Source organism: Urocitellus parryii, chromosome 7 (genome assembly GCF_045843805.1).
Source record: "Urocitellus parryii isolate mUroPar1 chromosome 7, mUroPar1.hap1, whole genome shotgun sequence".
NCBI lineage: Eukaryota > Metazoa > Chordata > Mammalia > Rodentia > Sciuridae > Urocitellus > Urocitellus parryii.
Window position 1 is genome coordinate 136,355,025 of NC_135537.1, and position 72,089 is coordinate 136,427,113.

Genomic DNA, 72,089 nt, shown 5'->3' on the forward strand with positions numbered 1-72,089 from the left:
AAAAAATTTCAGTATCTCTAGCAATTAGAGAAATGCAAAGTAAAGCTACACTGAGATTCTATCTCACTCCAGTCAGAATGGCAATTATCAAGAATACAAGTAACAATAACTATTGGTGAGGATGTGGGGGGAAAGGTAAATTAGTACATTGCTGGTGGGACTACAAAGTGGTACAACCACTCTGGAAAGCAGTATGGAGATTCTTCAGAAAATTTGGAATGGAACCACCATTTGACCCAGTTATCCCACTCTCTTTATGTAAGAAAACAAAAACATCACAGGAAAGTGTAATTCTATTGATATGAAATGTGCATATTATACATGCACAATTCTTATGAATAAAGTCTCTGGAAGAATAAACACAAAATTTTTAAGAAAAGTTAACTCTGAATAATGCGATTTTTATTTACTTTTCTTTTTAGTTATATATGACATAGAATGTAATTTGACATATTATACATACATGGATTATAACTTCCCATTCTTGTGGTTGTACATGATATGGAGTTACACTGATGAAATCTTAGAGCAGCTTTGATTTGCATTTCTCTAATTGCTAAAGATGAACATTTTTTATACATTTGTTGATCGATTGTATTTCTTCTGTGAAGTGTCCATTTTAAGTACATAATACACTATCATTAACTGCAGTCACCACATTGTACAATAGAATTCTAGAACTGATTCCTCCTAAATGAAACTTTGTACCCTCAGATAAACATTGTTCATTTCCTTTTTCCTCATTAGATGAGTTTTTTCTCCTCCAGATTCTTTCAAGATTTTCTCTTTGCTTTTGCTTTTTCTGCAGTTCTTTGTGAAGATTATTTGGTATTTTTCCTGTTCAGTGTTCTCTGAGTTTCCTAGATCTGTAGTTTGGTGTCTGTCGTTAATTTTGTAAAATTCTCAGCCACTATTATTTCATACATTTCCCCTGTTCCTTTTACTCTTTCTTCTCCTTATGATACTGCCATTGTACCATGTGACATCTTTTGAACTTAAACCATAATTCTTGTATATTGTGTTCCACATTTCTCACTCTTTTTTTCCTCTTTGTTTTTCAATTTGAGAAGATTCTAGTAACACATCTTCAAGTTCATGGATTTTTTTCCCTTGGCTTCATCCAGTCTACTTATGAACCTAGTCCATCCTGACTGCTGTAACAGAATATCATAGATTGGTGACTGGGAAATCCAAAATCAAATTACCTGTAGTTTTGGTGCCTGGTGAGACCCCACTTCTTGGTTCAGATAAGGCTTTCTTCCAACTGCATCCTTATATAGTGCAAGGGATGAGAGAGCTCTTGGAATCACTTTTATAAGGCCACTAATCTCACTCATGAGGGCCCTAGTGTATTATATGCTCTGTTATTGCCATTCTAGATACTTAAGACAGAAGTAAATCCATTACTGAATGGATATTTTAGAGCATTGGGTTAATTCCTCCAGAGTACTTGGTTCAAAAGGACCACTCTAGATTCTTGCTCTTAGTCAAGCAAAGAAATGGCCTTACTCTTGAAAGTCTAAGAAGCATCAAAAAGCTATGAAATATGACTCAATGGGCCAAAATCAGGAGAGAAAGGAATCCCAAAGAGATGCAATTAGCAATTAAACAGCTTTCCCTTGAACAGCAATTGCTGCATCCAATGCAAGGCTGAGAGAACAGAAGGTGCAGCTGAGAGAACATGAAGTGAGCAGTTTTTAGCAGGTTTATGGGGCTAGAGACACAAAACTCTGAGTTGGGAGTCTGACAAATTACAAAATACAGTAAACACTCTAGAAGGTTATTTGGGATTTCTAACATGCTACATCCTAGTAATGAATCATAACAGGAACTAGCCAATCCTCACGCAGCCTGAAATGCATCATTAATCACCTCCATTATAGATTGGATGAAGACAATCTACCCCTATTCTTACTATCCACCAGAAGCAGAGACAAGTTATTTCCAGAGAAGGAGTCTATCATTCAAATCAGTGTCATCCAGCAGAAACTTAACCACATATAGAATTCCAAACAATATACATAATTTAAATTTTTCTAGAGTCACTTTAATAAGTGTCAAAAGAAGCAATTGGAATTTATTTTATCACCATATCTTATTAAACCCAATAATCTAAAATATCACCATTTCAACATGCAATAAAGATTAAGAAATTATAAGTGAGATATCTTACATTCTTATTTTTCATGCTGACTTTGAAACCTGATGTGGATTTTTAACTTGTACAAAATCTCAATTGGGTGCTAAATTTTCATCAAAGATACTGGATCTGGTTTCTTTACTCCTGAGATCTAGCCCTCCCAGGGCTGGACTGGGGAAGGGGAAGTGTCTGTGTTCATTCACATGGTCCTTGGTGAAATTCTGTTCCTCACCAGTTATTGGACTGAGGGTCCTGGGGCCTCGCTGGCTGTCAGCTGGAGGCTGCTTTCATTTCCTTGCTGCTGGGGCCTCTCAAAAATATGGGTGAATCTTTCCTCAGATCAAGGAGACAGAGGGCCAGAGAGCAAAGAGATGTAAATCATAGTCTTTCATAACTCATCTCTGAAGACATATCTCTTCACTTTTGCTATATTCTTTTTGTAGAAGAATGTCCCTAAATTAGGCCCCCATGCAAAGGAAGAGATTGTACAGAGACATGAATATAGAAGCAGGAATCATTGGGAGCCATTGTGAAAACTGCCTACCCACCAACCAAATGCCCATCAGTAGGTGATGGGACACAAATGGAGCATCAGTCAACAACAGAGAGGAATGCATGCATACATGTTAAACTATTAGGCCGATGAAAGAAGTCAGGCATAAATGATTCCATTCATCTTAAATTCTAGAAAGTACAAACTAATCTATGGTGAAATAAGCAGATCTGTGGCTGCCTGGGTCTTGTGATGAGGGAGGGATCCGTGACAAAGAAGAAATAGGAAACTCAAGAGGAGAAAAATATTCTGCAGTTTGGTTATGGTGGATTTTACTAGATGTATATTTGCCCAAACTCATCAAATATTATGTTTTATGTGAATTATGTTATATGTAAATTTTACCTCCATAAACCTGTTTTAAAAGAATATAACGTGGCAATATTTGCATTAAATTCCAAAACAAAGCAAACATAAGTAATGCACATATTTTAGGATACATATGTGTAATAAAACTACAAAGAGAAGAAGAAAGTGACAAACACAAAATTCAGGATCATGGTTATTTCTGAAGGTGAGACATACATAGGATTGCATGTGTCAAGTTCAAATTAAACATAAGGATGAATTTCTAAGTATAAATGTTTTGTTTGGAAATAATATAAAAATTAGGATTGCAGTCTGGGTCATGCACACATAGACGAGGATAGCCTCAAGTGCATGACAAAGGAAGTCTAGGGTCTATCCAGAAAGAAGAAAACTATAAACGTGTTTTGAGAGGAAGCTTATGGGCACTTGAGGAATTTTGCAGAAGCTGGTGGGACCCTATTGTCAAGTGGCTGCAGCTACTAAGCAAAACTAGTTTGAAAATCATAGCAGGGAGTTTCATCTTAAGTTACTAATGAAACTAGTCAAAGTCGCAGCTGGTTGTTTCATGGGAATGGCCGTGTGGAGTAATTCTTGGAATTGGTGCTGGCAACCTGAATGTTTTCTCCAATGGTCTCTTGGCTCTGTGGTTGGGCATGACTAATAACTGTATTTGTATAATCAATTTTTACATTTCCTTCTTTTAAGATCTTTCTCTGAAAGCATCACTGACCAACTGTCCTGTAGTTCAGTCTTGATTCTCCCTCAACGCTGGGAATGGACCTGTTCTGGTTGTTGGCCTGGTCCCATGGGGGGTTATAGGGGCCAATGTCAGGGACCCAGGCTACAAGTGAGGAACAAAGAGGCCAGATGGAAACGTCCCTACTCACCCTTAGAGAAAGTGTAGACTTCTACAAACTTTGTGGAGGCCAATTGGGGAAATTTTCAAGGGCCTAGAAAATTAAAACAAAAAACAACTTTGACCCAGCAATTCCACTTCACCAATTTCCCCTAAGGAAATCAGACATAAGTGAAAAAAGATGGACCACAGAGCCATTTATCATTATGTTGCAAACAACAGGGAAAACTGAGTTACTACATATTGGATAATAGGAAGTATGTTAAATGAATTGTGACATATTCATTAAATTGAACATTGAAATACTGTATAGGCATTAAATAAGAATATAGCTGAATATTATCATAAAAAATATTTTTTATTAAGTTAAAAGCAAGTTTCAAAATAATCTGAAATCATTCTGGGGGGAAAAAGTGTGTTTAACAAAGACCAAAGTCTAGAATTTATACCAAAGTCAAGCAAGAGTTGTCTTTGGATAGAAAAAATACAAACTATTTTCAATTCAATTGTACTTCTAATATATCTAGAGTCAGTTTTTGCTTAAGAAAAAATAATAAAATGCTTTCTGCTTGCTGCTTTTGCCCAGCTATCTCTGCTTACAAACCACAGTGATTATTATGGGCCAGGCACCCTTCCAGACACTTCTGAACATTATCTTATTTAACCTTCACAGCTGCTCACTGATGTACATGGGTCTCAATTTACAGGTATTAGCCTGACCATATTTATTGTTGAGACTGGTGCAGGGGAGGACATCAGGTTACACAGAGAGGCCCTGTCTTCACCACCAATTGATAAACTTATTCTGAGCAGAGTCTATATGTTCTAGTCACTTATATATATCTAGTCACCTATCTCCCTCTACAGGTCTTACATGTGGTAGAGGATACTCCCAGTTCCCACTTCAAGTAACGCTCAAGTTGACCTCTGAAAGGCTTTCCCTAGGAGGAATCTTCCCAGAGCCCCATGCATGTCCTTGTTCCTCAGGCTGTAGATAAAAGGGTTCATCATGGGGGTCACCACAGCATACATCACTGTGGCTACTGAATCCTTCATGGAGTAGGTCTGCAGGGGCTGCAGATACACCATGCCAAGTGTCCCATAGAAGAGGGAGACCACAGCCAAGTGGGAGGCACAGGTGGAGAAGGTTTTGTACTTCCCAGTGGCTGAGGGTATTCTGAGGATGGCTCTGACAATGCGGACATACGACATGATCATGAACCCTAGTGGGGTGAGGAAGATGAAGCAGCCTGTGGCGATCAGCACCATGTGGTTGATCTGGGTGTTGGAACACGCGAGTCTCAGCAGGACGTACATCTCACAGAAGATGTAATGGATTTTGCGGGATCCACAGAAGGTCACTCTGGTCATGAGGAGAGTGTGAATGACGCCATAGAGGATAGATAGGGCCCAACACAAGATGAGCAGCAGGAGACAGAGATGAGGGCTCATGGCTGTGACATAGTGGAGGGGGTGGCAGATGGCCACATAGCGGTCATATGCCATCACGGCCAGGATGAGGTTGTCCAGGGCCACCAGGGAGACCAGGAAGTAGAGCTGTGTCAGACACCCTGAGTAGGAGATGGCTTTGTTCTGGGACTGAAGATTCACCAGCATCTTGGGGATTGTGTTGGTGACAAAGAAAAGGTCAGTGAGGGAGAGGTTGGCCAGGAAGAAGTACATGGGAGTGTGCAGGCGGGAGTCAGAGCCAATGGCCAGGATGATGAGCACATTTCCCACCACAGCCACCAGGTACATGGACAGGAACATCCAGAACAGGATCTGCTGTTGCTCAGGAATCTCTGAGAGCCCCATGAGTAGGAACTCACTCTGGTTGCCTCCATCCATTCTCCCAACTCTCTGCAACAGGAACATGAAGAAATGCTTACCAAATGCTCTCAGATGGATACAGACACAAACATAAACAAAATCCACTGATTCCTCAGCAGTAAAAATTTTGAGATAATTTTAGGTTATCAACAAAGTAATAATAGGCACAAAAACGTAACTTAGAAAATCTTTATGGGACAATCATTCTAGCAACTTCTAATATATCATATTTGATGTTATAGAAATTATATCTATTTCTTATTTTAATTCTTGTCCTACTATATAATAATTTAATGTGTTTAAAAATTAGTATGTTAAGATATTAAATAGGTATTAAAGTTATATTTGAAAACAGGTGCATGCATTATAAGAAATGGATATTGTACAAATGGACAAAGGGGAAAGATGAAAAAGTATATGAAAAGAAGAGGAAATATTATCATTATTTGCTGATGTGATGATCTCTCTGAGAAAGTTAAGACTATCAACTGAAATTTTATTAGAAATTTAAAAAAGGAGGTCAGTAAAGTAGCCAATCACAAAACAAATAGACTCAAAACTAATGTTGTTCCCAGGAAGCCCTGTACCACAGTGTCCGTGCCAGCAGAATTCTGGAATTCCAGTCCCAGCACTGTCGCTGACCAGCTGTGGTACCTCAGGCAGGTTGCTTGAGCCCTTTAAGATTCACTCAGTTCCTTCAACCCCGCCAAGGTGTCTATCAACAAGTGAATCAGAAAACATGGCATATTCACACAATTGAGTTTTGTTCAGCCATGAAGCAGAACAAACTTGTCATTTGTAAGAAAGCAGATGGAACTGGGGAGCATTATGTTAAGAAAAATAAGCCAGACTCAGAAAGACAGGGGTCATATGTTTTCTCTCATATGTGGAAGCTAAAGAGAAAAGGTGGTAGGGGAATGGGAGTCCCATGAGAATAGAAGAAGACCAACAAGACAGTATGCGGGGTCAGGGGAAGGGAGGATAGGAGAGCAAGGGGAGGCTAATACCTGTAAATTGAGACCCATGTACACTGATCAAATTATGGTACATGCACATGTGAGTATGCCACCATGAAATCCCTTATTCAGTATAATTAATATGCAACAATAAAAAAGAAAAAGAAAAAAAGACTTAATTCCTTCAAGTGCAAGATGTAGCAAAAAAGTATTGTAGCAAGGTTGAAATTAAATAACAAAAGAGTTGGCATGTTGTGAGCACTCAATAAATATGCCTATTAAGTGTGTGTATATTTTATATGTATATTTGATATATATGATTTATATACATATATATGTAAGCAATAGTCAGGTTATAATACTATCCTCCACATTATCACAGCTAAAATATTATGATTGAGCAGTACCTCCAAATTCTCCAGAAAGACCTAAAATAAAACTTTAAATATTGAATAGTTTCTAGAGAGATTCTAGAAACTTGTACTGAATGGTTTATAGAGGTCTAAGATTCTAGAGAAAAGGACGAAATGTATTCACATTTAAAAATTCATATTCGTTTGAATTAATCTAGAACTTCATCTATTTGAAGTCAAATCATAACAGGATTTTTGGAAAACAAAATTCAGTTTCATCTAGAAATACACATGAAAATAATCTAGGAAAATGTTGAAAAAGGGTAACAAGGAGGCACACCTGTGGTGGTTCTAGATTGAGTGGATCAATAGAGCTAGACAAACTTCAGAAACAGAGTCAAGGACATGAGAAATGTGGAAGACTGCAAAATACTACTTTAAATCTGCAGGTAAAGTTTACATTATTCAATAAATGGCATTGGAACCACTGAACATTTATGTAGGGCAAAACATTTGGTCAATATTTCATGTCTTACCAAAAAAAATTAAAATGTATTAAAGATTAAAACAGTTTATCATGATCTTTTTTTTCTTTTGGAAACTAATATAGGTAAAATGTAAACTCTAAAAGTTAAAAAAAAAGAAAATATATAAAGTACTTTAATTCCACCATGTGGCAATAGATAGGAACTTTTAATATTTTAATGTCTTTTTATTGAGAAGAGCAAAAAGGAAAGAAACCAGCAAAAAGGAAAGAAACAGTAGCACACTTCTGTAATCGCAGTGACTCAGGAGTCTGAGGCAGGAGGATTGCAAGTTCAAAGCCAGCCTCAGCAACTTAGACCCTCAGCATCTCAGCAAGATGAAAAGGGCTGGGAATGTAGCTTGGGTCGAATCCCCAGAACGAACACAAGAAAGAAGCCAGTCTTAGGAAGTCTTAAGCAAAACCATGGTGCAGAGGCCCTAAGGTAAGAAAGGGCTTCTTGTGTTAAGGAACCCAATGTGGGCCAGTGTGACTGGAATAACAAGGAGTGCAGTGAGAGATGAGGCTGTGAGGTCAAGTGAGGCCAGGTCATAGCCTTAAAATTTTTATTCTAAGTTCAATAAAGAGTCTTAAAAGACTTCAAGGAGAAGGAGCTATATATATTTAGCAATAGTCCTTATATTTGTATTTTACCAATAGAAGTTTAATACTCAAGAACAGCTGCTGTAATTTTAAACATATGCTTTTTTCGCGTGCCTATCACAGTTAATAGCTTCCCAATATTAAACCCTACTTGCCTTCCTGGTATAAACTACTAAAATCAAGTTGTTAATATTTTAGGTAGGCTTTTACACTTATATTTGTAAGATTGGTCCACAACCTCTTAGTCTGCATGGTTGCTTTTTATTATGATGTCTAAAATAGCTTTCACAGTAAACTTCTATGACTTTTTGTCAATTTCTATTATTTGAAATATGTTGAAATTTCTTCAGTATCTTAAGATGTATATTTTGGAGATATTCCACAGATTTTTTTTTAACAAATAAAAATTGCTTTTTGCCATACTGTGATCCTTTGATTATAAACAAAAGATATTGTCATTTTGGAAAATTCAAGCAACACTGAAAAAAGTAAAGAAAGTAAAAATCACTCCAAATTCTGTTAACTTGGTAAATAGTTTTTCAGATTTTTTAAATTAAATCATTTTCATCCACTTAGCAGTGTGCCACAGAATATTCTCTAAGGCAGTATTGCCATTCACTTTTGATGGCTGCTTACTATTCTAATATATATATTTGTAGTTGGACACAATGCCTTTATCTTATTTATTGTTTTATGTGGTGCTGTGGATTGAACCCAGGGCTTCAAACGTGCTAGGCAAACGCTCTATCACTGAGCCACAACCCCAGCCCCTTTATCATATATTTTTAATCAGTATTCTGATGATATAGTTAGATCATTTCTTATTTTTCCTATTACAGAGGCTACATCAGTGAGTACCTCTGTGCATATGTTTTATATTTCTATACATAATCAAAGGGTGGTTCACTTTTCATTTGCATACATATTATTAGAGTCCTTCAGGAAAATAGTTTTAACTTGTACTTCTCAAATGAATGAAATGGGAAATGTGAGGCTCTTTCTTCCTTGCCAAGTTGATCAACAAAATGTCTTCATTTGCATAGCCTTCTTTATTGGTAAGTCAACATAAATACAATGGAGTTTTTAAATGAACTCATTTGAGATGACAGATATATTAATTTGCTTCACCAAAGTAGTCATGTTACTATCCAAAGGGATTCTATGGCACCATGTTGTAAACAAGTACACATTAAAATTTATTATTAAAAAAAGATAGATGCAAAACTTTTGCCATAAAATAATACTGCAAGGAAATATAAAAATAAACTATTAGGAGCTAAATCACAATTATTGGGCAGGCACCTTTCGAAGAAGCCTATAGAGTAGTCATATGCAACACTTGACAATTATGGAAGATACTTGAGATCCATCAATTTCCTGCTTTTATGCAAAAAGTAATGAGAGTATTGTGCACCAAAGCAAATGTCAGACTGCTTATTCTTAGCCCTCCAGTTTTTAGAAAGTTTAATCTTATTTCTTGAAGATCAAGAAATATGCTAAAAATCCACTTACACACACACAGAGTTATCCTTGAAAATTATTTTCTCTAGCATCAATTATTGAGCACTTTTCCACACAAAGAAAGAAAGGAGAAAAATGTACACTCAGCATTATCCTTCTGCAACTTTGGAAACAAATAGAAAAAGATATGTTTTTGATCAAGCATATTCTAGTTCCAGAGCTTTCTCATAATACAACCAGATAAAATGTAAGACATGTATGTATTTAATGATTATTAGAGCTTTGTGAATAATAGTGAATATGTAGAAATAGCATAAACATTTAACATAACTGATATGGTTAAAAAGATTATGAAAGTCCAATTCATAGAGTCAGAAACTAATGGCTGTCAGCAGCTAGGGGTAGGGGAGGGGAGTTTTGCTGTGGGAGGAGAGTTTCTTTGGAGAATGATGAAAATTCTCAAAAATGAGATTCTGGATGATAGTTGCAAAATTATATGATATAGTAAGATCTTTGAAATGTAGCCTTTACATGAGTGAATTCTATGTTATTACTTATATCTGTATAGGACTGTTTTCGTATTACATAATCCATTAAGTCAATGGAACACTCTGGAACTATCATAAATGATGATGTTAATTTTCTCACTTGTGTGTATGGAAAGGTGTTCACAATAACTGTTATGTTAAAACTCCAGGTTACTATTATTTACACACACACACACACACACACACACACACACTAGAAAACATGTAGCTTGCCCTTGTGTGTTGCTGATGATACCTGCCCTGCGTGTCACTGAGAAGATGGAAGCAAGACACACAAGGTGCTCATCATCCATGCTGCACCTGATGTGCTTTGCAAATAACCAATATGTCACATATGTCTGCCTTCAAAGCCAAACTCTCCTTTTCCTCCAAGAGACCCCAAGTTAGTGGCAAATGGCCAAGGACCCAGGATGCCTCACCCACAGTGCATTCTCTGCCTCTGAGGTCGGGCACCGCCTAAGCTGGCAATGCCTTGCATTTTTCTAGAGTGCATAAAATGCCTTGTCTGCATCCTGAGCATCGGCTAATCCTGCACTTTCTCCACGCTGCTCTTGCGTTGCCTCCGGGGTAAAACCCATCACAGCTCCTCCTGCTCAGGCATCCCTCTCGCCCCAGGTTCATCCCTCCAGTTTCTGCACAATCTCTTGGTCTTTGTGTTCTTTTAGGATTTCCCAGTCCACGTTGTGCTTAAGTGTTGTTTTCTATAACACTGAGAGCAGAAACAGCATCATTCTCATGACTATTTCCTCAGACCCGCACACGGGGACAGGGCAGTGTCAGGACCCATGAATCAGGGCTGCACTGGGCTGGATACAACACTAGGCATTGCATGCATTTGAGATGAACAAATGGAGAAGAGTCAAGAGCCCAAGAGCCTAAATTGATTAGTGACCAAACAGATAAAAATGCAACCAAAGTGTCAGGAAAGTGTGCCACCTGCTCTGCAAATTCCATCTGGAATGTCAGTCATCTGAAGTAACAAAATAAACAAATGCAGATGTGGGGACTGTGAGTTACCACTGATACTGAAGTAATTTGGAGCTCTAGGTTGGGAGATGGGATGGGGACAGGCCCAGCATTTAACAAATAAACGGATTTATTACTTCAGTTTACTGAGTTGAATTCCTAGATACCCAGTGTCAGGGCAAGGAGATTCTGAGTCAGAACTTTCTGTCCCAACTCTAGCTTAACATATGTAACTGCTTTTAGGGCAAACAACTACCCTTTCCCAATCACGTGGCTGGACAAGGTGTTACGTGTTCACATATATTAAGATCTTACCTTGATAGAAACACTATCTGCTCCGTCTTTTGCCTGCCCAGTCCATCAGCCAGCTGGTCTGATGCCTGGAGTTCTGGGCCTGCAGAACCACCCCCAACAGGAGGACGGCAGGAAGCAGGAGGGTGGGGGAAAGGCAGGGGATGCCCAGAGTATCCACAGCTCTGCCTCCTAGACTGAAAAGCAAGGCAAGCACCCCTTGTGCTTTAGTGGGCATCAGAATTGCCTGCAATGTTGATTTTTTTTTTACCTTTGTTTATTTATTTTTTTATGTGGTATTGAGGATCGAACCCAGTGCCCGACACATGTTAGGAGAGTGCTCTGTCACTGAGCCCCATCCCCAGCCCCACCTGCAATGTTGATTTTTAAAAGGATGTTCATGGCAGGTACAGTGGCACCTGCCTGCATCCCAGCTACACAGGAGGCTGAGGCGGGAGGATCACAAGTTAACAGCCAGCCAGCCTGGGCAACATAGCAAGACCCCATCTCAAAAAAGAAAAAAAACAATGTCAGTAGGTCCCCTTCCTTGAAACATGATTAATTCATCTCAAAACCAAGTTCTTTTAACCAAGCACCTTGTGCTTCTGATCCTACACTGTGGGAAACATGCTCTGAGTTTTAAAGAGTCAGTTAGTCTGAACACTGGAGTGATCAGATGGCATGGGATACACAAATCCCTCTCCTGTGGGCTCAGAAGAGAGGGGAGACAATGTGGGAGTGATACAAAAAAAGGGCTCCAAGCTTGATATCTGGACTTTGTACCTTCTTCATGGCTCCCTAGCTGTGAAATCTTGAAGGGTTACACAACCTCTCTGAGCTGTCTCCTCACACCCAAAATGCTTTCTTGTGAGTTTGAGAACCACAAGCAACAGGGTGTGTGACTGCACTATGGAAACTGTAGAGTGTTAGGATGATCAGAGAGATTGTTATGTTGCCTTTGAATACAAGGGTTCAGATTATAAGGAGATGTTTTGAAGTATGTGAGTATGTTTGTGAAAGACTGGAGACAAGGAAAGATAAAAAGTGGAAGAGAGAGAGGGGACACCTGAGACCTGCAGCCTTACCTGAGGCACTGCGCTGCTCTCAGACTCCCCTGGCTCTGCTGCCTCCACCTTCCTCCTCCATCCAGTGAAGGTCGAAGTCAGGACATAGGGAACCTGAAGCAGGGCTGGGGGACTCAGGGCTTCCTGGGTAAATGTGAAAAGCTGGGACACTGGCACCTGGACCTTTGGTCCCCATACAGGAGGAGACAGAAGACAGACTGTGGGTGCCCCCACAGGGTCGGGGACCTGAGAGCTGAGGCTTGAGCCCCAGTTCAGGAAGGAAGGGGCTGAGTCAGGACTGTGCCAGGGCTCTTTATCAGTTTTGGGGAGGCCTCGGGGAAGCAATCCCAAGACAGCTTCTTTAGATGAACATAATTGCCCCAATGTTAATTTCTATGAGCCAGAGCCTTGGGAAACGAACCTTGTTTACAAGGAGTTCACCAGATTCTCTCTCCTCCTCTCCATCTGTCACCTGCCCTTTCTCTTTCTCTGGTGGTAGGATGAGAACCACAGAACCCTCAGCCCACCCTCTCTCTGCCCTAACCATTGTCTCAGAGCTGAGAGGATTCTAGGTTCAAACCATCCACCCCATACCCTCTCCATAGAGGAGCTGGCCTCAGCATTCCTGTCCAGACAACGCTTGCCACCTCTCCTTTCTGCCTCCTCTTTGATGGGATCTCAAACAAAGAGCCTCCAGTCTCATACGCAGTAGCTGTCAAGCAATGTCTCAGTTGGGAATACTTCATGCTGCAAGGGAAGACGAATAGTCTCAGGCTGGGCCTAGGTCCACTAGTAGATGGGCCATGATTATTGTTAAACATCTGGGTTTCCCACTTTTCAGTGTTAGCAGTAACAAACCCTCTGCTGGCCACATTATGAGATGGGCAGATTGTCATTGGTGCCACACCCAGACATCCCACAGAGCTGCATATAGTAGTCACCCCTCATCCATGGGGGATATGTTGCAAGACCTCCAGTGAGTGCCTGAAACTGCAGGTAGATCCAAACCCTATGTATGCTAAGCTTTTTCCTCTGCATGCATACTTATGAAAAGTCTAATTTATAAGTCAAGCACAGAAAGAGAGTAACAATATCTAGCAATAGAACAATTATAACAATACTGTATAAAGGTTATAAAAATTCAAAAATATAGGTTATTTAAAACATATGACTTGCTTATTTCTAGAATTTTAAACTTAATATTTTTTGGACTCTAGTTGACTATGGCTAACAAACCACAGAAGGCAAAACCATGGATAAGTGGACACCTCAGCACTTGGGCTCCCTCCTGCTCCTGAGGTTCTTGGATTTGGTCTTCACCACAAGCACTCCCCCTTCTGGGGGTAGCCCTAACTCCAAACCCCTCTCAACAAAACAACCTCAGTCCTACTCATGCCTGAGAGTCTGTCTTCCCACCCACTTCCCTCCTCCTGATTTATTTGTGTATTGTTTGTTGACGAGAGGCATTGGCCTAAGCACTGGAGATAACGCCATGAAGAAGGTGGACACAGCGCCTCCCCAGAGAGAGCTTGCAGATCAGGATGAGAGGGGCCTTCTAAAAGCAAACAGATGAGGAAATAAAATACCTGCAAACTGATGAGGGCCCCAAGGAAACAGTAACCTGAGAGAGAGAGCAGTGGGGGAGAGGAGCAGGCAAGTTCTTACGTTGGCGAGTCAGAAAGACTGAGAGGGGCTGGGGGGCGGCTCAATGGTAGAACATACTGCTTAGCAGGCCAGAAGCCCTGGGTTCAATCCCCAGCACCAAACAAACAAGCAAAAAGGTCTCTGAGAAGGAGACATTTAATCCAGGAGAAGATCCTCCTAGGGAGGGGGGATAACATTTGTGAAGTTGCTCAAGTGGGAAATGAACCCTGTGTGTGGAGGACTGGTGGGAAGGCAGCCCTGGGTTTTGTAAGCAAAGCTGTGAGTGATGCAAAAGGTAAGTGGGTAAGGAGGGACAGATTAAGCCAGGGGAGTCGCTCTGTTTTTATTCTGATTACCATGAGAAGTCACTGAAGTACTTTAAACCAGGAAGTGCACTGTGTATTCAGAGATCATACAAATCCTGAAAATTTTGGTAGGAAACTCCATCAGAAGTAGTGGATGTTGATTTTCTTCTGCTCTGTAGTAAAGCTTTTCTGGTGGGTATTCTTCTGCTCTTCTTTTTAAAAATTTTTTAAATTTGTTCTAATTAGTTATACATGCCAGGAGAATGCACTTCGATTGATTGTGTACAAACAGAGCACAACTTTTCATTTCCCTGGTTGTACATGATGTAAAGTCACACCAATGTGCGGTCATACACGTTCCTAGGGTAATGATGTTCATCTCATTCGACAATCTTTCCTACCCCCAACCCACCTGCCCTTCCTGCCCTCCCCTTGGCCCAATCAAAGTTCCTCCATTCTCCCCACCCCACCCTCCATTATAGATCAGCATCCACTTATCAGAGAGAACATTCAGCCTTTGGTTTGGGGGGATTGGCTTACTTTGCTTAGCAGGATATTCTCATACTCCATCCATTTATCAGCAAATGCCATAATTTTATTCTCTTTTAATGTCTTCAGCTATTCTTTGCATTTAGTGTTCTTTGCCTTCTTTTATCTTTTGTTACTATTCAACATTTTTATTATTATTTTTCCTTCAATAAGAGAAAATTAAATGATAGAATGTCACTATTAGGCTATCCCCAGTGAATGAATGGACCCAGGCAATGGGCATTAGTACTGTAAAAAAATAGAATGAGGTATATCTTAAGACAGTGATGTGAAGATTTTTTCCCATGGATGAAGTTTCAAATAAAAAATACAAGTTTGTGTGATCCTATTTGTAAAATTGATATATATATATATATATATATATATATATATATATGCACTTGAATATTATTAGAAAAACCTGCAAGTGTATGTATCAAACCACCAATTTTATAATTTAAAAAACTAAGATATTAAAATCCTGCTATGTATATACTTTGACACTATCATTTACACTCCTAGGGATAGATAACCTAATAAATCATCCAAAATGGAATTAGCTTATAAGTGAAGATGTCCATCACAGAATTATTTGTAATTTTTCTTAAGGGAAAAGCCCAAATGCTCACCAACAGGGCAATGCTTCAGCCTCCTGGTGATACCTATAACAGGTGAGATGTAATGTAGCATGTTTGGGCATAGGAAATTCCTTATGAGATGTTGACAAGAAACAAAACTTTCTTCATGGACAGAAAAATATTTAAACCAAATATACCAATATGTTGATCTCCATTATTGAGATTAGACATGATTTTTATTTATGTCTGTTTCCCACTGGACTAAGATCTGAGATTTCTCCTGGGCAAGACCCTTTCATTCCTTCCAATGTCCCCAGGGCTCAGCCTAGGATTTGGGACCCCACAGACATTAGTGTATCTATTGAGAGGTTCATTGGTTAAGATTCTAGGAAGGATTCACTCCTCTATGCTGCTCAGCTCAGAGGTTAATCACAAAGAGACTACACACAGTCCAAGGAATTGTGCTCAATAAATATATTTGGGTTCTGGAGATTCTTGTATGGTGTCTGAGAGGAGGCCCTAAAGCCCCTCAGAGCAGCATGTCATTGAACAGAGCTGACATGCTCTCCTCCCCAAACATACTTTCCAGACACCAGGACTCTCTCTAAAGGCTAGACAGAGAAACAAAAGAGCCAACATAAATTACAAAATAACAAATACATTTGACAAAGGGAAATAGTTTAGTTCTCATCCTCACCAAGCACTGAAGCAATTGCTTTCTATCCACAGACTTTTACTGACACCCAACAGGGTTTATCCCTGCCCTGTGTGCTGCAAGCACAGAGCTTTAATCAGACATGGTGGAAACTTGGTTTCTAGGTCTAGTGGGACTGGGACATAAACTTGAGCAAAGGGGAAATAACAAGATGTCTCAGGACCAGGCTCCATGGAATCATCCAGGGAAAGAAGAAATGAGGCTGAGACGTTGCATTAGGAACATCCCATCACCATCAGTCATCCGCCTGCCTCAGTGCTCCTACCTGTTTCCTCTCTAATGAGGCTCTAGGGAGGTTCTGCTTCCTCCAGGTTCCTTAACTCAGATGCTGAATAATCCCTAGAGAAAGTCTATGCAACCCAGTAAAACCCACTTAGTGAGTAAAAGTTTGGATTATTTTCAATGTCTCTTGAACAACCTGGTCCTGCAGTCCCTCAACAGCAAAGCACTGTTACTCTCTGCTCTTTGTCAACGACACACATGGGTCTCCATGAAAAGAGTAAATATGTGGGTGGGGAGATGGTGGGTAGCTGCTTTTTGTTTTCTTAGGTGCAGAGTAGAATAAATCCTTTACCTCAGCTCATGGCACACCATCCATTCTTATAAGACATGTCTGGTTTTATTGACTTTTATTTGCTCAGATCTTCATTCCCTTTCTCTCCCTCCACATATGGCAGCCACTTTCATAGATCCTTGAAGAAAACATATCACTGTGCATTTGTGTGTTTTATGTACATAAATAGTATTGTGCTATAGATCTTATTGGGTTTTTTTTTACTTTTTTCATGAATACTAATTTTTATTATCCATTTCCTTACTGTGTGATTCTTCTCCTCGTTTCTTGTCTCTTTCCAATCCATTTTTTACATACAGAGTCATTTTCTTAGAGTTTTTTAAATTGAACTTCTTACTTCACTGCTTAAATCATGACTTCACACTTAACACACTTAGGCAAAACATGAAAACAGCCTTCGAGACTTTACCTGGTCTTGCTCCTACACATATCTACTATTTCAACCATTATCATTCTCTTTTCTTTGTTCCCAATACTTCAGCCATATTGGCTTTAATTCAGTCCTCTGGATTCACAAGTTCTTTCTTATCTTGGGGTTTTGATTTTGCTTATCCTTTTGCCAGGAAGCTCCTTCCTCAACACTAAATGGCTTTCTGTTTCTCAGCCTTTGAGCTTCAGCTCAAATATGTATATTGGTGCAACCAATTTGGAACAATTTCAGCAATATTAGTCATCTTGGGTCAGGTTCCCTAGAAGCAGAGCAACTCATGGGAATGGAGAAAGTGGGCATTGAAGAGCACTTCAGAAGAAGATGAAGATAAGCAGGATGCAGGCTCAGTACAGGGCCTCTGGAACATGAATTGTTCCTGTAGTGTCAGTTCTACCCAGAGTTAAGAAGCCAGCCTTGGACACCTGTGTCAGTCAGTCAGTACTAGATGCCTGCCTTCTACCTCCAGAGCAGTGGAAGCTGGGAAGGCTGTATAACCTCTCTGACCCAAAGGAGAAATTATGAGCCATTAGTAGCCAACAATCACAACAGCTAGGGTGGGGGAAGTGGAGATGGGTGAACCAGTCAGTGGAAGGCACCAACAGCATCCATTAGTAAGAGAGGTGAGGTGCATATGGTCTTCCTCCCAACAATCTATTTTTAGCTATGCACCCTGGAAAACCTAAATTCATGTGCCTGAAGAAAAATGTATAAGAATTTTAGCTTGTTGAAAATGGTGAAAAACTAGAAATTACAAATTAAGGTTTTCTTCTTCTCTAATGCATTTATTTAGTGCCATGAATTTTCCTCTCATCACCAATTTATTTATGTCCTACAAATTTTGGTTATGTTGTATTTTCCTTTTAATTCAGTTCAATGCAGTTTTATTACACTTGTAACTTCTTTGTGGATTATTTAGGAGTGTGATATTTGGCTTTCAAGTGCCTGGAAATTTTCTTTGTGTTATTGGTTTCTAGTTGAATTTCATTGTGTTCATAGAGGTGTTCTGTACGATTTCAGTTATGTTAAATTTATTGAGGCTTTTTTTATACCCAGGATATGGTCTATATTGGTGTATGTTCTGTGGCAGTTGAGAGTAATGCTTGTTCTGCTATTTTCAAAAGGAGTAATTAATAAATTCAAATATATCCTGTTGCTCACTGTTGACTAGTAGTTCAATCAATTGTTGAAAGGGGGATCTCGAATTCTCAAACTACAATTGTGAATTTGTCTGTGTATCTTTTCGGTACTGTCAGGTTTTTCCCCACATACTTTGCTTCTCAGTTGAATAAGGACACATTTCAGATTGCTATGTCTCTTTAATGGATTGACTTTTTTATTATTATGAAATATCCCTCTCTGTCTCTGGTGATTTTCTTTGTTCTAAAAAACTACCTTATATGAAATCGATATATCCACTTCTCTTTCTTTTCATTGACATTTGCATGTCTTTTTCAATCTTATTACTTTACACCTGCCTAAGATGTTACATTTTAATATTTGAAGAGAGCTTCTTGTGGACAGCATACAGTTGTATGATGTTCATTTCAAACCTCCTCTGTCAATCTTTGTCATTTAATTTGTGTATTTACAACATTTATATTTAACATAGTTAAATTCCATTGTTGGAATGTCCAGACTTAACATTTGTCAATTTATTTTCTGTTTGTATTTGTCTTCTCTATTTTTCTTTTCTGATTTATTTTTCTTATCTTCTTGTGAGTTACTCAAATGTTTGATTTATCTTTAGTGGTTTGAGTATACCATTTTGTATAGCTTAAGTGGTTTCTTCGGGCATTTATATTATATAAAAACTTATCACATTCTAATGTTTTCATCATTTTAGCAGTTCAAACAAAATATATAAACATTGCCTCCCTTTAAGGAATTCATTAAAATAGAAAATGTTATTACCCTCTGACCATTTTTTTTCTTTCTCAGGAAATAGACCTACAGGAAAAGATAGATGTTACGTGTTACTTTTCTAGCCAGGATAGTTGATATTGATTTTCATGAAGATTTGTGGTTGCTACTATACAATTAGGACAGAAAGTAATATGTCTTAAACTTGGGACATTCACTTGGATATCTCTTAGTACTTTCATGAATAGTAATAAATATGAGAAACTTTAGTATTATAATACAAAAAGAACAGGATAACTAAGAACTCACACCTATATGGATGAAGACCAAAGACATTATACCAGATTTGCTAAAGTGACAGCCTAGGTAAGGGAAATTTAGAATGGGTTATGAAGAGTGGAGATAACCTTCAATTGCATCCTTGAAACAACTATAGTATTGGAGACTGTATCTTCTTTCACTATATTTCTACTCAAATCTTTCCAACTCATAACTGGTCAACACCTTGAAGGGAATTTTTAATTATGGATGTATTCCCACCCTATTTGGAAAGGACTGAGGCTAAATTCATTTTAACAACAACAATAACAAATAGAAGCCCCATATCATGGGATGAAATCTGGATAAAATGGAAAACTACAAATGGATGTGAATGACAGAAGCCATGGATTGTATTGACAGAAGTCATTAGATTGCAACCTTGTACTTCTCCCCAGACTGTCTCCTTCTTTCTGAAAGCATTGCTTGACCCCTGAACCATGGCACTACCACTGATTGCCTCACCCCATTGGTTGGAACAGGGGTTGCCCTCTGAGTTGCTGAGATTACAGGCCTATGCCTCTGCACCCAGCTTCAACAGGCCCCTTAATACAGTCAAGAGACTCAGTAAGCAAGACAGGCAAGACTTCCACCAGCAAAATACAACATATAGTTTTATAATAAACTTTTTTTAAGTACAAGGAGTACACTGTAAAAATAAATGAGAAAATCATTATATAGTAAATATATTAACTGTATCCTAGTCTTTCATTGTCACTATTAAGTATGCTATGCTCTTATACAGTTGGCAGTGCACTAGGAATGCACTGTGCTCTGGTGTTAGGACACAAGGACTCTAGGTAATGAGGATTTTTCAGCTCCATTATAATCTTATGGGGCCAATGTCATGCATACAGTCTGTTATTGACTGAAATATCATTCTGTGGTACATAACTATAAAATAAATGAGTGAATAAGCAACTCATAGAAGATGAACTTTAAAGCACAAATCCAAATCTTGATTTTCCACAATATCAAACTCATAGTGGGGAATAAGGGAGGGGAACATTGAGAAGGTCCATGAGGGACTCAGTAATGAGACTCCTGAGGTAGAAACTTCTGGAGGGCACTCCACAAATGGTATAGAGGAACACCTTCAGTTTCCCTGCAGAAGTCACTGGCCCCTCAAGAAGGAGACTTTGCCCCTGAGAAGTCTAACCAGAGCCCCCTTCATGTCCTTGTTCCGCAGGCTATAAATGAAGGGGTTCAGCAGGGGAGTCACTACTGTGTACATGACTGCAGCTGCTGTGTCCTCCACCACGGAGTTAGAAGAAGAGGACGAGGGGCACAGATAAGCCCTGATCACTGTCCCAAAGAACAGGGCCACCACAGAGAGGTGTGAGCCACAGGTAGAGAAAGCCTTGAGCCTTCCCCGGGCAGAGGGAACTCTAAAGATAGCTGACACAATCCGGATATAAGAGACCAGGATGAGCAAGAAGGGGATCAAAATAACCGCACCCCCCAAGAAGAGAAGTACAAGTTCATTGACATGGGTATCAGAGCAAGAGACCTTCATTAGGGGTCTCAGGTCACAGAAGAAGTCAGGAATAGTCTTCTTAGAGCAGAAGGAGAGCTGGAATATGAGGAAAGTGTGGGTCATAGCCACAAAGTTTGTGAGGGTCCCGCAGGCAGTCACCATGAACATGCAGCGCTGGAAGCTCATGATCACTGCATAGTGGAGAGGGTGGCAAATAGCCACAAAGCGGTCATAGGCCATTGTGGCCAGGAGAAAGATGTCCATGTCCCCAAAAGTCAAGAAGAAGTAGAGCTGGGTCAGGCATCCTGCATAGGAGATGGACCTCCTTTGGGTGTGGATGTTCACCAGGGCTTTAGGCACAGTGGTGGAGGTGAACAGGATGTCTGCACATGAGAGGCTGGCGAGGAAGAAGTACATGGGGGTGTGGAGACGTGTGTCAGCACCAATGGCCAAGACAATGAGCAGGTTTCCCGCCATGGTGATCACGTACATCCACAGGAACAGCAGGAAGAGGATGCGCTGCTGCTCAGGCCGCTCAGAGAGTCCCCAGAGGGTGAACTCAAAGCTGTTGGTCTGATTCCCTCCTGCCATGATCCCAGAGGTCAGAGAGAAAGGTCTTGAATAAGCTCCATTAAAGCTCTGTAAAAATATTTCACTTCAGGTCCTTGGTGAGCATGCCATCCTCTGGACTCTAGTGAAGAAGGAAAAATAACAATGTATTTGCCAATGTATTGACCACCTACTATGCACACAGTAAATTTTTATTAAATCCTACTACATACTTATGCTAGAAAGTATGGGGGACACAATTTAAGATACCTGACATTGATTTCACTACATTTTTATCTGATCCAATTTTATTTGATTGTACTTTCTCTTTAGTGGTACTCTCAGAAGAGTCAAAAAACAAAGAGTACCCACTCATTGATTCATTCTACAGATATAGAGTACCACCTTTGGACCGGGTAGTGTTGGGTAAATAACATAGTGGCAATCCTAAACCTGGAAGGATTTTCAATCTGATGGGGTGGACATAACTGCCTGTGTTAATGTCTTATCTCCATCATGTCGAATTAGGCCCCAACTTTCTAAATGAGATTGCTATAACAAAAGAATCAAAACCAAGAATCAATAAATGGGATGGATTAAAACTAAAAAGCTTCTCAGCAAAAGAAACAATCAGTGAGGTGAATAGAGAGCCTACAGAATGGAAGCAAATCTTTACCACAAGCACATCAGATAGAGCACTAATCTCTAGGATATATAAAGCACTCAAAAACCTTAACACCAAAAAAACAAATAACCCAATCAATAAATGGGCCAAGGAACTGAACAGACACTTCTCAGAAGAGGATATACAATCAATCAAGAAATATATGAAAAAATGTTCATCATTGCCAGCAATTAGAGAAATGCAAATCATAACTACTCTAAGATTTCATCTCACTCCAGCCAGAATGGCAACTATCAAGAATACAAACAACAATAAATGTTGGCGAGGATATGGGGGGAAAGGCACACTCATACACTGCTGGTGGGACTGCAAATTGGTGCAGCCAATCTGGAAAGCAGTATGGAGATTCCTTGGAAAACTTGGTTTGGAACCACTATTTGATGCAGCTATACGACTCCTCAGTTTATACCCAAAGGACTTAAAAACAGCATTCTACAGGCACACAGCCATATTAATGTTTATAGCAGCACAATTCACAATAGTTAAATTATGGAATCAACTCAGATGCCCTTCAGTAGATGAATGGATAGGGAAATTTGGTATATATACACAATGGAACATTACTCAGCATTCAAAGAGAACAAAATCATGGCATTTGCAGGTAAATGGATGAAGCTGGAGAATATAATGCTAAGTGAAGCAAGCCAATCCCAAAAAACCAAAGGCTGAATGTTTTCTTTGATATGAGGATGCAGATGCATAATGGTGATGGGGGGGAGCATGGGAGGAATGGAGGAACTTTAGATAGGGAAAGGGGAGGGAGCGGAAAAGAGGGGGCAAGAGGATAGAAATGATGGTGAAATGAGTTAGATATTATTACCCTAAGTACATGAATGAAGACACAAATGGTGTGAAAATACTTTGTGTACTACCAATGATGTGAAAAAATGTACTCTATATGTGTGATCTGAAATGAACTGCATTCTGCCATCACATATAACAAATTTGAATAAATAAATAAGAAAAAAATGTTTTTGATTCAAAGTTCCATAACCATTCAAACCACTCTTAAACCTCATGTTGGACCTGTTCTGTTCCAGCATATCCAAAGTCAATATTCTGAAGACAAAATTTCTTATTACCCATCCTTCCAGAAACCGGTATTTAATAATCAAACTATTTAATAAAGACCCATTAGGCACTCCAAGGTGCCAGTGAAACAGCGAAGAAGAAATCATAATCTCTAGCTCCAGAATCTCAAAACTGGTTTTACATACATGCATGCACGCTCACACACACACACACACATACACACACACACACACACACACACACACACATTGCTATATAAACAGAACAAGGCAGAAGGCTTCTGGGACAGAAATGTAGTTGAGAGTTTTACCAGAAGGATGTGGACAGCAGAGTGAAACAAACTCTTTTTTTCTTTCTTTCTTTCTTTTTATTGGGGGTACTGGAGATTGAGCTCAGGGGCACTCAACTACTGGGCCACATCCCCAGTCCTATTCTGTATTTTATTTAGAGACAGGGTCTTAACACCTTAACACATTGCTGAGGCTGGCTTTGAATTTGTGATCTTCCTGCCTCAACCTCCCAAGTCACTGGGATTACAAGCATGTGCCACCCCATGAACAAACTCTTGTACAAAGGCCAAGAGGAAGGAAACCCTGAACAGGCCCAGCACAGGAAGCTGGAGAGATAATTGACTGAGATAAAGCGGGAAAGGGAACTAACTGAATATCAACTCTGGAAAAGTTCTGAATTGAAAGCAAAGAATCTGAAATCTTAGAAGTTATAAGGAGTCCATAAAATTATTTGGGCAGGTAGAGATGTCAGGGCCAATACAAGAAAATCCCCTTCCCCCTTCCCCTCCCATGTGTGGAACTAACTGAGAGATCTGGAGTAGAAGGATCAGATGGTGTTCAAAAAAAAACTTTTGTTACTAAAAAAAACTAGGTTGGAGAATGTGTCTTAGCTATGTTTATTAGGCGAACCTTTTAGGACTCACCTGGAAGGAAATGTATTTTCTCTTTCATAAAGTAATTTGGAATGGATTGGAATGGAAAGATGCACAAAAGCATAGTGGCTAATGTAAACAAAAGAACATAATCCCCATATCAAGCACGGCAGAACTCAGGACAAAATGGATTAAATGATATGCAGGCTGCCTAGTAAAAATGAAATTTTTACCAGTAATTACATTCACAATTACTAAAAATACAATACCTATGCTATCTGAGCACCAAGTCAAACAGCAAAATTTTCCTGAAGTAGAAACTACAGAAAATACAGGAAAACATAGAAACATATTAATAAAAAGAGACTTAAGTAAACTTGTATCGTTCCAAGTCAGATTAATGATTAAAAGGTCAGGCTAAAGAATACTAAACAAAATAATAAAGTATGAATGTGTGTATGGGTGTACATATCTCTGCTTCAATCACAGCAATGAACACACTTTACTTTCAAGTGCCTATTGAACATATAGAAAAAGGTCACATAGAAAAAAATCAAATAAATTCCAAAAAGTAGCAATAATTCAACTAATGATCTCTGATGAAATAAAAATTAATTACCATAATTAATAAAAAAAGAATAAAGTGACCTTTCAATCTGGAAAAGTGTTTAAATACCTTTATTATATAACTCTTGGATTCAAAAGAATCAGATATTTTAAAAATCTAACTTTCATAAATGCATAACAGATTGTTGCCAACTACAGTCACCCTATGTGCTATAGAATACTGGAACTTATTCCTCCTATTTAACTGTATTTTGCCTCCTCTTATCCAACCTACCTCCATTCACCACCACCCCTACTCTGCCTAGCCCCTGGTCAGCACAATTCTACATGTGTTGAATTGTCACATGGTACCCAGTAAATCTGTACAATTATGTGCTAATTAAAAATAAAATAAATTTTTAAAATATTTTTTTAGTTGTTGATGGACCTTTATTTTATTCATTTATTTATACGCATTGCTGAGAATCGAACAAAATGTCTCACACATGTGAGTCAAGCGCTCTACCACTGACCCACAACCCCAGCCCCCCAAAATAAAATAATTTTTAAAGATAGGAATGGCAGAAATTTTAGAAAACAATAACAACAATAATAATGCCAAATATCAGAAGCTATATTATATTATTAACATGGTAATCAAATGAGAACCCACTGCCTTAAGTGCTTACATAGGTAAATATAAAGAATAAAATACATGAATTAAGTATCTAATTCAAAACAGGACAACAAAAATAAATTGAAGGAAAACAGTGAGAAAAAAATTAAGCCAAAATTGAATTAGAAATCAGAAAATAAAGTAAGAAAATCCACTCTAAGGTCTTTTCAACAAATGCTCTTGGAAGACAGCTATGCTCACCACTGGACCACCAGTGCTACCCACCAACAAATAGTTTTGGGATAACTGGATACCACTTTCCAAAGAATAGATTTGAACCCCTGCCTCAGATCATATACAAAATTAATTAAAAATGGATCAAAGGCCTCAGCATAAGAACTAAGAGGTAAAAGTAATAGGAGAAAATACAGGCATAGATCTTCATGACCTTAAATAAGGCTATGGTTTCTTAGCTATGACACTAAAAGCACACATCACAAAATAAAAATTGGATAAAATGCACATCATTGATTTTAATACATTTGTGCTTCAATGGACACTATAAATAAAGGGGGGAAATAACTCATAGAATGTGGGAGAAAAATTTCACCAATCATTTATCTAAGTCTAGACTATACAAAAAACAATTACAATTCAATAATAATAAGGCAACTAATAACGATATATTTAAGGAATTGGTCCAAACACAAGTTTTTCCAGGCTTTCTGATCTCATATAATGGGGCACATTTTTCTTTAAGTGAGTCTATAAAATCATCTTCTATGGGTACCTGAACTAATGTTTTCATATGAAGAAAATAGTGGCTGTGGTTTTTGTAGACAATTATAAAATAAAATTGTTTCACCCCAAACAAAAAAGAGACAAATAAGGGGGAAAGCCAGACATATCCACAGTGAGGTACGACTCCACACCCTCCAGGATGGCTAGCCAGATAACAAGTGTTAACAAGGATGTGCAGAAATTGGATCCCTTATACACTGCTGATGGGACTACAAAATAGCTCGATCTCTTTGGAAAATAGTTTGGCTCAAAGGCTAAGTGTAGGGTTACCCTGTGACCCAGCAATTTGACCCCCAAGTAGTATCCAAGAGATATTAAAATGTACATCCACACAAAAACTTGCCACAAATGTTACTAACCCCATTATTCATAATAGACAAAAATTGAAGACAACCCAAGTGCCCAACAACGGGTGAATGGCTGAAAAAACTGTGGCCCATCCATACAATGGAATAATATTTGGCAACAAAGAGGAATGATGCATGTTACATCATGTGTGGACCTTCAAAACATTATGCCAGGTGAAAGAAGCCAGTCACAAAGGGCCATACTGTATGACTGCATTACATGAGTGTCCAGAACAAGTGAATCTACAGACAGAAAGTAGACTGATTGCCAGGGCCTGGGAAAGGTGGGCAAGTGAGGGAGATGGCTGAGGAGTGAGGGGTTTCTTTGGGGTGATGAAAAGTCTCTGCATTCAGTTATGGTGATTGTTCTGCAACTCCATAAATACACTAAAGCCACTGGCTATGTACTTGGTATGGGGGGATTGTGTCGTATGGGTATGGTATGGGGGTTAAACCTCAATAAAACTGTTAGGTTTTATTACATCATTAATTTTTTAAGTTTCATTTATTTTTAAGTGACAAATAATAATTGTGCATATTGATGGGGTATGATGTGATGTTTCCATATGTGTATACATCACAGAATGAAAGTTACAGTTAGGTAGGAGGAATAAATCCTAGGGATCTATAGCTACTAATGTCCTACATATTTCACAATAGCTAAAAGAGGGGATTTGGTAAGGGGGGAGGGAGAAGGGACATGAAAAGAGAGGAACTGTGCAATGAAATTGACCAAATTATGCTATGTGCATAAGTAAATAGACCATGGGGAATTTCACCTTATGTATGTCTATAAAGCACCAATTAAAAAAAAACAATAAATAAACAGCAGGAAGACCCATAGAATTGAGGAAGGGGAGCCAGGGAGGGAGGAGAGGAGGGAAAGAGGAAGGACTGGGGACCCAGGAAGAGCAAATTATATCCCATGAATGTAGGATTTTGTCAAAATGAACCTGGCTATTATGTATAACTATAATATGCACTAATAAAAGCATTTTGTAAGAGAGAATTTTATATGTTCCCATCATGGAGAAATGATAAATATTTGCAGTGATGGATATGCTAATTTTACTGTTAAATTTTTTTATCTGAAATTTTTTTCTTAAAAAAATCAATAAAAGAGAGAAGCCAATTGCTAATCAAAGGAAGAGAAAAAAGAGAAAGAACACAAGTTGACAAAATAAGAAATGATGGGGGGACCTGTTTCTCTCTCTGAAGATGGCCCACATTCTCCCTTGAATGTACCTCTACTTTCCTAAATAAACCTCTGTCTGCATCTCAAAAGAAGAAGAGGAGGAGGAGGAAAAGGGGGAAAGAGGAAGAAGAGGAGGACGGGGGGAGAAAATAGAGAAATATCAGAAAGCTATAATTTTTTTAATCATAAGACTTCTTTGCTTAATTCCATGCAAATACATGCATAATACTAGATGAAATAAATCTATGAAAAAGCCAATATACCAAAAATAACCCTGGAAGGGATAGAAAATCTAAGCCAACTACATCCCACAAAGGAAAATAAGTGATTGTATTTATTATTTTTCTTATTAAAACTGTGAAATACTCAGAGATTTCAGGAGCTTAAAAAGAGAAGAATTTGATCATTTACATTACATATGAACTGCAATTGTGTGTACCTTGATTAACTGTTTCATGTGCACTCTTCATTCAGGGATCCAAGTTGAAGAATCAGCTCTTCTTTGGAATGCCTTTCTTTGGTAAAAGGAAAAAAAAAAGCAAGACAATTTAATAGAAACACAATAACTTTTAAAGAGTTTGCCTAGAAAGGGGACACATCACATTCAGTCAAAGAAAGGGAGTGTATAATCCTCTTTTAGGTAAAAAAGAAGACAACTGTTGACCAAAATATAGTCAACAGGTGTGATGGTGCACGCCTGTAATCCCAGCAGCTCAGGAGGCTGAAGCAGGAGGATCTCGAATTCAAGGCCAGCCTTAGCAACTTAGCAAGACCCTAAGCAATTTAGGGAGATCCTGTTTCAAGATATAAAGGGCTGGGGATGTAGCTCTGTGGTTAAGCGTCCCTGGGTTCAATTCCCAGTACCAAATTTTTTTTTAATAAAGCAGGTATAATATCAATAATATCATATAATAATGTAATATAATAATATCAATAAGAACAATATAAAAATACTACAGAAGAATCTTACTTTTAAGTATTCACAAGCACACACACACCAAAAAAGTCTCAGAAAATAAAAGCAAGATCCAACAGAACATTTAAAAAATACTTTATCTTCACCACAGAGGGGATGATTCCAGGAATGCAGAGCTGGTTAAATATAGAAAAAATAATATTTTTATCCTTGGGAATGCTGAAAAGATCTTTAACACCATTCAATACCCATGTACTTTTCAGGGATCAGGGGGAGTCAAAATGTTGCTTTTATTATTAGGGTTTCAAGCAGGGTGAACAATCACTTCCCTTTAATTTTTTTTTATTTTTAATTTTAAATATTTTTATTAGTGCATTATAGTTGTACATAACATTGGGGCTCATTTTGACACAATCCTATAGGCATGGAACATAATTTGCTCCATTTCAGTCCTCAAAAATTCCTCTTTCCTGCCCCACCCTCCTCCCCCCTGGACCCTTTCCTCTACTTTGTTGCTCTTGCTTCTATTTATTTATTCATTTATTTTGAACTTCATGAATTATAATTACACATAAAAGTGGAATGCATTGTGATATGAAGTTGATCAAACTATGCTATGTGCACATGTGACTACATCACCATGCAACCCACTTCCTATGTTTTAACATAAATAAGCAAATATTTTCTTAACTTGATAAAAAATGTATTTATCTTTGTTAAGAAGTCAACTTCTTTAATTTTTAAAAGTTTTTGTCTGTTATTTATATTTTTATTTGTTCTTTATAGATATACATGAAAATAAAACATATTTTGACATAGTATATATAGATGGTATATAACATTCTAATTAGGATCACATTCTTGTAGTTGTATATGATATGGAGTTACATTGGTTGTTATTCATATATTTATTGAGAATATACTACATACCAAGTATTTTAAAACTTAATATATTCTAACTCATTTAATCATTTTTTAAAAACTTAAAGACACAGTAGGACATGCCTGTAATCCCAGCATCTCAGGAGGCTGAGGGAGGATGATGGTGAGTTCAAAGCCAGCCTCAGCAACTTAGAAAGGCCCTAAGCAACTCAGTTAGACCCTATTTCTAAATAAAATATTAAAAAGGACGTGGGATATGGCTCAGTGGTCAAGCACCCCTGGCTTCAATCCTCAGGACCAAAAAATAAAATAAAATAAAAGTATTCATGAAAAAGTCAAGCTTACTTTGGTGAAACAAAGAACAAAGGAGACATTTATACTAAAGCCAAGAATAAGATGAGTGTAAAATTAAATTAAAATTCCTATTGCACCTTGTATTAGAGAATCTATTACACAATTAGATAGGGAAACCAAATAAAATGATAAAAATGGAAAGGAAGAGACAGGAACATGATTTTAATACCAGTGATTGGGCAGGCTGAGTCAAGAGGATCACAAGTTTGAGGCCAGCCTATGCAGACTAACAAAGGCCCTGTCTAAAATAAAATGGGCTGGTGTTGTATCTCAGTGGTTAAGTGTCCCTGGGTTTGATCCCCAGTATAATAAAATCAAAATAAAAAGTGGGGTAAAGGAAAGGAAGAGATGCAATTATCTCCATTTACAGATGAAAATATTTTCTATATAATACACAAAAAAAATGAAAACCAATAAGAACATTGAAAACAATCACAAGTTATAGAATCGACATATATAAAACAATCATCTTCACATATACAAACAACACCCAGATACTAGATGTGATGAAAGAGAAGAATTCATTTCAGATAAGAACCAAAAGGGAGAGGGGGGCAAAATACCTAGGGGAAAAACTTCAAAACAGGTATTCAAGCCATATGAGAGAAAACTCTCAAACTCCATTTAAAGCATCAGTTCAAGAAAGATACATAAGATTATAAAATGATGCTGACACCATTCAATGAACAGCTGATAGAAACAGTTATTTGTAGGATACCAAACTAACATCACACTGAGTACCACTTGGTCACAGAGAGAAACAGAGTTTTATCCAGTTATTCCTCAAATCCAGTAGGAGTTCTTAGCATTGACCACAATCATGGCACACAATATCATATGATGAATTTTAGCCCAAATTGTGTAGTTTAAATGTAATCAGACTGCTAGAAATGAACTTCTGGTTATAGGAATAAAGGATCCCAAGGAACAAGCTATTTCCACCAGGAGGAAATGATCAGAAGGATCCGACAGCCCATGTCACCAAGGGCACAGGGTTCAACACAGGTTTGTGTTGAATGATCTGGGCTGGGACCTGAAAATTTGAGAAAACAAGTTCCAGGTGTTGCTGATGCTGCAGTCAGTGAACTTGACTAGGAGAAAGAGGAGGTAGGCTCTATCTCTTCATTCAGTCACTGCTGTGAAAAATGAGCTCTCATGGACTAAAAAATCTACAGTGGGAATTTTAACAATGAGCCACAATGCCTAGTCCTGGATAGGATTCCTATTTTGACAAACCAACTTGAAAGGATAATTTGGGGATAATTAGAAAAAGTTGAATATGGACTAGTGATAGACAATAAGAAAGAGTTATTAGATTGTTAAAAAAATGTTATTTGGGGTATAAAAGGACTGAGGGTTTTTCTCCCATTTTTGGATAAATGCAGGATAAATGTTTAGGGGACTAATTCCACAATAATTATAATTTACTTTAAAATATTTTAGCATTTAATTAAAAATGTGTGAGTTTTGAAAATGTGTACCAAGTGCAGATGATATCGGTATGGATACTCCAGAAAGGACTGTCTGTTTTGTAAAATACAAATGTAAGACTCCTCCCAACAATTCAAATGAAGGAGACAAAGAAATTGAAATAGTGAGAAAATAAATCCTAGTAAAAAAGGAATAGAGTTCCAAGATTCACTCTGAGAATTTTTAAACCCCAATGGAAGTAAAATATTAGATCCAGAAACAATTTTTACTAAAATGGAAGGGTCACACATTTGTGAACTTAAGTGGTTCTATGAACTCTGCACATAATTTTTGACGGATAAAAAGATTTTTACATTTACACATCCTGAGATTTTTTTAATTTCAAAGATAAACAATCATCAAATACTAAACCGCATGTATTGAGAGTTTACTGTCTAGATGATTCCCAAAGTGCTCTACCTTCTTATCTTGTTTACCCTTCATTTTGTATCAAGAAGAAATAAGGTTTGAATCTTGATTCTACCACTAAAAAAGCTGTGTGAATTATGCAAGATCTCTGAACATCAACTTCCTCACCTGTAAGTGGAGACAATAAATGACTTCTTCTTGCTACAAAATGAAGCTTAAACAAGATAAGACAGGTAGAGCACATTGGGAAGCATCAGGTCACAACATAAACATCTCCAAGGAGGCTCATGGGCTTTCTGCACCTTGCTGGCTATCCTGACATACATCTTTCCTGCCCCTCTATAATCTACCACAGTATCACCACTATAATTGGTTAAGTCCAGCTTCACCATCAGATGCAAGCTTCTTAAGTCATGGCCCTGTGTGTCTCATTCACCACAGTGATTCCCCAGTGTCTGAGGTAATGCCTGGCACAAAAGAGATCTTCAAGATACATACGATGCCCCAAGTAATGAAATACAATGAACACTGGACACACACCACTCAGCCCTTCCATTCTGCAGAGGGAGGCACATGGAAGTGAAAGGAAAGATGCTTTCCCTGAGTTTGTGTGGAGGTTTCTAGAGAGGTGCTGTCCACTACCTCTGTATTCCAAGGAGTTTAAAACGCTGGCCTGTTGAGCTGGGGATATAGTTCAGTTACTAGAGTGCTTGCCTCACATGCACAAGGCCTGGGTTAAATTCCCAGCCCCACACACAAAAAAATTTTTTTAAACTGTCCTGTCTGCAATCAGGTCCAATGAACCAACAATAGGCTTGCCTTAAAGCACTTACAGCAGAGTAAGAGATTATAAAAGACATTCTCTGCTCCCTCCCACACGTAATGGATAGGATCAGTCCTATAGGAAGGAGCTTCTCGGCCAAAGTACAGGTCCCCTTTCCTGGAGCACCCACCTTTCTAAGTGTTTCTTCTGGGATGAGAGTAGGAAATCCAAAGACTTCACCAGTTGGTCCTCCAGCACCTGGGGTTGGCTTGTTTGAGAAAACTTCCCAGGCCACACCAGCCTGGGGGGATCCTCCTCCATCTGCTCTCACCCATCATTTGTTTTCTGTACCCCCCTCACCCAAAAATCTGCTCACTCCAAGACTGCCTGGAGCATCTCTTGTCTTTTGGCTGGAAAGACTTTCAAGCTTACATCAACTTTTCCTGCCAAACTGTGCAATTGTCAAGACTTCATTGTACTTTCATTATCAAATGATGAAATCTTGTCTTCTCTATTTGACTTGGGCTTGCTAGAGATGAAGAGCAAGCTTTATTTACACAATCCTCACAAGACCTAGGACACACTAGCTTTGCTGTGGTGCACAGGGGCCCTCTCATGTCCCACCCTAGTTGTGAGCCTCACCCCACTGCCTGTGCCCATCTCAGCCACAATTACAATGACCTGGTGCCTCCTCTTCAGTCCTCTAAGTCAGGGACTTAACATGAAAAAGCTGTCAGCACTCTGAGACTGTCTCTGTCTGGAACAAAGAGTATGATAACAAGCTTGCTTGCCCCCTCTGGTGCAGTGGGGCTTTCCTGCACCCCAACTGCAGCTGGATTGCAAATGGGGGGTTCCTTTCATTAACATCAGGACCTCTGAAACAGCCAGAGTCTCAGTCCTGGACTATGAGAGGACTTATCCATCTATTTACAACCCAGGTAGAATCAGTGTGAGCTCTCTAGTGTCCTCTGGGAGGCTGGAGCTTCATAATTGTCCCATGCCCCACACATTCCCTCAGGAGCAATTTCTTAGAAGGGGGAAAGATAAGGTCCAGTGGCATTGTGCTTCCTCCAATAAAAATACAAATAAATAACAGGTAGAAGTATGTTTCTTGTACTGAACTAAAGGGCCTGTTCCATCCATTAAAAAAGAAAAAAATATCCTTTGGTCCACAACATTTGAAATTATTTTCTTTAAATGAAGTCAGAAATGTGCTCTGTTAGTATTTCATCGTGTGGAATTCTTGTGGAAAGGGAATAACTACTCAGGTAGCAAAAAATATATGAAGTCATTTTCATTATCATTTCAGCATGGATTTTTTTTTATCACAGTGTTTATAAGAAGGTCATCCTAATCATGGTTGGGCATGGGGAGGGGACCAAGAGTGAGACACAAGGCTCAATGGAAATATGCCAAGAGACAGAGAAGCCAAATTCAGGGGGTTTTGTTGGTCAAGTTTGGAACAATGGAGTAACAAAATAAATGATGGAATTAATTATAACCAAAATAATAAAATAAAAGTAAGTATATCATACTGACATAAATAGATTAATGAATGAATGGACAAATGAATGAATAAATAAATAAGCAAAGCAACAAGAAAGAAAAGTTCTTCCTAGGGATAGAATTTCAACTTATAAATTTTGAAGCCAGGATGGCATTAGGATAAAAAAAAAGCAATACTGAGCAAACATCACAGTAATAGTTGCTGCAGGATATTTATTTATGACAAAGGAAAATTAGTGTCTGCTCAGGACACACTTCTGTGTATATATCACCTATTTTAAGTAATTTTAAGAGTCAACATGCCCGTATTAGAACAAATCATGGGGCTTCTGAATCAATGCACTGAGAAGAACAAAATATCATTTCTGTGGTATTCCTGGCAAAATGTGCACACCCTGAACCTCAGTATAAGAAAACAGCAGACAAAATCTGTAATTCTGGAGTGATGTCCACAAAATGGTGGTCAGCACTGAATGCCAGTGCCCAGATGTCCCACTCCTCATTGCAGAGTCTCACTTCCTCCCCACCAGTGCCCTTACCTAAGCATGGCACCTGGAGGATTGAGCACTGGAATGGGGCTGCAACTGTAAACCCTCACCCCTATAACCCGGGATCTTCCTTCAAAGAAACAGGCACTATTAACAAAAGGGAAATTGTAAATAAAAATATTGGTTTTTGCAGCTACAGAGGGAAGACAGATTTCTGAGCTGGAAATCAGCTTTTAAGTGTGGTTCATTTGATCCACTGTTTTCAAATGTCAAATTAAACAATCAACAAAATACTCCATTTTACTCCCTGTCTAGGATAAAGACCTAAGTGACAGTTTTCAGCTGTAAGCATTCTGTTCAGTTGTCAGATAATCATCTTGGAAAAAAAATTTTTTTTCAAGGTACTTGGATTTCAAAGATTACATTTATGTCCTATGGAATGTAACTTTCTTTATTTGTTAATTTGTTTTTAAATGACACATGATTGTTGTATATATTTATGGGGGAATGTGTGATGTTTTGATGCTACCTTACATTTTGTAATGATCAAAACAGCATCTGTGGGATAATCTTTCATCTCAGGTGAAAATGAAAGAAAAATCAAGATAAACACAGCATTTCCAACAACAGTCTTTCTCTAAAGCAGGCAGCTAATGCACAGCTCATGCTGCTGCCAGGAATGTGAACTTTAGTCTTCTGCACCCTTCCATTGAAGGCATCTGGAATGACAGGTTACATAATGGGGCACATCAAGAGGGCTTTGGACCCTTCTTTTATGGGCATTTTCATTCTGTTAATACGTTCTTCTCTTTATCTTCTTTTGGCCACTAGCCACTCTTCTTCACCTTTCACTAGAAGTTTCAAATTCTCCCAGTCTTCAAATACATGGTCTTTGTTAAATTATTGAGAGGTAAAATATAGATTGTTTAAAGCTATGTCAAGAAAATGCTATTAAGAATATTTTCAGTATTTTCATTTAATTTTGCAAACATAATAAATAACCTGGCTGGGTATAGAATGTTAAGTTGTAAGATTTTCTTCTGGCATGGGTATTTTCAGGAAAAATCTCAAGCCACTTTTAACTCCTATTTGTTTTTAAATAATGTGTTATTCTTTGGCATTGACATTTTTCTGGGAAAAAGTAATCCTCATCAATAAAATACAAAAATATCAGTTGTGCATGGTGGCACATGTAACAATACCAGCAACCTAGAAGTCTGAGGCAGGAGGACAAAAATTTGAGCCCATCCTGACAACTTAGCAAAACCCTCTCTCAACATAAAAAATAAATAAGATAGGAGGCTGTGGCTCCGTGGTAGGGCACCCCAGGCTTCAATCCCCAACACTTTGTAATAGGGACAATGGCAAGAACATGTGTCTTAAGTCACCCTATTTGAGATTAGCTCTACTTTACAATTTACACCTTGCAAAGTTATTTTTTTTTGTTTTTACTTTTGCCAAGTGTTGGAAATTGTAAAAAAATCACCTTTGAATGAATGATATGCTAATGGTTGGACTCAATTATTGCAGGAAAAAGATATAAATACTGGTCCCAAGATCACATCATCAGTAACCTTCCTTTAGTTTTTCAGAGTCTGGGACAGTTGATGGTCTTCAGATAATATCAAACTATGAGCCAAGGACTTCTAATTCTGTTCTATAGTAATAAATGGAATACTGTTTAACATGCAAGGATTAATGTATCTATCTAAAGAATTCTATTTTTTTAAATATTTATTTATTTTTTAGTTTTCGGTGGACACAAATCTTTATTTTATTTGTATGTGGTGCTGAGGATCGAACCCAGGACCTCGAGCATGCCAGGCGAGCGCACTACCGCTTGAGCCATATCCCCAGCCCCTCTAAAGAATTCTAGAGATGGCCTATGAGATGAAAGTTAATTGTTATCCCAGGGATATTCTGAAAAAAAATAAAAGAAACAACCCCTGGATGACAAAGACCCCATTCAGTAGGTAGCCTTCCTTTACCATCCCACACACCTCCTTTCCTCCCTGTGAAATCTCTTTCAAGTACCTGAGTTCCCTAAGAGGATGTTTGAGGATGACAGCCCCTCCATCTTCACAGGGATGGCCCTTGAATGAACCCACCTTCCTGCACTTCAACTCACATACCCCAAGGATTGGCTCTTTAGAAACAAGCAAAAAGACTTACAGCCTGTAAGAATTTTACACCTACCATGTAGAGTCTGATACAAGATGTGGTAAAATACATACATACATAGAGTAAAATAGGAAGTGAATATTCCATAAGGGTAATGTTATGGTGTTGGTTTAGAGGTGGTAAAATGCCAGTTAACTCTGTGCCAAATACCATATTAAAAATTTCTTCCAGTGCTCACTTTGGCAGCAAATATACTAAAATTGGAACAATACAGAGAAGATTAGCAGGGCCACTGCACAAGATGTCTTGCAAATTCATTAAGCATTCCATGTTTTTTATTTTTAAAATTTTCACTTTATATATATTTTTCTCTCATTTATCTGTTTCCCTTGATTCTCTCTCTCTTTTCCTCTGCTAACAGCAAATCTCTATTGTTCTCTTTTTCAATCCGCCTCTAATTTTTTAGTTCTATCTTCTCTCCTCCTCCCACATAATCATCACATCCTATATCATGCCTCTTCTCTCCCAGTCTACCATTTGAAATTATAAACTCTTTTGCAAAATTATTGTTTTATTGTGCAATAACTAATTACATTGTTCCTGTTTATTATGACAATTAACATTGTAAACATCATAGCAGAAACTATTGGGTTTAATGCTGTTTATTGCTTGCATTGATTGTTATTATTTGTTTCACCCTAAACTGTTAGTTACTGGAAACCTCAGCAACACTATAAGTCCACAGGATAGAAACTCTATTGCTTCAGATCCATACTGTTAGATGAGTAGATATACAAACAACATGAAAAACCAAGAGAACAAATCATTCCCCCCTCCAAAAAAAAAAAAAAAAAACAATAGAATCCATCAAAACCACAGAGAAAGAAATGTTAGATAAGGAGTTAAGAATGTACATATTTAAACTTTATCCATGAGGTAAAGGACAATGTAAGGAGTAAAATCAGAGAAAAAATACAGGAAGCAAAAGATCATTTCAATAAATAGATAGATATTCTGAAAAACAAACAAGCATACATTTTCAAAATGAAGAAATCAATAAACCAAATAAAAATTCAATGGAAAGCATTACCATCACACTAGACCAATTGGAAGACAGAGTTTCAGGTAATGAAGATGAAATTTACAATCCTGAAAATAAAGGTGACATAAAATATTTTAAGAGATCATAAACAGAAATATGGGATAACATGAAAAGATCAAATTTAAGATTTATTGGAATAGGAAAAAGACTCAGAGATAGAAATCAAAGCACAATCTTTTTAATAAAATAATATCAGAAAATTTCCCAAACCTAAATAATGAAATGGAAAATCAAATATAAGAGGCTTACAGGACACCAAATATGCAAAATTACAAAAGACCCACAACAAAGCACATTATTGTGAAAATACCTAAATGCAAAATAAGGATAAAGTGTTAAAGGTTGCCAGAAAAATGACAGGTCATGCTTAGAGGAAAACTAATCCAGATCTCAGTTAATTTCTCAACCCACAACCTCAAAGCAATCAGGTCTTGGAATAATATATAAAAGCTCTGAAAGAAAATAAATGCCAACCAGGAATCCTATACCCAGAAAAATTAAGCTTCAGAAATTTTTTTTAGATAAAAATACACAATAGTTTACTGTTTTTTAAAAAATAAAGCATTTTGATCATTTAAGAATTGTTTTAGAAGTATTTTAAATATAATTTTTATGTAGGAATTTTCAAAGTTTTTTTCAACCTAAACCCTTAACCTAAAAGAAAGGCTTATGTGACATTTTAAGTAAAAGGGACAAAAGTCAACCTGGTCTGCTTGAGGCAAGATTTGAGGCCTGGGACCCTTCTACTTACTTGCTTGTTCATGTCATCTGAAGTGTAATACAAAAGAACTTTACCCTGCAATACTGGAAAGCCACAGTTCTGTATTAATAGAAACTATTTGTGAATTTTAATCATCCACCATTTTTGTCTTACACACTCCTTGATATATTATGTACTTAGTTAGAGTTTGCCTATAAATCTCAACAAAAATGCACACATATATTGCTAAATCAGATAGCTAATCCCCTGAATCCCCTGCTCACCTATCTAGAATCCATATATTGTCAATGTCCTCTAATAATTCCTGGTCATTGAGACCAACCAAGAGAATATCAAATTATCATTCTTTGTTCCATTTTGTTTTTTAGCAATAAGCTCATCAACAGGGAAACTAACTTCCATGCATGTATGTCTAGTTAGCTTATATAAACAAGTTGAATTTTTACATCATCAAAGCTATCTTCAAATATTAGCTCATTATTTCCCATTTATGTTTCATATTTTCTTTTTTAAATTAATTAATTTATTTATTTTTGCATTACAATTCTTAATATACCATTATACCATAATTTATCATCTTTGATTATGTATAAGGTATGTTGACACCAAATTCACATCTTCATACATGTATTTTGAATAATGAAGCTTCAGAAATTATAATGAAATAAAAACTGAATGATGAACAAAAGTTAAAAGAATTCTCAAATAGAAAGTCTGTTCTATAAAACATACTCAATAAAAATTTTCATGAAAAGAAAGGAAAAATAAAAGGGAAAAAAACAGCAAAGGAAGAAACTACCCTAGATGAATAGTCAACCAAAGGAGAAACTACTTCAAATTAAAAAACAAAAATAAATCAAAATGACAGGGAATAAAAATCATTTCTTAGGCTTGGGTTGTAGCTCAGCAGTAGAATGTTCGCCTAGCACACTCGAGGCTCTGGGTTCAATCCTCAGCACCACATATAAATAAATAAAATATAGTTATTGTTTCCAACTACAACTAAAAAAATAAATATTTAAAAAAGTCATTTCTCAATAATAACATTGAATGAAAATCGCCTAAACTCATCAATCAAAGGACATAGACATAGACTGGCAGATTGGATTAAAAAACAAGACCCAATAAAAGAGATTCACCTCATAGGCAAAGACATCCACAGAATGAAGATAAAAGTATAGGGGAAAAAAAGACATGTCATACACATGGATCTCATAACAAGCAGGAGTTTCTATGCACATATTAGATAAAATGGACTTCAAGCCAACATTAATCAGCAGGGACAAAGAAGGACATTTCATACTGTTTAAAGAAATTATACATCAACAAGACATAACAATCATAAACATTTATGCCCTAAACAATGGAGCACCTATGTACATCAAAAAAATTCTTCTCAATTTCAAGAATCAAATAGACCATAATACAATAATACTGGGTGACTTTAACACAGTTCTTTCACCACTGGATATATCCTCCAAATAAAAACTAAATAAAAAAGCTATAGAACTAAAAAACTACAATTAATAATTTAGACTTAACAGACATATATGAATATTTCTTCCATCAATGACTGAATATACTTTCTTCTCAGCAGCACATAGATCCTTCTCTAAAATAGACCATGATATTAGTCCATAAAGTAACTCTTAGCAAAAAAAAGAAGAAGAAGAAGAAGAAGGAGAGATAACACCTTGCATTCTGTCATATCATAATGGAAAGAAATGAGAAATAAACAATAAAATAAAAAATAGAAGCTACTCTAATACCTAGAGACTACATAATATGCTATTGAATGACCAATGGATAGCACAGGAAATCAGTGATGAAATAAAAAAAAATACTTACAGGTAAATGAGAATAGCAATACAACATATCAAAATCTCTAGGACATTATAAAGGCAATTCTAAGAGGACAGTTCATCACATTGAGCTCATTCATTAAAAGTATAGTAAGTCACCAAATAAATAACCTAACATTATATCTCAAAGCCCTAGAAAAAGAACAAATCAACACCAAAAGCAGTACAATACAGGAAATAATTAAAATCAGAGCTGAAATCAATGAAATTGAAACAAATAAAATTTTAAAAATCAACAAAATAAAACAAAAAAATAAAATTGATAAACCCTTAGCCAAGCTAGTGAAGAAAAAGGAGAAAATTCAAATTACTAAAATTTGTAATTAAAAGGAAATGTCACAATGGGCACCATTGAAATACAAATGATAATCAGAAACTAATTTGAAATTTTACACTCTAATAAAAGAGAAAATCTTTAAGACATCAACAAATTTCTAGAGATACATGACCTACCCAAATTGAAGCAGGAGGATATGTAAAATTTAAAAAGATCAATTTCAAGCAAGGATATTAAAGATGCCATCAAAAGCCTACTAACCAATAAAAGCCCAAGAGAAGACAGATTCTCAGCCTTGGTTTCCAGACATTCAAAGAAGAACTAATACTAACCCTCCTTAAAATATTCCTTGAAATAGAAAAGGAAAAACCCTTCCAAACTCATTCTTAATACCAAAACCAGACAAAGACACAACAAGAAATTAAAACTTCAGATCAATATCCCCAATGAACATAGATGCAAAAATTCTTAATAAAATACTGGCAAATTGCATTCAAAACATTTTAAAAAGATAGTGTAGTCCCATGATCAAGTGGGATTAATCCCAGGGATGTAATGTTGGTTCAGCATACAGAAATCAATAGACATAATTCTTCACATCAATAGACTTAAAGACAAGAAACACATGATTATCTCAATAGACACAGAAAATGCATTGGACAAAATAGAGTATCCATTCATGTTCAAAACACTAGGAAAACTTAGGATAGTATAAACACACCACAACATTATAAAAGCCATATATGTTAAACCCAAAGCCAACATCATCCTAAATGAAGAAAGCATTCCCTCTAAAAACTGAAGCAAGACAAGAATGCCCACATTCACCACTTCTATTCAACATAGTCCTTGAAACTCTAACCAGAGCAATTAGAGAAAAGAAAGAAATTAAGGGGATACAAAATAGGAAAAGAAGAACTCCAACTATCCATATTTGCTGACAACATGATTCTACATTTAGAAGACCCAAAAAAAACTGCACCAGAAAATTTCTAGAACTCATAAATGAATTCAGCAAAGTAGCAGGATATAAAATTCACCCTGATATATCAATTGCATGCCTGTATATCAGTGATAGATCATATGAAAGAGAAATTAAGAAAACTATCCCATTCACAATAGCCTAAAAAAGTAACATAAAATATTTTAGAATAAATCTGAAAAAAGAGGTGAAAGACTCATACATTGTTGGTGGGACTAGAAATTGGTGAAACCACTCTGCAAAGCAGATTCCACAGAAAATTTGGAATGGAACCACCATTTGGCACAGTTATCCCACTTGTTGGCCTATACCCAAAGGACTTAAAAACAGCTTATTACATCAATGTTTATAGCAACACAATTCACAATAGCTAAACTATGGAACCAGCTTACGTACCCCTCAACATAGGAATGAATAAAGGAAATGTGGTACATATACACAATGGAATATTACTTGTCCATAAAGTGAATAAAATTATGGTATTTGCTGATGAATGGATAGAACTGGAGACTATTGTGCTAAGTAAAATAAGGCAATGCCAAAAAAAAAAAAAAAAAAAAAAGCTGAATGCTCTCTCTGTTACAAGGAGAGGGGAGGGAAGAATAGAAGTTCATTGGATTAGACAAAGGGGAATGAAGGTAAAGGAGGTAAGATGGGAATACAAAAGACAGTAGAATGAACCAGACATAACTTTCCTATGTTCATATATGAACAGTGTAACTTAACGTCGTGTACAACTACAAGAATGAGAAGTTATTCTCCATGTATGTATGATATGTCAAAATACACTCTAGTGTCATGTATATCTAAAAAGAACAGATTTTTAAAAGGAACTTCTTTCTCACAGAAGCAGTTTCAGCTTACAGTTGAAGTTGTGGATTAGATAATTATACAAGGTATCTTGCACCCAGAACATTCTAAGAACAAAAACTAAGACTCATTTGTTTTCAAGATTTTTGGTGTTAGGCTTTTGAATAATTTTCCTTGTATGGAGAATGTGTCTATATTGTATATATTGAATAACTTTGTATTCTAAATATAAAATTTTTTAAAATAAAAAAAGAATTTTTCCAGCTACTAATTCATTCAATCATTATTATAACAATGTTTTTCTCATTATCATTATTATTTTCATAAATAATGGCTCAAGGTCAGTTATATTTACTAAATTGCAGAGTCAACGGGTCATGCTTTCAAGGCTTATAATCACCATTACCCTCTACAGGAGATAGTGGCTCACTACCATAGGAAGTGCTAAATCATGGGACAATAACCATTATTCAGAGCTATTCTAAAGATGACATATGCATAAAGTGGACTACATGACATCTAGATCCTTTTCATCTCTTAAGTACCTAGAAAATGTGGAGACCAACTCTCTGCATGCTACATTAAAGAGAGTATACCTTGCACCCTAAAACTCTCCAAGTCAAATTCAATGGAAAAGATGAAGTACAATTCTTTTTCTTTGTCACACTTAACAGAATAGGAAGGTAGAAAAGCCAGAAGCTCAACTGAACCATACTCCTTGCAACTCCCAACAGGGGGTTTCAAGAGTAAGCTAAACAACAGAGGAGAGATTACAAAGAGGTAGAATAGGTCAGCCCACAGCTCAGACCCTGGAGACACAGTCTCCAAGAAGTCTTTTCACCCATCCTACCTTCTGGGGAAGATCACTGTTGGGAGCCACTATATCCCCTCAGGGACCAGGAGTGTCAATGAGTCCCAACAATTACTCTTTGACCTGAATGAAGACACAGGAGAGTCGTGGCTTAGGAGACTTATAACCTGGTGGCTCATTACTAACCACCTTTCTCCTATGGCCTACCCAGCTTTTTTGAATTGGAAACTAGATCTCTCCTTCTCAGGCTCCATCCTGAACAGTTCTTTCTGTCCCTTCAGTTCCATAGGTCAACTAAGAGTGCCTCTTTCCAAACCATCCTGGACCTGTCTTCTCTACCTTGCTCACAGAGACCCAGGAAAGCTTGAACTCCAAAAGGAAGGCTAGCCGATGGTATACCAGCTGCCTGCAAACTTCCCATGTGTGGAAAAGCAGTGACAGCCTCCTGTCCAGGACATTTCTTGATAACATCTAAGCTGACTCCACAGGTGAGGGCTGTGGACATTACAGATGGTTTATAACACCAACATCAAGCAGTAGATCGCCAGCATCTTCACCACATGCATTCCTTTCCTTGACCTTTGCAAAGCCCCCACAAGGTAAGTTGAACTATTATGCCATTTTATAAGATATTATTTATCAGGTGAAATAAATTTTCAAAAGTCACATTGAGTTGCAGTAGTTAAATCAGGGTAGGTACAAACCTCAGCCTGAGTCCAGATCCTAAAGTTCCCTGTTTTGGACCTCTTTAGTTAGAATTATTTCTAGAGGCCTCAAAATTTTCTACAACTATTTTTAATGTAGAATCTTTTTGAAATAATATTTTCTAATTTACATAAATTAGAAATAATTTCTTAGTTATAAAGGCAGAATGACATAGACATTATAGTAAAACAAGAATCAAAATAACCAAGGCACTGATAAGAACTAAATTGGGAGATTTTTCTTGTGAGTATCCTACATGTAGGGAATACAATAAACCAGGATTCACTCAAGCAATGTGGAGGGAAAGCTTATTGGTATTTGCAAAGAACAACATTTATCCATTATCATTCTGGAGAAGTTAAAAATAAACAATATATGATATTCCACTTTCCAAAATCTTGCATTCTTCTTAGACTAAATATATACTAAGTGGGGTGGCAAAACATGTTGTCCAGATGATTGACATGAAAAGAAGAGACTAGGCCTGCCAAACTAGACCTGTGAGCTTATTAAACAGTTTTTGTAGGTACTGTGGAGTTGCATGAGTCACAACACAAAATAACTAAGAACAGAAAGAAGTCTGAAGAGAAAAGCATGGTGATTCTGTATATTTGAGGGCTTGTCAGATACAAAACATCTTAAAGGAAGTGGTGAAATATAAAAGAATCAAAATAATACCATTTTGTTCTGACCTGACTCCATTTTATGTTTGCTTAAAATGTTTTCTTTTCAGCCTCCTGACAGCTGTATGTATGTTGACAGTAGAGTAGGACCTTCCACGGCCCTGACTATGGCCCTCATATATAACAAAAATGACTCTGAAATGTATAATCAAAACAATTCTCTCATGTAATCAAAATATCTGTCTCAACAAAGTCTTTTCTCACCTACCTCCTTGTGGTTTTGGTGGTTTTTGTTTTTATAAACGCTGTGCTTCCACAGTTCAAGTGCTGAGAGTTCTTTGAGGCACTAGCTTGCTCCCAGTCGCTTGCCTGTCTTGCTCACTAAAGGATTTTTTTCCCTTTCAATGTTGCTCAATAAGCATGGTGGTCTATAATTCTCACACACTCTGTAACAACAGCAAAAGTCTATTTCCAAAATGAGACACCAAGGGAGAAAATTCACTGGTTTAATTTGGTGGAATCTAAACCCAGAGATCCTTGTGATTTCCAATCTCCCAATGCCCCTACAGACCCATTACCTTATGGGGTCTGGGATCACTCTTTGTTTGGTAAATAGAACAATTCCACATTTCCAGGCCCTTCTATCTACTAATTGATCCATGGCCTGGAGAAATTAGTCCAAAACTCCAAAGTCCGTCTGTTCCTTATCATATATAATAAAATCAGTGTGTGTTCTGGCTTCTCCATTAAATTATCAGGTCCTTGAGAGCAGGGACTATGTCTTATCCACTGAATGAATGAATGAATGAATAAACTGTATTTGGCACATATTTTGATTTTTCCATAAGGTCTAATATAGACTCTAGACCATGGAATATGAGATTTAATTATGAAATGATTGAATCTTGAGAGTTTAGGGTGCACTGACAGGGGAGGATGAGCATTTCTGATTCACACGTTGCTCACTTCTCAGACATGAGTGATGGAGTGAATGTCAATTAGTCCCAGAGACCAACAGATATGTTTCTTCAAAGTTTGAGTATCTCTGGATTTTAAAAAGGCAGGCATTGAGAAAGCAGATCACTGGAGTTAGAAGTGCTGCATACAGAAGATCATAATGCACAGTAATAGCACTAATAATTCTGGACTCTTCTTGCCTTTCATGTTGAAGGAACCATGAGGGAAGGAAACCAGTCTTCTACCATGGAGTTCATCCTCTTGGGAGTCATGGGTCAGCAGGAGCAGGAGGATTTCTTCTTCATCCTCTTCCTGTTCATTTACCCCATCACAGTGGTGGGAAACTTGCTCATCATCCTCGCCATTCTCTCTGACAGCCACCTCCACAACCCCATGTATTTCCTCCTGGCCAACCTCTCCCTTGTCGACATCTTCTTCTCCTCTGTAACCATCCCTAAGATGCTGGCCAATCATCTCCTGGGCAGCAAAGCCATCTCCTTTGGGGGATGCCTGACACAAATGTATTTCATGATAGCTTTGGCCAACACAGACAGCTACATGCTGGCGGCCATGGCATATGATTGAGCGGTGGCCATCAGCCGCCCTCTTCATTATACAACCATCATGAGTCCAAGGTCCTGTGTCCTGCTGGTGGTTGCATCCTGGGTGATTGGAAATGCCAATGCCCTTCCTCACACTCTGCTCACAGCTGCTCTGTCCTTCTGTGGCAGCAAGGAAGTGGCCAACTTCTACTGTGACATTTCTCCCTTGCTCAAGCTGTCCTGTTCTGACATACATTTGAACGTGAAGATGATGTACCTAGGGGTTGGTGTTTTCTCTGTGCCATTACTGTGCATCCTTGTCTCCTATGTTCGTGTCTTTTCTACGGTCCTCCGCGTTCCATCCACGAAGGGTGTATGCAAAGCCTTCTCCACCTGTGGGTCTCACCTCACAGTTGTTTCCTTGTACTATGGGACAGTCATGGGCATGTATTTCCGACCTCTGACCAGTTACAGCCTAAAGGATGCTGTGCTTGCTGTGATGTACATGACAGTGACCCCAATGTTAAATCATTTCATCTACAGTCTGAGAAACCAAGACATGAAGGCTGCTCTGAAGAAACTCTTTCACAGAAGAAGCTCTTCATAACCAATGTGAGGTCATACACTGCATACAGTGCTCACCACTGGGAGGAAGGAACTTGGAATTCCACCTCCAGTATCTTCTTCTATAGAGAAGTTCTGCCTTGGAACTTTGCAGCCTTAAATTCCTAGTTTCCAAAATCTTGTGACATTTGATAAAACAATTTATGAAAATCATCACTTTGACCACATTTATGTTCCTTTTGGCAGAACAGCAGCACCGCTATGGGGTTCATGTTTCACTTAGACAACTGACTAGCAGAGTAAAATTGGAAAAGTGTGAGCCTCGGCTTTTATGTATACATATTGGAATCCTAATGTCGGTCCTGCTGGTGTCACAGGGTGTGGTCACCTCAGCTCATGCTTTGAAGACTTCAGGTCACCATTTGCATGCCAATTTCTATTTGATTAATGTTCTTGATGATATGATTAGGTATAATCCTGCCTACTAAGCTTGCAATCCCCCAAGGGCAGGAGCTATGTTCACATGTGACTATATCTTCACAATCTTGGTCCCCTAAAGTAAACATGGGCAAAGTTGGAATGGATGAATGATAAGATTGTCTCTCATGCATAGTCTGATAATGATTAGAGATAACTGGACTAGACATGATTTATCCATCCTTAAAATCTTTCAGCAATCTGGTAATATACTTTTGTGCTTCCTTCATATTTGATTAACACAGACTGTCTCTTAAGATTATAAGGTTTTTTTTCTAAAAGGACTCTATAGCTTAAAATAATAATTATTCTCATTTAATTAATGAATATAGTGCTGGTGTAATAAATTGCTGTCATAATTCAAGGCAACATGAAATGAAGGTACATTGACCAAAAAAAAAGAATTAGCAGCTGAGGAATAAACTCACCTCACTCTCTTTCCTTATCGTATTTCTTCTGTAGCTCTCCATTGACCCAATCAGAAGCCAGAGCATAAGGCAGCCCATTGTGGGGTCCACATGGATCAACTTCCCTGGGTGCAGAGCCTGATGGGAGCAGAGAAGAATGGATGTGGGAGAACAGAGGAAAATCATGCAGGGCTACCCAGTGCTACTTAATGCAATTCTTACTTTGTTTTGAAGATTCAGGCCCTCCCTCATAACAAAAGGGAAATTAAAAATAAGAACTACTGTTTGTAGTTGTAAAGGTTAGACAGAATCCTGAGCAGTCATCAGTTTGGAGATGTGGTTCATTTTTTTTATTTGTTCTTTTTAGAAATACATGACACTAGATTGTATTTTCATATATTATACACACGTGGAGTATAACTTCCCATTCTCATGCTTGTACCTGATGTGGAGTTACGCTGGTCGGGTGAACACAGGAAAATAATTATCGATCCATGCTACTGTCTTTCCTATTCCCATCCCCCTCCCTTACCTTCATTCCCTTTATCTAATCCAATGAACTTCTATTCTTCCCTCCACCTCCTTATTGTGTTAGCATACACATATCAGAGAGAATATTAGCATTTGTTTTTTGGGGATTGGCTTATTTCACTTAGCATGATAGTCTCCAATTCCATTCATTCAATGGAAAAAAATGCCATAATTTCATTTTTTATGGCTGAATAATATTCCATGGTGTATATACACCACATTTTCTTTATCCATTCATCTGTTGAAGGGCACCTAGGTTGGTTCAATAGTTTAGCTACTGTGAATTGAGCTGCCATAAATATTGATGTATACTCCTCTGGATATATGCTAAGGAGTGGGATAACTGGGTCAAATGGTGGTTCCATTCTAAATTTTCTGAGAATCTCCACATTGTTCTCCAGAGTGACTGCACAAATTTGCAGTCCTACCACCTTGTATAAGTGTAACTTTTCCACTACAGCCTCATCAATATTTATTGTTATTTATATTCTTGATAATTGCTATTCTGATGGGAGTAAGATGAAATCTCAGTGTAGTTTTAATTTGCATTTCTCTACTTGATAGAGATGTTGACCAGTCTTTTATGTATTTGTTGACTGATTGTTTTTCTTCTTCTGTGAAGTGTCTGTTCTGTTCCTTTGCACATTTATTGATGGAGCATTTGGGTGGGTTTTTTTTTGTTTGTTTGTGTGTGTGTATGTGTGTTAAGTTTTTGAGTTCTTTATATATCCTGGATTTAATGCTCTACCTGAGGTGTATGTAAGTGGCAAAAATTTTCGCCCATTCTGTAGGCCCTCTCTTCGTGTTCTTGACTGTTTCCTTTGCAGTGAAGAAGTTTTTAGTTTGATAAAATCTCATATGCTGATTTTTTATTTTATATATTGCACTTTAGGAGTCTTGTTGAAAAATTTGGTTCCTAAGCCAACACAATAGAGAGTTGGGCCTACTTTTTCTTCTAGAAGGTGCACAGTCTCTAGTCTAATGCCTAGGTCCCGGATCCACTTTGAGTTGAGTTTTGAGCAAGGTGAGAAATAAAAGTTTGATTTCATTTTGCTACATAGGGATTTCCAGTTTTCCCAGAACTATTTGTTGAGAAGGCTATCTTTTCTCCAATATACATTTATGGTGACTTTGTCTAGTGTGAGATAACTGTATTTTTGGTGGTTTGTCTCCCTATCTTCTATTCTGTTACATTGGTCTTTGTGTTTCTTTGGTGCCTATACTATGCTGTTTTTGTTTACCATAGCTTCAGTATAATTTAAAGTCTGCTATTGTGATGCCTCCTGCTTCACTCTTCTCCCTTGGGTATTCTGTGCCTCTCTGTTTCCAAATGAATTTATTGACTTCCTTTCCTGTTTCTGTAAAGAATATCATTGGAATTTTATTAGGAATCACATGACATCTGTATAGTGCTTTTGGTAATATAGCCATTTTGACAATATTAATTCTTCCCATCCAAGAACATGAGAAATCTTTCAATATTCTAAGGTCTTCTTCAATTTCTTTGTTTAGTGTTTTATAGTTTTCATTGTAGAGGTCTTTCAGATCTTTTGTTAGATTGATTCCTAAATCTTTTTTGAGGTTATTGTAAATGGAATAGTTTTCCTAATTTTTATTTCAATTGATTCATGACTGTCAATTGTACAAGAATGCAATTGATTTATGGGTATGAATTTTCTATCCTGCTACTTTGCTGAATTCACTTAGAAGCTTTCAGGTGGAGGTTTTGGGGTCTTTTAAATATAGAATCATGTCACCAGCAAAATTTTCCTTTCCATATTCCTTTAATTTCTTTCTTCTCTCTAATTGCTCTGGCTGAAGTTTCAAGGACTATGTTTAATAGAAGTGGTGAAAGGGGGTATCCTTGTCGTGTTCCACTTTTTAGAGGGAATCTTTCAATTATTCTCTGTTTAGGATGATGTTTGCCGTGGGTTTAACATGAATAGTTTTTACAGTGTTGAGGTATCTTTCTACTATCTCTAGTTATTCTAGTGTTTTGAATATGAATGGATACTGTATTATGTCAAATGCTTTCTCTGCATCTGTTGAGATACTCATGTGATTCTTGTCTTTAAGTCCATTGATGTGATGAATTATGTTTATAGACTTCCATATGTTGAACCAACCTTGCATCCCTGGGATGTACCTCACTTGATCATGATGCACTCTTTTTAATATGTTTTTGTATGCAATTTGCCAGTGTTTATTAAGAATTTTTGCATCTATGTTCATCAGGATATTGGTCTGAAGTCTTCTTTCCTTGCTGTGTCTTTGTCTGGTTTTGGTATCAGATTGATATTAGTTTTCATAGAATGAGCTTGGAAAGGTTCCCTCCTCTTCTATTTTATGGAATACTTTAAGGAGGATTAGTGTTAGTTCTTCTTTGAAGGTCTGGTAGAACTCAGCTGAGAATCCATCTTTTCTTGGACTTTTCTTTGTCATTAGGCTTTAAATGGCATCTTTAATTTAATTGCTGAAAATTGATTTATTCAAATTTTTTATATCCTCCTGATTCAATTTGGGAAGATCATAGGTCTCTTCAAATTTGTCCATGTCTTCAAGGTTTTCTGTTTTATTAGAGAATAAATTTTCAAAATAGTTTCTGATATAAAGTGTACTTCAGTAGTGCCTATGGTAATATTTCATTTTTCATCATGAATTTTAGTAATTTGAGTTTTCTGTCTCTTTTTCTTCATTAGCTGGGCTAAGGATTTATCAATTTTATTTATTTTTTCCAAGAACCAACTTTTTTTGTTTCATCAATGTTTTGAATTTTTTGTTTCAATTTCATTGGTTTCAGTTCTGGATTTTAATTATATTCTGTCTTTTATAGCTTTTGTTTTTAATTTGTTCTTCTTTATCTGGGGCTTTTAGATGTACTGCTAGCTTATTTATTTGGTGACTTTCTATTCTTTTGAAGAATGAGCTCAATGCAATGAACTTTCTTCTTAGAACTGCCTTCATAGTGTCCCAGAGATTTTGATATATTATATTGTTACTCTCACTTACCTCCAAATATTTTTTTTTCACTCTGTTTCTTCTGCTATCCATTAATCCCTCAATAGCATATTATTTAGTCTCCTGGTGTTAGAGTAGCTTCTATTTTTATTTTATCATTGATTTCTAATTTCATTCCATTATATCTGATAGAATGAAGAGTAAAATTATCTCTATTTTTTGAATTTGCTAAGAGTTGCCTTTGGCCCAAGATATGGTCTATTTTAGATAAGAATCTGTGTGCTTCAAAGTAAAAAGCATATTTGGTCATTGATGAATGAAATATTATGGATGTGTTTTGTTAAATCTAAATTATCAATTGTATTTTTTACTTTTATAGTTTCTTTCTTTGGTTTTTTATCTGGAGGACCTATCCAGTGGTGAGAGAGGTGTATTAAAGTCACCCAGTATTAGTATGTTGTGGTCTATTTGATTCTTAAAATTGAGAAGGATTTTTTTATGTACATAGATTTTCCATTGTTTGGGCATAAATATTTATGATCATTATGCCTTGTTGATGTATAATTCCCTTAAGCAGTTTTTAATGTCCTTCTTTGACCCTCTGATCACTTTCTCTGATTTGGGATAGAAACCCCTTTTTATGAAATCCATGTGAATGATATATTTTTTCCCATACTTTCACCTTCAGTCTGTGGATGTTTTTGCCTATGACATGAGTCTCTCAGAGACAGCATATTGTTGAGTCCTTTATTTTAATCCAATCTGCCAGTCTGTTTCTTTTAATTGATGAGTTTAGGCCACTTACATTCAATGTTATTATTGATAAACGATTTTTATTCCCTGTTTTTTTTAATTATTTCTTGTTTTTACTTTGAATTAGTTTCTCCTTTGATTGACTGTTCTTCTAGTTAGTTCCTTCCTTTGCTGGTTTTACTTTTATTTTATTTCATTTCATGAAATATTTTATTGAATATGTTTTGTAGAACAGGCTTTCTAGTTGTGAATTCTTTTAACTTTTATTTATTATTCAAAGCTTTTATTTCATCATCATTTCTGAAGTTTAATTTTCCTGGGTATAGTATTCCTGCTGGCATCCATTTCCTTTCAGAGCTGTTATATATTATTCCTAGACCTGCTTTTTTTTTTTGGGGGGGGGTCTGGGTTGAGAAACCAACTGGATCCAGATTGGTTGCCCTCTAAATGTGACCAGCCATTTTTCTTTTTCAGCCTATAAAAATCTATCTTTATTCTATATATTTGGTATTTTCATAATAATGTGTAGGTCTGTTGTAATTTTGCCTATTTGGGGTCCTGTAAGCCTCCTGTGTTTGATTTTCCATTTCATTATTTAGGTTTGGGAAATTTTCTTATATTATTTTACTGAAGAGGTTGTGCATTCCTTTGGTTTGTATCTCTGAGCTTTCATCTAACCCAATAAATCTTAATTTTTTTTATGTTATCCCATAGTTCTTGGAAGTTCTGTTCATGGTCTCTTAACATCTTTTCTGTATACTCAACTTTGTTTTCAAGATTATATATTTTGTTTTCATTGTCTTAAACTCTGTCCAGTCTACTGGTGACACATTGCATTGAATTTTTAATTTGGTTTATTGATTCCTTCATTTTGAGGAGGAGAGAATATAGAAGTAAAAAATTAAAGGAAGCAAGAAAGAGTGAAACAATCGAGATTAGCTGTTAGCAGATGAAAATAGATAAAGAGAATCAAGGGGAAAATATTAGTGAGAGAGAAAAAAATATATATATATATAAAGAAAAAATTTTTAAACTTAAAAATAACAATAAAAGCATACAAAACAAAACTGAAATATACTAATCAAACATCCTAGTCCCAAAAATACTAATTCATGAAAAATAACTGGTTTCAAAAATCCTGTAAATGAGAAAAAACAAATATGAATATGCAAAAATGTCTATGAACCATTAAGGTCACAATTAAACAGAGAAGAGAGAAATCTTGATGAAAATTAAAGAATTGTGTCCATGGGCATGCAAAAGATTTGCAGCTTCCCTTCTTAGTAGTGTTAGGTAGGGTCATGGGAAAGAGAGGTAATCCTGTAGGCCAAATTCCTGGAGGCAAGTTTAGGCTTAGATGGGCTTTGGTTTTTTTCACTGAATTTTTAAAAAATATTTATTTTTTAGTTGCAGTTGGAAACAACGCCTTTATTTCACTTATTTATTTTTTTATGGTGCTGAGGTTTGAACCCAGGGTCTTGCATGTGCAAGGTGAGCGCTCTACCACTGAGCCACAACCCCAGCTCCTTTTCATTGAATTTTAATTGTTCTGGTGACTTTAAATCAGCCCAACTCCAGGGCCCAGCAATTGTTCCTGCACACTAGAAGACTGCATCCCAGGGATCTCCCCTGGGTTTCATTCATGTGGTGGAGGAGCCAATTCTTAGACCACTATGTCACCCGTGGGCCTGACATTTACTGGTCTTGAGTCCAGTCTCTAAACTCAATCTCTCCTATCCACACCCTTTTGAATTCCTGGCCAGATGCGTCTCTCCCAGTCAGTCATGCAAGCAGCCAGACTGGAGGGGGAAGTGGGAGAGCCAGGTGGGTATCCACAACCATTTATCCCCTGTGTAAAGTTCTCTTCATGTTTGATTTTCTCCTGGACACTTAGGCACACTGTATGGCATACAGTGTGGATAAGCCAGGCCTATATTTCAGGCCACACTTGGGTTTGCCAGGAATCAGCTCCCTCAGCTGCTGGCCCCCATGCTGTGGCTGCTAAATGGTTTCTTTCTAGTCCTTTGCAGGCAGCCTGGAAAGAAGGTGGCTTCTTTTCCCACACAAGGATATTGTGTAGCATGCCTTTTGGTTTAGATGGGCAGTGTCTTTGGTCACTAAACTCTGTATCCAGACATGTCTCAGGCCTCCCAAAAATGTGGGTTCCTTCAATTCCCCTGTCCTTCCATTTTGCTCACTGAGGGACCACTCTGGCTGGTGCTTCCTGCTGTGGCAGTGATTGTGGCGCTGAGGATTTCTTCCTTATGTTATTATATCCAACATCCTGAGTCCAGTATTAAATTCCAAAAAAGTATCCCCCACCATTTCTTTTGATCACCCACTTGCTGAAAAGCTTGCCTATCTGCTTCCTTGGTTTCACACCAGGGATAAGCCAGGAAAGTGACCTTTATTCTGCCATGGTGAAACTGCTGTTTCTGCTTCTTATTAATTTTTGTCAATTGTCTGCAGATCAATTTCATTTTCATCTAAATTTCCTTTCTTTAAATTGTATCTTATTCTTGATGTCTTAAGAACACACGAAAAAAGGTATTTTCAATTTTTTTTTCCACTCCCTTCCATAAATGGCTTTTATGTTTGTTAAGTTTTCTTCCAGATACTTAAAGTACTATTGTTGCCAGAAACCTAGGCCAGATGGACAAGACTCTGGGAATCCTAACAGTGCATATTCAGCACTTTCTCCAATGGACCAAACAGGAGACAAGTGGTGGTAAACACAGGAAAGGAATTTTATGCTAAGTGTGGCCACATTGGAAAGAAATGGCAGTGGGTGGGGGTGATCCACATTCTCAGTCCTGTCTTTTGGATATTGTTGAGAGCTTTAGGATTATACAGAGAAGAAACAAAAGTCCAGAGTAGAGGGTACAACAGTATGACTGTCAAGCAGTCCTGTCATACTGTGCTCTGGTTGATCTTTACCTGAAGATGGGCCACACAGTGCCTGGTTGATGCTGCTTGGGGTATAATTTTGATTCTTGTCACAAGAAGTTTATGATTCCAACCTGTTGTTTCTGGAATCTGAGGTGACTGCCAGAGAGTGACTCAGTGAAAGGACAAGTCAGAGAGGCAAGACTGAGTGAGTTAGGACAATGACCAAGCCCTGCTTTAGGTTTGAGCCAATGATTGGAGACTTCTAGGTGTCACTCTAGAGGTCTAGACTAGGGAGTTATAAAAGCTGGTGGTTGACAACCCATTCACCATGATGTCTCTACAAATCCTGAAAATATCTTGGCCAATTCTATCTCTATGACTTCAATTTTGAAGGGTGAGAGTTACCTGCTTTAGTCAAACACACCTTAAATCATCAACATATCTATGTGTAGAGTTGAGCAGGAGTCTGACCCAAAGATTAAGGTAGCAAAGGGAACATTTGTGAAATACAGGCAGGCATGCAAGCATTTACTTGCCCACTACATTTCTGGAGGCTCCAATGATTGGGCCAGTAATAATTTTTTTTTATTTTAAAAAGCCTCCCATCAAAGAAAAGCCCAGGTTTAGATAGCTTCAGTGTTGAATTTTGCCAAACACTACAGAAAAAAATAATTCCAATTAATCATGACTTACTTCAAAATAATAAAATAGGAGAGAATTCTTCCAAAAGTACATTATGAGGCCAGCATTACTCTAATACAAAAACCAGATAAATACACAACAAAAAAGAAAACTATAGACCAATATCCTTGATGAACATAGATGTAAAAATCCTTAACAAAAACTAGGAAGCCAAATCTATCAGCACATTAAAAAGATTATTTGTTAGAGTCTGTAAACAAGTCAAGATGGCGCCTGGCATATTGCAGAGGGAGTGGTTTGTGAAGTAACGCCAGCGAGCCATTAAGTGTGGAGATTCCTTATTGGTTGACTGCTGTATCTAGTTTATGTTAATTAAGATAAGCTGTGTTTAATGTATATATACCCCTCCGGTCCTACAATAAATGGCTCCCACTCCTGCTGTATCTATGTACACAAGTTGTTCGTCACCCCCCCCGGTTAGTTTGCCCAGCCAGCCAGGGTGCGGCAATTATTCACCATGATCAAGTGGGATTCATTCTGATGTATAAGGATGTTTCAGTATAGATGAATCAATAAACATGATATACCATATCAAGAGATTGAGGCACAAAAACCACATGACATCTTAATTGATGCAGAAAAGGCATCTGATAAACTCTACATCTCTTCATGATAAAAATGCTGAACAGTTTAGGTATACACGGAACATACTGTACAAAGGCCACTTATAATAACCCAGAATCTAACATTATATTGAATGAGAAAACATTTGAAAGCTTTCCTTTAAGGCCTGGAAAAAACAATACAAAGATCCACTTTCACTATGTTTATTCATATAGTGCTAGAAATCCTAACCTGAACAGTTAGGAAAGAAAAAGAAATAAAGAGCAATCAGACTGGAAAAGAAAAAATTGAATTGTCACTGTTTGAAGATAACGTGTGTGTGTGTGTGTGTGTGTGTGTGTGTGTATGTATCCCCCAAATGCCACCAAAAAAAAATTAAAACTAATACATGAATTCAGCAAAGATGTTGGACACAAATCAGTAGCATTGCTATATGTCAATAGTAAATAACCTAAAATAGAATCTAAGAATTCAAATCCATTTACAATAGCTATATAAAAAGTAAAGCACCTAGGTATAAATTTAACCAAAGAAGCAAAATATCTTTTTAAAATAGAATAATCTCTCTTTTAATATTTATTTATTTATTTTTATGTGGTGCTAAGGATCAAACCCAGTGCCTCACAGATGCTAGGCAAGTGCTCTGCCACTGAGGTACAGCCCAAGCCCAGGTAAAAAATCTTTTCAATGGAAATTATGAAATGATTGTTGAAAGAAATTAAAGAGAGGGCTGGGGATGTGGCTCAAGAGGTAGCGCGCTCGCCTGGCATGCGTGCGGTCCGGGTTCGATCCTCAGCACCACATACAAAGATGTTGTGTCCACCAATAACTAAAAATATATAAATAAATAAATATTTTTAAAAAGAAATTAAAGAGGATACACAAAAGTAGAAATACATCGTGTTCAATGAGTAGAAGTCAAAATTGTTAAAATTTATATACCACCCAAAGCGATTTACAGACTAAATGCAATGCCTATCAAAATACAAATGACATTCTTCACAGAGTTAGAAAATCCAATTCTAAAGTTTATATGGAAGGTATTTTTAAAATCCCAAACAGCCACAGCCATTTTGAAGTAAAGAACAAAGCAACAATCATTATACTACCTGACTTCAAAACATACTACAAACCTTAGTAATCTCAATACCATGGTGTTTACATAAAAACAGACACATAGACCCAAAATGGAACAGAACAGAGAATTTAGAAGTAAATTCATGCATCTACAGCTATCTGCTTTCAACAAAGGTATAATGATACTCATTGGAAAAAGGAAAGTCTTTTCAATAAATGGTGTTGGGAAAATTGAATATCCACATGCAGAATAATGAATCTAGAACCCTGGTGTCTCACCAGTTACAAGGATCAACTCATGAGGAACCAAAGTTTTAAAAGTAACATTGGAAACTAGCCAACCAGTGGATGAAACTTACAGAAGAAAACATAGGAGATATTTTTCAGGACACTGGTGTGAGCCCTTGCTCATTTTGGACAATATATCAAAAATACAGGAAATGAAAATAAAAATAAACATATGGGATTGCATCAAACTAAAAGGCTTCTGCACAGCAATGGAAAGGCTCAACAGAGTGCATAAACACCCTACAGAATAGAAGAAAATATTTGCTTGCTTGCTATCTATATATATATATATATATATATATATATATATATATATATATATATATCTGACTGACAAGGAATTGATATTCAAAATATATAGCAAACTCCAAAATCTCAATAGGTAAAAAGCAACCAACCTTAAAATGGCCAATAAGCCTAAATAAATATTTCTAAAAAGAAGACAAGCAAACGGCCAACAGATACATGAAAAAATATATTCAACATACCCAATCATCAGTGAAATGCAAATCTAAACTACCATGAGATATCACCTTACCCAGTAAAAATGGCTAATATCAAAAAGACTATAAAGATAAATCAATTTCTGTCAAGGATGTGAAGAAAGGGGAACACTTACACTCTGTTGTTGGTAATGTAGTTAGTGCAGCCAAGATGGAAAGTAGATGTATATTCTGCCTCAAAATTTAAAAATAGAACTACCATGAGATCCAATGATCCCATTACTGGGTAAGTATCCCCAAACAATGAAATCAATATGTCAAAGAGATGTCTGCACTCCATGTTCATTGCAGGACTGTTCCCAACAGTCAAGAAATAGAAACAACCTATGGATCCATCAACTGGTGAATGGATAAAGGAAATATGGTACATATATACAATAAAATACTATTCAGTGTAAACTCCAGTGACAAAGAATGGGAGAGCAGTGTCTGAGATTGGGGTCTTTGATGACCTCATGGTTTTGACATGCTTTGGTGCCTGGGAAATTTTCTGTGCAAAGGTGCAGGATGCCTCACTGCTGTGGTAATGCCCTTCATGAGAAGGCTTTGTGCCAGAGTCTAATTAGCCTCAACCTTGATCTCAGGCACACAGCTCCTGGGAACAGAGAACTTTCTTGCTAGACAACCACAATGTTTCACCAAGTTCCAATGCTCCTGAACATGCCTGCCTAACAGTAACTTTAAACAATGGACTTGCTTGAGAGCGACACAAAGCTCCAAACATTGCACATTGCAACTGTAGAATGTAAACTGTTGAAATAAGTGCATAATGTTGCTAGCTCTGTAACTTTCATGAATACAAAGAATAATGCTTGCATAGTCTTTAATCTGATAATGAGACATATATAAATAAAGATTGCTGGTGTCATTCTTTAGATCTGCTTCTCCATCAGAGAGTAGTGCTCCATCTGACCCCAGCTATATCCTCACAATCTACATCTATAAGTCTTTATTTTTTTATCCCCCTTCACAAATCGTCAGAACTTGCTAGATTGGCCATACTGGTCACAGCAATTCAGTTATAAAAATCAAATAAAATTCTGTTATTAGAGACAACCTGGAAGGAACTTGAGATCATTATGTTAAGTGAGCTAAGTCAGGCACAGAAAGATGAGTACTGCATGATTGCACTAAAAGTTGACCTCATAGAAGGTGAGAGTACAATGGTGGTTACCAGAGCCTTGGGGAATGAAGAAAGGCTCATCAATAGGAACTAAGTTATAGTTTATAGAAGCAAGAATCTCTGGGGTGCAACTGCACAGTATGATGACCATAAAATCAATTATATACTGTACATGACAGAAAGCTAGAAGAAGGAATTTTGAAAGTTGTTGTCATAAAGAAATAATCAGGACAGTTTCAAGATGGTGGACCAGAGGGAGGCAGCATTCTGTGTTCCTCTGTGATCCATATCTCACCTGGTCAGAATACTGCATCTCTGAGAGGGTTAGAGGACCCCTATACAGCTACTCTCTGCAGAAATCACCAGTGTTGTGACCCCATGAAAGGTTCCAGGCCTCAGTGTTCAAGCAGAAACCAAAGCCCAAAGTTCCAGTTCATGCAAGACTCAGCGAGTGCCTTAGCAGAATCACCGATCAACACACCTGCAGACTGTCAAGACTTTGCTCTGCTCCCAAGCAGGTCACTCAGCTGCTACCTACCCACAGCACAATGCCATCACCCTGCTCCCCCCACCTCACCAGACAGACCAGTGCTGAAAGCAGACCACCACCGTCTTGGCTCAATGTTCTCTTCATATTAGGTGGGAGCAGTTCCCAGATTGGATCTCCAGGGGCCACTGGATTTTCACAGAAGTCACCAGCACTGCAACCACTCGTGCAGAAATCAGAACCTCTGGGCTCAAGTAAGTCTCCGGACTCCAGACCCAAAGCCCGAAGTTCTAGCTCATGCATGGCTCACAAGGGGCTTAGCAGAATCACCTAACAGCACCTCTACAGAAATCCAGACTGCACACTGCTCCCACACAGGTCACTCTGCTGCTGCCTACCCATAGCAGAGGCCATCACCCAGCTCTCCCCACCTCACCAGATATCCCGGGGCTATCTTGGAAAACCTTCCTGGCCATTTTATGGTGGGCATGGCTATCAGATCGGATTGCCATTTGAGCAGGTACCTGATTCCAATTCTCCCCCTCCCCAGCAGTGATACTCAGCACAGTGACCACCAAACACAAAAGCAGATCTCAGTTGGACAGGAGTGCAGTGCGAACAGAGCACGGCCCACCTGGTGTGAGCCTGGGATGAGAGGTCCCGCAGTTGGGACCTGATAAATAAGAGAGGGGAGGGGACTAAAGTCTGGAGCATAACAGAGAGATCAGGATTTGGGAAATCTCTAGGCAAGAGAAGGAGACGATACTGGGGGCTCAAGTCAGACATGTGGTCACAAAAAAGATTGTGAGGTGCTATTTCCCTGCTGGGACTGGTGGGTGGCACTCCCCACTTCCAGATGCTCCACACCAGGTCCAGTCTTCACACAGTGGTTACCTACACCATCCTGAGGGCAGAGATACCTACTGGATGAGACAACTCCACCTACTGGATGAGAAGAGAAAAAAAAACAGATCTCTAAGAGTATTTTTTTTCCTCTCTTCTTCTTTCTCTTCTACCCTTCTATCCTCTGGTCCTCACATCCCCAACATATGTAAACCCAAGAACTTTGCATGAAATAAGACTTTGAGGACTAAGTCACCTCAATAATATAATATAGAGAAATTCATAAGCCCATTTTTCTTGCTTTTTCTTTTTTCTTTTTTCTTTCTTTTTTCTCTCATTTTTTTCTTTCTTTGTTGCTTTTTTCTCTTTCTTCTTCCTTCACCCTCCAAATAATACTATTTTAACATCCTGTATTTTTCTAAAGACATATGTGTGTTTTATATACTCTACTCTCTTCCCACATAATTGTCTACCCCAAATTACCTCCTATGCATTCTCCTGCTACTAACCCTCTTCACTATATTTCTCCATCACATAATATATCTCCATAAGATATACTAACTCTATACCCTCACATCTTCTCCCCTCAACATATCATCCTATGCCTGACCCCGAGTTCATTGTCCATTGCCAGAAACAGTAAACTTTTTTATGAAACTACTGATTATATTTTAAATAATAATTAAAGCCAACATTTCCAGACATTCACACTAAACTGTAAATGTCTTAATAACAACAATTTGTTCATAGATGATGTATTGTTGATACTGGAATCTGTTAACATTGTCCTTCCCCACAAAGGAGATATCTTGGAACACTGCAAGAGCACTACAAATCTATCAGGTACAAACAATAACACACCAGATCCACAGAGCTAGAAAGGAAGACACATGAACAACATGAAAAGACAAGGGAAGAAAGTTCCACAAACAAATCAAGATAACACATCATTAGAATCATTGGCAGCTACAGTAGAAAAAACTACAGAGAAAGATTTCAGGATTTAAATGGTTAAAATGTTCTGTGAACTCAAGGAAGATATAAGAGAGCAAATACAAGCAGTGAAAGATCACTTCAACAAGGAGTTACATAAACAAATCCAAGAAGCAAAAGATCACCTCAACAGGGAGATAGAGGTTATACAACAAAAGAAACAGAAATCCTTGAAATGAAAGAAATAAAAAACAAATTAAAAACTCAAATGAAAGCATAACCAACAGAGTAGACCACTTAGAAGATAGGACATCAGACAATGAAGACTAAATAAATCATCTTGAAAAGAACATAGACCACACAGAAAAAATGATAAGAAACCACAAGCAGAATATTCAAGAAATATGGGATAGCATAAAAAGACCAAATTTAAAAGTTATTGGGATAGAGGAAGACATTCATGTCCAAACCAAAGGAATGAACAATCTACTCAATGAAATAACTTCAGAAAACTTTCCAAACATGAAGAATGAACTTAAAATCCAAATTCAAGAAGCCTACAGGAAGTTGAATGTACAAAATCACAACAGAACCACACCAAGGCACATTATAATGAAAATGCCCAACATACAGAATAAGGAGAGAATTTTAAAAGCCACAAGAGAAAGGAATCAGATTACATACAAGGGAAAACAAATTAGGATAATGGCAGATTTTTCAACACAGACACTGAAAGCTAGAAGACCCTAGAACAACATATATCAAGCTCTGAAAGATAATGGGTGCCAACCAAGAATCTTGTATCCATCAAAATTAAGCTTTAGATTTGAAGATGAAATAAAAACCTTCCACAATAAACAAAAGTTAAAAGAATTTATAGCTAGAAAACCAGCAATACAAAACATCCTTGGAAAAATATTTCATGAAGAGGAAATGAAAAACAGCAATGAAAATCAGCAGAGGGAGATAGTACACTAAAGAAAAAAACTAATCAAAGAGGAAAACTAATTCAAGTAAAATAACAAAAATAAACAAATATGACTGGAAATACAAACCATGTCTCAATAGTAACCCTATATGTTAATGGCTTAAACTCATCAATCAAAAGACATAGGCTAGCAGATTGGATTAAAAAAGGATCCAACAATATGCTGCCTCCAGGAGACTCATCTGATAGGAAAAGACATACACAGAATGAAGGTGAAAGGTTGGGGAAAATCATACCACTCACATGGACTGTGGAAGCAAGCAGGGGTTTCCATCCTCATAACAAATAAAGTATGTTTCAAGCCAAGGTTAATCAAAAGGGATAAAGATGGACATTACATACTCCTAAAGGGAACCATACACCAAAAAGGCATAACAATCATAAATATATATGCCCCAAACAATGGTGCACCTATGCTCATTAAACAAACTCTTCTCAAGTTCAAGAGTTAAATTGACCACAACACAATCATCTTGGGTGACTTTAACACACCTGTCTCACCACTGGATATATCTTCCAAACAAAAGTTGAATAAAGAAACCATAGAACACAGTAACACAATCAATAACTTAGACTTAACTGACATATATAGAATATTTCAATCTGCTTCAAGCAGATACACTTTCTTCTCAGCAACACTTGGATCCTTCTCTAAAATAAATCATATAATATGCCACAAAGCTAATCTTAGCAAATACAGAAATGTAGAGATACTACCATGCATTTTATCAGACCATAATGGAATGAAATTGGAATCAACGACAAAGTAAAAAATAAAAATTTCTCCATCACCTGGAGACTAAACAATATGCTACTCAATGAACAATGGGTCACAGAAGACATCAAGGAGGAGATTTAAAAAATTCTTAGAGGTAAACGAGAACATAGACACAACACATCAAAATCTCTGGGACACTAGGAAAGCAGTATTAAGAGAAAAATTCATTACATGGAGTTCATTTCTTAAAAGAAGAAAAAGTCAACAAATAAGTGACTTCACACTACATCTCAAAGCCCTAGAAAAAGAAGAACAAATCAGCAGCAAAAGCAGAAGAAGGCAAGATATAATTAAAATTAGAGCAGAAATCAATGAAATCAAAACTAAAGAAACAATTGAAAAAGTTGACAAAAGTTGGTTCTTTGAAAAATAAATAATATTGACAGACCCTTAGCCATGCTAACAAAGAAGGAGAGAGAGAGAACTCAAATTACCAGCATATGGGATGAAAAAGGTAATATCACATGAGACACTACATAAATACAGAGGATAATTAGAAATTATGTTGAAATCTTTTTTATTGGTTGTTCAAAATCTTACAAAGCTCTTGACATATCATATTTCAAACATTAGTTTCAAGTGAGTTATGAACTCCCATTTTTACCCCAAATACAGATTGCAGAATCACATCGATTACACATCCACATTTTTACATAATGCCATACTAGTAACTGTTGTATTCTGCTACCTTTCCTATCCTCTACTATCCCCCCTCCCACCCTCCCATCTTCTCTTTCTATCCCATCTACTGTAATTCATTTCTCTCCTTGTTTATTTTCCAATTCCCCTCACAACCTCTTATATGTAGTTTTGTATAACAATGAGGATCTCTTTCCATTTCCATGCAATTCCCCTTTTCTCTCCCTTTCCCTCCCACCTCGTGTCTCTGTTTAACGTTAATCTTTTCTTCCTGGTCTTCCTTCCTGCTTTATTCTTAGTTGCTCTCATTATATCAAAGAAGACATTTGGTATTTGTTTTTTAGGGATTGGCTAGCTTCACTAAGCATAATCTGTTCTAGTGCCATCCATTTCCCTGCGAATTCCATGATTTTGTCATTTTTTAGTGCTGCGTAATACTCCATGGTGTATAGATGCCACATTTTTTAATCCATTCATCCATTGAAGGGCATCTGGGTTGGTTCCACAGTCTAGCTATTGTGAATTGTGCTGCTGTGAACATCGATGTGGCAGTATCCCTGTAGTACGCTCTTTTAAGGTCTTCAAGGAATAGTCCGAGAAGGGCAATAGCTGGGTCAAATGGTGGTTCCATTCCCAGCTTTCCCAGGAATCTCCATACTGTTTTCCAAATTAGCCGAACCAATTTTCAGTCCCACCAGCAATGTACAAGAGTACCCTTTTCCCCACATCCTCGCCAGCACTTGTTGTTGTTTGACTTCATAATAGCTGCCAATCTTACTGGAGTGAGATGGTATCTTAGGGTGGTTTTGATTTGCATTTCTCTGACTGCTAGAAATGGTGAGCATTTTTTCATGTACTTGTTGATTGATTGTATGTCCTCCTCTGAGAAGTGTCTGTTCAGATCCTTGGCCCATTTGTTGATTGGGTTATTTGTTGTCTTATTGTCTAATTTTTTGAGTTCTTTGTATACTCTGGATATTAGGGCTCTATCTGAAGTGTGAGGAGTAAAAATTTGTTCCCAGGATGTAGGCTCCCTATTTACCTCTCTTATTGTTTCTCTTGCTGTGAAAAAAACTTTTTAGTTTAAGTAAGTCCCATTTGTTGATTCTTGCTATTAACTCTTGTGCTATGGGTGTCCTATTAAGGAATTTGGAGCCCAACCCCACAATATGTAGATGGGAGCCAACTTTTTCTTCTATCAGACGCAGAGTCTCTGATTTGATATCAAGCTCCTTGATCCATTTTGAGTTAACTTTTGTGCATGGTGAGAGGAGGGGATTCAGTTTCATTTTGTTGCATATGGATTTCCAGTTTTCCCAACACCATTTGTTGAAGATGCTATCCTTCCTCCATTGCATGCTTTTAGCCCCTTTATCAAATATAAGATAGTTGTAACTTTGTGGATTAGTCTCTGTATCCTCTATTCTGTACCATTGGTCAACCCGCCTGTTTTGGTACCAGTACCATGCTGTTTTTGTTACTATTGCTCTGTAGTATAGTTTGAAATCTGGTATTGCTATACCACCTGATTCACACTTCCTGCTTAGAATTGCTTTTGCTATTCTGGGTCTTTGATTTTTCCATATGAATTTCATGATTGCTTTATCTATGTCTACAAGCAATGCCATTGGGATTTTGATTGGCATTGCATTAAACCTATAGAGAACTTTTGATAATATCACCATTTTGATGATGTTAGTTCTGCCTATCCATGAACAGGGTATATTTTTCCATCTTCTAAGATCTTCTTCTACTTCTCTCTTTAGGGTTCTGTAGTTTTCATAGTATAAATCTTTCACCTCTTTTGTTAGGTTGATTCCCAAGTATTTTATTTTTTTGGAGGATATTGTGAATGGAGTGTTTTTCCTCATTTCCATTTCAGAAGTTTTGTCACTGATATACAGAAATGCCTTTGATTTATGCGTGTTGATTTTATATCCTGCCACTTTGCTGAATTCATTTATTAGTTCTAGTAGTTTTTTTGTAGACCCTTTTGGGTCTTCTATGTATAGAATCATGTCATCTGCAAATATTGATAATTTAAGTTCTTCTTTTCCAATTTTTATGCCTTTAATTTCTTTCGTTTGTCTAATTGCTCTGGCCAGTGTTTTGAGAACTATATTGAATAGAAGTAGTGATAGAGGGCATCCCTGTCTTGTTCCAGATTTTAGAGGGAATGCCTTCAATTTTTCTCCATTCAGAATGATGCTAGCCTGAGGCTTAGCATAGATAGCTTTTACAATGTCAAGGTAAGTTCCTGTTATCCCTAGTTTTTCTAATGTTTTGAACATAAAGGGATGCTGTACTTTGTCGAATGCTTTTTCTGCATCTATCGAGATGATCATATGGTTCTTATCTTTAAGTCTATTGATGTGGTGAATAACATTTATTGATTTCCGTATATTGAACCATCCTTGCATCCCAGGGATGAATCCTACTTGATGATGGTGCACAATTCTTTTGATGTGCCTTTGTATCCGATTCACCAGAATTTTATTGAGGATTTTTGCATCTAGGTTCATCAGAGATATTGGTCTGTAGTTTTCTTTCTTTGAGGTGTCTTTGTCTGGTTTTGGAATCAATGTGATGTTGGCCTCATAGAATGAATTTGGAAGAGCTCCCTCTTTTTCTATTTCCTGGAATAACTTGAAAAGTATTGGTATTGATTCTTCTTTAAAGGTTTTGTAAAACTCCGCTGTATACCCATCCGGTCCTGGGCTTTTCTTGGTTGGTAGTCTTTTGATTGCGTCTTCAATTTCATCCATTGATATTGGTCTGTTCAAATTGTGTGTATCCTCCTGACTCAGTCTGGGCAAATCATATGTCTTAAGAATTTTATCGATATCTTCTATTTTATTGGAATATAGGTTTTCAAAATAATTTCTAATTGTCTTCTGTATTTCTGTAGTATCTGTTGTGATATTGCCTTTTTCATCCCTTATGTTAGTAATTTGAGTTCTCTCTCTTCTTCTCTTCGTTAGCATGGCTAAGGGTCTGTTGATCTTGTTTATTTTTTCAAAGAACCAACTTTTAGTTTTGTTAATTTTTTCAATAGTTTCTTTTGTTTCAATTTCATTGATTTCCGCTCTGATTTTAATTATTTCTTGCCTTCTGCTGCATTTGCTGTTGTTTTGCTCTTCCTTTTCTAGGGCTTTGAGATGAAGTGTGAGCTCATTTATTTGTTGGTTTTTCCTTTTTTTGAGGAATGACCTCCAGGCGATGAATTTCCCTCTTAAAACTGCTTTCATTGTGTCCCATAGATTCCGATAGGTTGTGTATGTATTTTCATTTATCTTTAAGAATTTTTTGATTTCCTCCTTTATGTCTTCTGTAACCCCTTGATCATTCAGTAACATATTGTTCATTTTCCATGTGATATTGGATTTTCCCTTCCTTCTTTTATCATTGATTTCCATTTTCATTCCATTATGATCAGATAAAATGCATGGTATTATCTCCACCCCTTTATATTTACTGAGGGTTGCCCTATGGCATAATATATGGTCTATTTTTGAGAAGGATCCATGTGCTGCTGAGAAAAAAGTATATCCACTTGATGATGGTTAATATATTCTATATATGTCAGTTAAGTCTAGGTTATTGATTGTGATATTGAGCTCTATAGTTTCTTTATTCAACTTTTGTTTGGAGGATCTGTCCAATGGTGAGAGAGGTGTGTTGAAGTCACCCATAATTATTGTGTTGTGGTCTATTTGATTCTTGAACTTGAGGAGAATTTGTTTTATGAACTTCGCAGCACCATTATTTGGTGCATAAATATTGATAATTGTTATATCTTGTTGTTTAATGGTTCCTTTTAACAGTATATAATGTCCTTCCTTATCCCTTTGGATTAACTTAGTCTAAAAGTTGATTTTATTCCATATGAGGATGGCCACCCCTGCTTGCTTGCGAGGACCGTGTGCGTGGTATATATTTTCCCAACCTTTCACCTTCAGCCTATTTATGTCTTTTCCAGTCAGGTGTGTCTCCTGGAGGCAGCATATTGTTGGATTTGTTTTTTTAATCCATGTTACCAGCCTATGTCGCTTTATTGGAGTGTTTAAACCATTAATGTTTAGAGTTACTATTGATATATGGTTTGTACTTCCAGCCATGTTTGATTATTTATCTCTTGTTTTTAATTTAGTTTGTTTCTCCATGATTAGCTTTCCCCCCTCCATTTGTCTTTACTGAGGTACTTCCCACTGTTGGCTTTGGTTATTGTTTTTCATTTCTTCCTCGTGTAGTGTTTTGCTCAAGATGCTTTGCAATGCTGGTTTTCTGGCTGCAAATTCTTTTAACTTTTGTTTATTGTGAAAGATTTTTATTTCGTTGTCATACCTGAAGCTTAATTTTGCTGGATATAGAATTCTTGGTTGGCATCCATTGTCTTTCAGTGTTTGAAATACGTTGTTCCAGGATCTTCTCGCTTTCAGCGTTTGTGATGAAAAATCCGTGTTAACCTTATTGGTTTACCCCTGAATGTAATCTGCCTCCTTTCCCTTGTAGCTTTTAATATTTTCTCTTTGTTCTGTATATTGGATATCTTCATAACAATGTGTCTTGGCATTGGTCTACTGTGATTTTGTATGCTCGGTGTTCTGTATGCATCTACAATTTGTATATCTGTTTCCTTTTTTATTTCTGGAAAGTTTTCTGTAATTATTTCATTTAGTAGGTTACTCATTCCCCTGGTTTGAATCTCTATCCCTTCCTCTATCCCGATGACTCTTAAATTTGGTTTCTTATATATCACATATCTCTTGTATGTTTCTCTCGTGATTTTTAACCAGCCTATCTGAGTTGGCTAGACTCTTTTCAAGATGATATATTTTGTCTTCATTATCTGAAGTTCTGGCTTCTACTTGCTCCACTCTATTAGTGATATTCGCATTTGAGATTTTAATTTGGTTTATAATTTCCTTCATTTCTAAGATTATTGTTTGATTCTTTTTTATTATCTCTATCTCCTGATAAAGATGCTTAACTTCTTCTTTTATCTGTTTATGTAATTCATTCTCAATGTGTTCTTTCGCTGCTTGAATTTGCTGTCCCGTATCCTTTTTAAGTTTCCATTCCATCTGTCTAAGGTATTCCTTGAGTTCTTTATATGACCATTTTTCTGATGACTCTATATCGTCCTGAATATTTAGGCTGTCCTGCATTGTTTGTACTCCTTTTCTTCCTTGCTTTTTCATGCTGCTCATTTTGCTTCTTGTTCTGTTTGACTGCTGAGTTACTGTTTACTCCTATAAATTTATTTGATGCTTGGGAGGAAAGGTATTAGCAGGGAAGGGAAGAAGTCCCCAAAGAGAATGCGAGTAAGCAGGTAGAATTCAAGGAAGGGGGAATAAGAAAATTGAAAAGAAATGGAAAGACAGAAGAAAAAAAGAAAGAGAAAGAAAAAATAGAAAATTAAAAAGAATTTTAAAAATAATAATAGTAATAATAAAGATGAGGATTAAAATTTAAAAATAACATAAAATAAAATAAAATGAATTAAAATTTTTTTTTAAAACAACAACAACAACAACAAACAAACAAAATAATAATAAATGCAGTCTTAGAGTTTGATTCACTATTCTTCCATTAGGTGGAGCTGTGCCCACCAGGCTAAGCTTCTCTTCTCAGTAGGCGGGAGCCTGTCACTGTGCAGCAGCTTTTCCTCCCGGACTGGGCGGGTCTCCAATCCTGAGTGCCTAGGGCCTTCTCTTGTATCTAGTCACTTCCCCACTTTTCCTCTAGCCAGGCCCCTCTCACCGGTGACACTCACCACAATACTGGCTACACGCCAGGTCTGCTGCTCCTGTGAGCCCTGTTTTAATGGACGCCTGGGCACACTCTCCCTGTTTGCCATTCCCCCAGACCCTGAGTTTGTAGAGCTTGGGGCTGAGAACCCCCAGAGAATTTGCTTGCCCTCTGGTAGCCATGCCCCCGGAAGCTGGTGCAAGAGACCTCAGTTGTCAGCACTGGTGGGAGCAGTAGCCAAGAGTTAAGCGTGGCGGTCCCGCGCCACTCCTGATTCCCCCGTGTGGGCAGGGCTGTTCGAAGAGCCGGGAGGGCGGGGCCCGTTTGCCATGTGGGTGGGGCCTTTCGCAGAGCCTGGTGGGCAGGAGTTGTTCACACGGGGTGGGGTCATCGTTTGCAGCGCCAAACCGCCAGAGGCAGTTCACAGAGCCAGGCCGGCGGGGGCCCAGTCGGGCAGCGGCCATTCGTATGTTCGCTGCGATGAATGGGCAGCGGCATTTCAGAGGCGGCCGGTGGGATTGTGCCCCTGGTCCACGTTACAGAGATTCACTCGTCTGAGACAAACTGACCCCTCAAATAGACTTACTAATTCCCAGCAGGTCTCCTTTCAGCGGAATTTTGCTAGAAGTTCCTCAGCAGGTCGCATATGGGTGTATTTATGGGTCTCTCTTATCCCGTTACTGCAGAGGTATTGAAAGTGCTGCCTCCTCGCCGGCCACCATGTTGCCTCTCACCTAATCATTTTTGAAATCTTATACTCCAATAAAATAGAAGACATTGAAGGCATCAACAAATTTCCTAAGTCATATGATTTGTCCAGATGGAGTCAGGAAGATATACACAATAAACAGACTTGATATTGATCAAGTGAGGAAATAAAAGAAGCCATCAAAAGCTTACCAACCAAGAAAAGTCCAGGACTGATGGATACACAAGACCTTTAAAGAAGAACTAATACCAATACTCTTCAATTTATTTCAGGAAATAGAAAAAGAGACAGCACTTCCAAACTCATTTTATGAGGCCAATAATCACCTTGATCCCAAAACCAGGCAAAGACACATCAAAGAAAGAAAACTTCAGACCAGTATCTCTAATGAACATAGATGCAAAAATTCTCAATAAAATTCTGGCAAATCAAATACAAAAACATATCAAAAAGATTGTGCACCATGAAAGTGGGATTCATCCCAGGGATGCAAGGTTAGTTCAACATACAGAAATCAATAAAAGTAATTCATTACATCAATAGATTTAAAGATAAGAATCATATTATCATCTCAATAGTTGCAGAAAAAGCATTTGACAAAATATAGCACCACTTTATGTTCAAAACACTAGAAAAACTAGGGATAATAGGAACATATCTCAACAATGTAAAGGCTATCTACACTAAGCGTTAGGCCAATATCATTCCAAATGGAGAAAAATTTAAGGCATTTCCTCTAAAAACTGGAACAAGACAGGGATGCCCTCTTTCACCACTTCTATTCAACATAGTTCTTGAAACATTGGCCAGAGCAATTAGACAGACAAAAGGAATCAAAGGGATATGTATAGGAAAAGAGGAACTTAAACTAGCACTACTTGCTGATGATATGATTCTATACCTAGAAGACCCAGAACACTCCACCAGAATACTTCTAGAACTAGTAAATGAATTCAGCAAAGTAGCAGGATATAAAATCAACACCCATAAATCAAAGGCATTTCTGTATATCAGTGACAAAGCCTCTGAGAAGGAAATAAGGAAAACTACCTCATTCACAATAACCTCAAAAAAAAAAAATAAGAGACTTGGGAATCAACTTAATGAAACAGGTGAAAGATCTATACAATGAAAACTACACAACCTTAAAGAGAGAAATCAAAGAATACCTTAGGACATGGAAAGATCTACCTTGCTCTTGGATAGGCAGAATTAAAATTATCAAAATTACCATACTACCAAAAGCACTATACAGATTTAATGAAATTCCAATCAAAATCCCAATGGCACACAATATCTTTATTTTATTTTATTTATTTTTTTTATATTGGTCTTTCAAAATATTACGTCCACCAAAAACTAAAAATAAATAAATAAATATTTAAAAAAAAAAATCCCAATGGCATTCCTCATAGAAATAGAAAAAGCAATCATGAAATCCATCTGGAAAAATATGAGACCCAGAATAGCTAAAACAATCCATAGCAGGAAGAGTGAAGCAGGTGACATCACTATACCAGACCTTAAACTATACTACAGAGCAATAGTAACAAAACCATCATGGTTTTGGCACCAAAACAAACTGGTAGACCAATGGAACAGAATAGAGGACACAGAAACTAACCCACAAAATTACAATTATCTTATATTAGACAAAGTTACCAAAAATATACACTGGAGAAAAGATAGCATTTTCAATAAATGGTGATGGGAAAACTTGAAATCCATATGCAACAAAATGAAATTAACCCCATATCTCTCACCATGCACAAAACTTAACTCAAAATGGATCAAGGACCTAGGAATTAAACCAGAGGCTCTGCATGTATAAGAAGAAAAAATAGGCCCTCATCTTCATCATATGGGATTAGGCCCCAACTTCCTTAATAAGACTCCTATAGCATAAGAAATAAAACCAAGAATCAATAAGTGGGATGAAATCAAACTAAAAAGTTTTTTTCTCAGCAAAAGAAACAATCTGTGAGGTGAACAGACAGCCTACATCCTGGGAGCAAATCTTTACCCCTCACACATCAGATAGAGCACTAGCCTCTAGGATATATAAAGAACTCAAAAAGCTAAGCACTGAAAAAACAAATAACCCAATCAACAAATGGGCCAAGGACCTGAACAGACACTTCTCAGAAGAGGATATACAACGAATCAACAAATATATAAAAAAATGTTCATCATCTCTAGCAATCAGAGAAATGCAAATCAAAACTACTCTAAGATATCATCTCACTCCAGTAATAATGGCAGCTATTATGAAGATAGACAATAAGTGTTGGCAAGGATGTGGGGGAAAAGGTACACTCATACATTGCT

The 72,089-nt window shown here is 37.3% G+C and overlaps 2 protein-coding genes, 1 non-coding gene and 1 pseudogene across 3 annotated transcripts; 2 read left to right on the forward strand and 2 right to left on the reverse strand.

Annotated features, from left to right (window-relative positions):
* Window positions 1-4,773: 4,773 nt before the first annotated feature.
* LOC144255962 (olfactory receptor 1D2) lies at window positions 4,774-5,706 on the reverse strand. The gene has a single exon (XM_077801131.1). The coding sequence runs from the start codon at window positions 5,704-5,706 to the stop codon at window positions 4,774-4,776; it is 933 nt and encodes a 310-aa protein (XP_077657257.1).
* A 14,813-nt stretch (window positions 5,707-20,519) lies between these two features.
* Window positions 20,520-21,479, reverse strand: LOC144255934 (olfactory receptor 1P1-like). Its single transcript, XM_077801074.1, has one exon. The coding sequence runs from the start codon at window positions 21,471-21,473 to the stop codon at window positions 20,520-20,522; it is 954 nt and encodes a 317-aa protein (XP_077657200.1). The 5' UTR covers window positions 21,474-21,479.
* Window positions 21,480-36,635: 15,156 nt separating this feature from the next.
* On the forward strand, window positions 36,636-36,741 carry LOC144256311 (U6 spliceosomal RNA). The gene has a single exon (XR_013344083.1). It is a non-coding gene; the product is annotated as a U6 spliceosomal RNA (small nuclear RNA).
* An 8,733-nt stretch (window positions 36,742-45,474) lies between these two features.
* On the forward strand, window positions 45,475-46,404 carry LOC144255985 (olfactory receptor 1A1-like; annotated as a pseudogene).
* Window positions 46,405-72,089: the final 25,685 nt, after the last annotated feature.

Coding starts and splice junctions, on each gene's coding strand:
- LOC144255934 (XM_077801074.1), bottom strand. CDS start 21,473: ATGGCAGGAGGGAATCAGACCAACAGCTTTGAGTTCACCCTCTGGGGA.
- LOC144255962 (XM_077801131.1), bottom strand. CDS start 5,706: ATGGATGGAGGCAACCAGAGTGAGTTCCTACTCATGGGGCTCTCAGAG.